The following is a 72,089-nucleotide window of genomic DNA, read 5'->3' on the forward strand; positions in this document are numbered from 1 at the left end:
TGGCCCGAGTGGCAACCATGATTATGAACCGATATGGACCAATTTTTGTGTGATTGGGGATCGGCTATATATAACTATAGACCGATACGGACCAATTTTGGCATGGTTATTAGCGGCCTTATACTAACACCACGTTGCAAATTTCAACCGGATCGGATGAATTTTGCTCCTCCAAGAGGATCCGGAGATCAAATCTGGGGAACGGTTTATATGGGGGCTATATATAATTATGGACCGATATGGACCAATTCTTGCGTGTTTGTTAGAGACCACATTATAACACCATGTTCCAAATTTCAACCGGATCGGATGAATTTTGCTCCTCCAAGAGGCTGGACCGATATGGACCAATTTTGGCATGGTTATTAGAGACAATATACTAACAACACGTACCAAATTTCAATCGGATCGGATGACTTTTGCTCCTCTAAGAGGCTCCGGAGGTCAAATCGGGGGATCGTTTTATATGGGGGCTATATAATTATGGGCCGATGTGGATCAATTTTTGCATGGTCATTAGAAAACATGTACCATTAGAAAACATGTACCATGTACCAAATTTCAGCCGAATCGGATGAAATTTTCTTCTCTTAGAGCAATCGCAAGCCAAATTTGGGGGTCCGTTTATATGGGGGCTATACGTAAAAGTGGACCGATATGGCCCATTTGCAATACCATTCGACCTACATCAATAACAACTATTTGTGCCAATTTTCAAGTCGATAGCTTGTTTCGTTCGGAAGTTAGCGTGATTTCAACAGACGGACGGACGGACATTCTCAGATCGACTCAGAATTTCAACACGACCCAGAATATATATACTTTATGGGGTCTTAGAGCAATATTTCGATGTGTTACAAACGGAATGACAAAGTTAATATACCCCCATCCTATGGTGGAGGGTATAAAAAGATTCGGCTGGAATTTGGTCCAGCGGCAAGTATTATTACAACCCAAGTAATTCAATTGTGGATGGCAGAAGTATCGATTGTGGATGATAGAAGTTTCTACGCAATCCATGGTGGAGGGTACATAAGATTCAGCGTTGACGAACATTTTCACCTCAGTGGATTCGTCAATAAACAGAATTGCCGCATTTGGCAATGAGAATCCAAGAGTAATTGTCGAAAAACCAATGCACCCACAAAGAGTGACTGTTTGGTGCGGTTTATGAACGCAGAGAAGAAACATGATTGTCTCAATCATATTCGATGAGCAAAATAATATGATAGGAGATATTTTTGCGGCTACCATGTAACATTTTCACCTGCAACCATGTTGGCTCAGTGAACATGGTTCTAAGAAAAATAAAATTGTCCTCATCTAAAATGTTATTATATTGATAAAAAGAATTTTGTTTTCTTTAAAAGACAATGATGACGATCAAAAATGTTATGGTATTCGTCAAAAATGTTTTTCTTCCAGTTAAAAGGACGCCACTTGAGAAAAGAAAACACAAAATTAACTTTATTTATTTGTTTTTATTTATTTATAAATTAATTCATTGTTTATTTGTATTTATAATGTCTAGCAAGTAAACTTCACATATTTTACACGCTCCATTTTGGTTCAATTTCAACAATAAGTAATCATTCCATATTTACTTCGTGCCCATCAAATGTACCAACGCAGACGTCATGTAACAGCAAATAGAAATAAATGATACCATATATCAAAATGAAGAACATAAATCAGGTACATTTTTTTTTCAATTATACTTTCCTTTTTAATGTTCACATAAAACCACGTGCCACTTCTGAATAAATAAATTAACACAATAATTCCGTATTCTCCGTCCATTCCACGAAACAATCAACACACGACTGACGCTCAAACTGAAAATCGTGTGTACCTGCTCAATGTTTTTATAAAATTATTTTCGCTGCAAACAAGTTAAAAAATTAAATGGTCACGAAAACAATGTACTTGGTCTTTATGGTCGTGTAATGGTTCTAGACATGTCTATATGTAACCTATAAAAATACTTTTTTCTCTGCAAAAAAATAAAAAAATTGAATGGTCAGGTACATGATTTTCCCGACCATATAATGGTCTCAAATTCTACCGTTTAAATAATAGAACATGTTTGCGGCATTTGAGAACCATTTAAATGCTTATTGCCTATATATATTTTTCTCCGCTAGAAAATTATTTTTACAAAGACCAAATACATGGTTTTCGCGACAATTACATACTATAGATAAGCATTAAATGGATGCGGCAACCATGTCCAAACATGTATTTTCTGTGCGTGTGGGCTGGCGGCATCATCGGGCCGTATTTTTTTCCAAAATGAGGCCGGTCAGGCAGTTACTGTGAATGGTGTTCGCTATCGTGAGATCAGTGTTGCCAGTATTGGGGATTTTTCCCCAAATTGGGGATATTTTTCGTGAATGGGGACGAAGTTTCTGAGTTGGGGGCTTGGGGATTTGTTGGGGAATTTCCCTAAATTTGTGGATTTTTGTGGGGAATCCTTTTTACAAAATTTTATTTCTATAGAAAATTTTGTCAAAATTTTATTTCTATAGAAAATTTTGTCAAAATTTTATTTCTATAGAAAATTTTGTCAAAATTTTATTTCTATAGAAAACTTTGTCAAACATTTATTTCTACACAAAATTTTGTCAAAAATTTATTTCTATAGAAAATTGTCAAGATGTTATTTCTATAGAACATTTTTTCAAAATTTTATTTTTATAGAAAATGTTGTCAAAATTTTATTTCTATAAAAAATTTTGTCAAAAATTTGTTTCTATAGAAAATTTTGCCAAAATTTTATTTCTATGGAAAGTTTTGTCAAAATTTTATTTCTATAGAAAATTGTCAAGATGTTATTTCTATAGAACATTTTTTCAAAATTTTATTTTTATAGAAAATTTTGTCAAAATTTTATTTCTATAAAAAATTTTGTCAAAAATTTGTTTCTATAGAAAATTTTGCCAAAATTTTATTTCTATGGAAAGTTTTGTCAAAATTTTATTTCTATGGAAAATTTTGTCTAAATTTTATTTCTATAGAAAATTTTGTCAAAATTTTATTTCTATAGAAAATTTTGTCAAAATTTATTTCTATAGAAAATTTTTTCAAAATCACTATTGTTGTTTTTGATTTCAGCTTAAAACCATGCATTAATTAAATTACAAGTGTAGCTTAACCAACAGAGGAAAAGTATGCTTGTCCAAATAAATTCGTGCTGATGAGGAATGTGGAATTACCACATTCCTCATCAGCACCCCCTATGTGCAGCAAAACTATCAACCAACTATCAGAATAAATTCGGGTAATTCACTCACTTGAACCTCCCGAAAAAAGGTTTGATAATCGGCTACTGCCTAAACAAATTTGCAGGCATATCTCCTTTCCTTTGCCAAACTCAAATCATCGATTTGAATGTAGTTGTCTGGGTTTGTTTTTGAGCATGCTTCCTCTATCTTCATTCGTTTTGTTTGTTATTATTTGTTTACTCTTCACTCGTTATTGTTGTTTTTGATTGCAGCTTAAAACCATGCATTGACAAAATTTTATTTCTGTAAAAAAAAAAATTGTCAACAGTTTATTTTTATAGAAAATTTTGTCAAAATTTTATTTCTATGTAGAACAATTTCTCAAAATTTTATTTCTATGTAGAATAACTTTTCAAAATTTTATTTCTATATAGAAAATTTTGTCCGAAGTTTATTGCTATAGAACATTTATGAAGTACCTCTTTGCTAAATCTACCAAAACATCAAAAATTCTACCAATCTACCAAACAATAAAAAATCTACCATTTTTGTTCGAAATCTTGATCTTATTGCTGGATTTGACAAAATTTTGCAGCAAAGCCTTTTGCTTTCTTTGTTTTTTTTTTTTCAAAAAAACTTGTCAAAAATACTGGCAACACTGCGTGAGATGATAATGAACTTTTTATGGCCCGAATTGGAAGATATGGATGTGGACGATATGTGGTTTCAGCAGGACTGTGCCACTTGCCACACAGCTAACGAAACAATGGCTCTTTTGCGCAACAAATTCAATGGCCGTGTTATCTCACGTAATGGGGATGTCAATTGGCCGCCAAGATCATGTGATTTGACACCGTTGGACTTTTTTCTTTGGGGTTATTTGAAAGAAAAGGTGTACGTCGATAAGCTAGCAACAATTCAAGAGCTAAAGGATGAGATAATTCGGCACATTAACGGCATAGAACCTCCATTATGCCTCATCGTCATCGAAAATTTGGACCATCGGATGAAGATGTGCCACCGAGGTCGCGGCGCCCATTTGGCCGATATTTTGTTCCATACATAATTGAGTAATACAAATATATCATAATAAAATAAAATTACAATAATTGCTAAATAGTATGTGTTCTATTCAAATATATTTTATATATTTTATTCAAAATCAACATCGGCCCTTGAAATTTTAACCACCCTTTATAACGTACACAATTTTAACCGAATCAGACGAAATTTGCTCCTCCATGAGGCTCAAATATTGGGATCGGCTTATATGGGGGCTATATATAATTATGGCCCGATAAGGACTAATTTTTGCACGATTGTTAGAGACCATATATTAACACTACGGATCGGATGAAATTTGCTACTCCAAAAGGATCCGCAAGGAAAATCTGGGGATCGGTTTATATGGGCGCTATATATAACTATGGACCGATATGGACCAATTTTTGCATGCGTATTAGAGGTAATATACTAACACCACGTATCAAATTTCAACCGGATCGGATGAAATTTGCTCCTCGAGAGGATCCGCATCTGGGGGTCGGTTTATATGGGGGCTATACGTAAGCGTGGTCCGATATGGACCATTTGCACTACCGTCCGACCTACATCAATAACAATTACTTATGTCAAGTTTCAAGTCGATAGCTTGTTTCGTTCAGAAGTTAGCGTGATTTCCACAGACGGACATGCTTAGATCGACTATACTGTATTGGGTCTTAGAGCAATACCTCCATCCTATATTGGAGGGTATAAACGTGGAATTAAAAGAACTTCTGATTAGTTAAGTTAATGAACATCTTTGGGAGGGCATTTTTGGAACGTCTTCTTTAGAAGAACTTCCAATTTTTTTTTCTGGGATAGGAAACAAATTTTGGAAATTTGCTTCCTACCGTTAAAACCGAATGTGTTTGAACTAAGGTAAATTTTCCTTAAAGTAAAGAAACACATTTGCGCTTTAAAGAAATTGTACTGCAAAAAGAGAATGAAAATTCCACAAATGATATATGTATCCCAATTTTAATTTAATTTATCCTAGATTTAAAGCCAAAAATGTCTTTATTTTAAAGAAGACTCATCTTTGGCTCGGAATCTATACCAAAATCCTTAAGGAAAATTTTAAGGGTTAAAATCTTTGGATCCAAGTAAACTGATTTTGAGTGCAGTTTCGACGAAACACCAAAATTTTTTTTCAGCTGTAGATTTTCCCCTCTCGTTAATGCTTGTGGCATTTCTCAGTGTTTCAAAGCTTCTCTTAGTGGTTTTATCGCAACGTTTCACCCTTGTCATTGAGCTAAAAATAGAATCGGGTAGTAGTATTCATGAAAATCTGGTGTATCGTAACCGAAACCGTCCTGGATGGGCCATAAATGCTCTTGGTAAGCAGTCCATCAACTACTTTCCCAGTTCTTGTTGTGTAAGATTCTGTTGTTCAAATTTTCAATTTATTATGCACTGGCCGAAAACTGCTCGCTTCGCTACGCCTGGCTGTGTTTTTAAAAAGGAGAACCTATTCTGTTAAAAAAATATCGCATTTACTTTGAAGTAAATTTCAAAAATCACAGAATATTTCGATGGATAAGTTAATCCTTCCGAAAAAAAAAACAATTTAAAAGATTTGACGTTATTTTCGAGATTCACCTGAATACGGATTTCAATGTATTGGTGGGATTGATCACGGACCTCAAAAAGTTAAGGAAGAAAATGAAGCCCTCATAACATACAATAGTTTCGGGCTTTGTGTATAATTCTTCCCCCCCCCCCCCCACTTTTTATACCCACCACCATAGGATTGGGGTATATTAACTTTGTCATTCCGTTTGTAACACATCGAAATATTGCTCTAAGACCCCATAAAGTATATATATTCTGGGTCGAGGTGAAATTCTGAGTCGATCTGAGCATGTCCGTCCGTCCGTCCGTCTGTTGAAATCACGCTAACTTTCGAACGAAACAAGCTATCGACTTGAAACTTGGCACAAGTAGTTGTTATTGATGAAGATCGGATGGTATTGAAAATGGGCCATATCGGTCCACTTTTACGTATAGCCCCCATATAAACGGACCCCCAGATTGCTCTAAGAGAAGCAAATTTCATCCGATCCGGCTGAAATTTGGTACATGGTCTTAATATATGGTCTCTAATAACCATGCAAAAATTGGTCCATATCGGTCCACTTTTACGTATAGCCCCCATATAAACGGACCCCCAAATTTGGCTTGCGATTGCTCTAAGAGAAGCAAATTTCATCCGATCCGGCTGAAATTTGGTACATGGTCTTAGTATATGGTCCCTAATAACCATGCAAAAATTGGTCTATATCGGTCCACTTTTACGTATAGCCACCATATAAACGGACCCCCAAATTTGGCTTGCGATTGCTCTAAGAGAAGCAAATTTCATCCGATCCGGCTGAAATTTGGTACATGTTTAGTATTAGTATATAGTCTCTAAGAACCATTCAAAAATTGGTCCATATCAGTCTATAATTATATATAGCCCCTATATAAACCGATCCGCAGATTTGAACTCCGGAGCCACTTGGACGAGCAAAATTCATCCGATCCGGTTGAAATTTGCAACGTGGTGTTAATATATGGCCGCTAATAACCATGCCAAAATTGGTCCATATCGGTCTATAGTTATATATAGCCGATCCCCAATCACACAAAAATTGGTCCATATCGGTTCATAATCATGCTTGCCACTCGAGCAAAAATAATCTAGCAAAATTTTATTTTTATAGAAAATTTTCTCAAAATTTTATTTCTATAGAAAATTTTGTCGAAATTTTATTCCAATAGAAAATTTTGTCAAATTTTATTTCTATAGAAAATTTTGGCAACATTTTACTTCTATAGAAAATGTTGTCAAAATTTTATTTCTATAGAAAATTTTGTCAAACATAATTATATACGTATTTAATCGGCCATTTTAAGTTTAATATATACCACGTATGGACTACGTGGCATATATTACGGTATTATTAAGTTTTAAGATACCTTGCCATCGGCAAAAGTTATCGCAACCCAATTAATTCGATTGTGGATGACAGTCTTCAGTAGAAGTTTACACGCAATCCATGGTGGAGGGTACATAAGCTTCGGCCTGGCCGAACTTACGGCCGTATATACTTGTTTTTTTTTGGTTCATTTAAATAACGTACGCGAAAAATAATTAGATTAAAGGGAACTTTCTCCAAACATAACATAATAATTCCATGAACTAAAATAAAGTTAAATTGAACTAAAATAAAGTTTAGTGAGTGTATATTCATATTAAATATCGCTACGTTCCCTACAAATTATATCGAGGAAGTTTATTTTTGGCTCTATTCTGTTAAAAAATAAGGCCCAATTGCCGGAATGGGAACATTTGGGAAACTTTTCTTCTCGGGCAACGGGGAGGTGCTCTCCTCTGCCCAAATTGCGGAAAAACGTGTGGGATTTTTTTCTATAGACCACCTTCAAACTTCAGTGATAATTTTTAGAAAATCTACAAAAAAAACTTTCTTCAGGTTTCAAAGTGTCGGGCTAGAGAAGGTCCCCGTCCAAATATCAGAAAATCAGGTACCTCATTTTAATTCCATTATCTTTGTAAATTTCAGATAAATCGGAGAAGTTTAGTCTTTATACCATTCTATGGTGCTGAGGTTATAATAATTTTAGCATTTCATTTCGGACTATACCCCCAGGAAAAACCAACGAAATTATTTATATCCGATTTAATGTTACTTTAGCTCATGAAAGTTTGTTTATTTTAGTTAAATTTTGCAAAATGTGAGAAAAATTTTCTTATATTAATTGTTTCTTACATACTTTAATGAAGTAAACTAAAACTATGAGGAAAAGTTTTATACAAATGAAGTTCGAGATGGTGAAGTTTACTCATATTGAGTTCATAGGTTTCACAAAAGAGTACATGTTTCTTAAATTGTATTCTTGAGCACTAAAGAAATTTTAACAATTTTTAACTCCAACTTTTTCCTTTAAAATTTGAAATTTTCTTAAACAACAGAAAAAATTTTATTGTTAATAAATCTGCAATTTGGGAAAAATCCTTAACTTATTTTTATGATGATGCAATTACTAAAATATTTTACTTAACATTTTCTAATACACACCTACGTTCTCTTTCATGGTGGTTTCATTTTATTCTCAGTGTACAAGGTATATATATTCTTAATCAAAAAGAAATTCGGGCTACGTAGATCCTGGTTTTGATATAGACCGATAAATTTATCTCTGCACTCACAAAAAAGGTTACTTGTATCGAAAGATTTTGACTTTCCTTTAAGGATTTTGATATTGATTCCGAGCCAAAGATGCGGTCTCTTTAAAATAAGGAAATTTTTTGCGACCTATCTGGCTTTAAATCTAGGACAAGTAAAATTAAAATTAGGATACAGATCTAATTTATCAAATTTTCATTCTCTTTCCGTGGTTTATTAATAAAAGTACTCACGTACAAATAAATGCCAGTTTAAAAATCCAAATTATGACGGATACTTCGAAGTAAAAAATAGTTACTTTATTCAAAAAAAAACTTTAAACCAAAGATGCTAAATCCTTAAAATAAGTCTTAGCCTATATTTGAAGCGTTTTATCTTAAATCTAAAGATTCAGTATTTCAGTTAATTTAAGGACGATTTCTTTAACTCAAATATGTGTTTCCTTACTTTAAGGAAAATTTGCCGTAGTTTAGAGACATGCAACTTTACCAAAGGGACACAAATATTCAAAATGTGTGTCCTAAATTTGATGAAAAAATTTTTGAAGCAACGGTTATGAACTTTCTTTTAATTAAAATTTCATTATTTTAAAGAAATTTGTCCTTAATAGTGTCTAAATTGCGCATCCTAAAATTGATGTTGCGTAATCTTTAATATCACGTAAATATTTTTTTCAGTATAGAGTTATTTTACGTCCACAAATATCAGTGTCGAAGATAGTTTTTATCGGTAAATTTCCATGAAAACTTCATGGCATAATTTGCCCTTGAAATCCGGTAATTATACCCTGCTCCACACTGTGGAACAGGGTATTATAAGTTAGTGCATATGTTTGCAACACCCAGAAGGAGACGAGATAGACACATGGTGTCTTTGGCAAAAATGCTAAGGGTGGGCTCCTGAGTCGATATAGCGATGTCCGTCTGTCCGTGAACACATTTTTGTAATCAAAGTCTAGGTCGCAGTTTTAGTCCAATCGACTTCAAATTTGGCACAAGTATGTGTTTGGCTCAGAATAGATCCCTATTGATTTTGGAAGAAATCGGTTCAGATTTAGATATAGCTCCCATATATATATATATATATTTCGCCCGATATGGACTTATATGGCCCCAGAAGACAGAGTTTTACCCCAAATTGGTTGAAATTTTGCACATGGAGTAGAATTAGTATTGTAGCTATGCGTGCCAAATTTTGTTGGAATCGGTTCCGATTTAGATATAGCTCCCATATATAGCTTTCGTCCGATTTACACTCATATGACCACAGAGGCTAATTTTTTGCTCCGATTTAGTTGAAATTTTGCACAGGGAGTAGAATTAGCATTGTAGCTATGCGTGCAAAATTTGGTTGAAATCGGTTCAGATTTAGATATAGCTCCAATATATAGCTTTCGGCCGATTTACACTCATATGACCACAGAGGCCAATTTTGTGGTCCGATTTAGTTGAAATTTTGCACAGGGAGTAGAATTAGCATTGTAGCTATGCGTGCCAAATTTGGTTGAAATCGGTCCAGATTTAGATATATCTCCCATATATAGCTTTCGCCCGATTTACACTCATATGACCACAGAGACCAATTTTTAAATCCGATTTAGTTGAAATTTTGCACAAGGAGTAGAATTAGCATTCTAGCTATGCGTGCCAAATTTGGTTGAAATCGGTTCAGATTTAGATATAGCTCCCATATATAGCTTTCGCCCGATTTACACTCATATGACCACAGAGGCCAATTTTTAACTCCGATTTAGTTGAAATTTTGCACAGGGAGTAGAATTAGCATTCTAGCTATGCGTGCCAAATTTGGTTGAAATCGGTTCAGATTTAGATATAGCTCCCATATATATGTTTTTCTGATTTCGACAAAAATGGTCAAAATACCAACATTTTCCTTATGAAATCGCCACTGCTTAGTCGAAAAGTTGTAAAAATGACTCTAATTTTCCTAAACTTCTAATACATATATACCGAGCGATAAATCATAAATAAAGTTTTTCGAAGTTTCCTTAAAATTGCATTGTGTTCCACCCTAGTGCATTAGCCGACTTCAATTTTGAGTCTATAGATTTTGTAGAAGTCTATCAAATTCTTCCAGATCGAGTGATATTTAAATGTATGTGTTTGGGACAAACCTTTATATATAGCCCCCAACACATTTGACGGATGTGATATGGTATCGAAAATTTAGATCTACAAAGTGGTGCAGGGTATAATATAGTCGGCACCGCCCGACTTTAGACTTTCCTTACTTGTTAGGAAATTTAAGTTGTTTTTAACAAGTTTTACAGATCAAATGAGGAAAACCCCAAAAAATGCATAAATTCCAATTCATTTCCCAGTCAATCAAGTACGTAAAACTCAAATTTAAAAGCATTTTGAGTCTTTACTTCAATTCTACGCTTCTTTGGCTCTGAAATAAAACCAAAATCATTAATGCAAAGATTAAATCTTTGGAACCGGGCAAGCTTTTTAGTGGTTTGGTTTAGAATATCCTATACATATGTAACCTACTTCGCCCTCAGTTTTACTCATTTTCATAATAATTCATTAACGACATTTTATCGTACCGCAGAAAAATTACAGCGGATATAGAGAATTTTTTCTCAGAAAATGTCATATTTCCCTGAAACAATAACAATGCCGCGGCGTTCCAAGTGTGAGGAGAAGCAAAACCAAAAAATCCATAGAGAAAAAAAACATACATGGCGTAAAGGTATGAGCCATTAGTTGTTAAATAATCGGTTTAGTTTAGCTACCAGTGTCCCGCATTTGGCATAGCCGTTTAAAGTCCAACAAGGCCCCATTCCATGGGTTCTAAATGCCGTCGAATGGCAGAAGGGTAGGTAAAAATAAACGCAATCCAATGGGTGCTCAAGCGAACATATCCATTTACATGCAAGTTATCTGTCTTCATGCAAGTTTGTTGTCATACCTGCTGATAGACAGACGGATTGGCAGACATGCATCCATTGTAGTTTTTAACATCAAATGAGGAATATACGTAATTTGTATACCCGTATCCATGGCCTATAGTCATTTGCACTGTGGGAACGAAATTTATCATGTAATCTAGATAGTCAAACGTTAGAAAAATAATTGGATGTTTTTCACCAAGTTGAATATCTACAAAATCGCTCCAAATTTAAAAACAAACCCAATTAATTTTAATATTTAAAGTTGATGTATATGATGCAACGAAATAAAACGAATTTAATTCTGAGATTTGATAAAAAAACAAAACAAAATGGAATTTTTTAAGCAAATGATCAGATCGGATGAAAAGCAACAACAGCAAGCATATAATGTTCATAAACTAGTATAAAATGTTTGAGATATATATAGGCTTGCCAGATGGGCGGGATTCGGCTGGATTGTCCCGGAATTTCGCCTCCAGGAAGTGTCCCGAATCTTTCACTAAATTTGCCAAAAATTCCGGAATTTCAATTACTCAAGGCATATGTTTAATTTTTTTCCATTTCTTAGAAAAGAAAACGACTTGAAACTAAATCGCTTTCAAAAATATTTTTGGTTTTGGATTTTAATACTTTTTATACCCACCCCATAGAATAATAAGTTTGTCATTTCGTTTTAGTTTGCAGGCAGGAGAAGTTCGAAGATGGGCTATATCGGTTCATGTTTTGTTATATTAGCCCCCATATATGTTAAACCGACCCCCGGATTTGGGGTCTTAGGTTTCTAGAAACCTTTTTTCTATCCGATTTGCCTGAAATTGGACCACAAATAGGTGTGTCGAATATGGTGTGTATCGGTCTATGATTTGCTGTAGCCCCCATATAGCCCGATCACCCGATTTTGCTTCTTGAGATTCTAGAAACCGTAGTTTTTATCCCATTTGCTCGAAATGTGAAATCTATAGTTTTTTCTAGGTTTCTAGAAACGTAAATAGTTGTTCCGAATAAATTGTGTAACGGTATAGATACGATATTGATATATCCCCCTTATAAACCCGCCCTCCGATTTGAGGTCTAGATTCCGTAGGTATTTCAGAACCACAATCAGGTATGCTGAATTTTGTGTATCCGTGCATATTTTTGGCATAGCACCCATATAGACTGATTTCCCGATGTAACTCCTTGGGCTTATATAAACCGTAGTTTTTATCGGATTTGCCTGAAATTATAATGGATTTAGTTTTTATTGTTCCATTTGGTAAGGCCTCCATATAGACCGCTTTCGCTTCTTGAGGGTATAGCAGGCGCACTGATCATGGAAAATTGCTTGAAACTGAAAGTAAAATTTCCAGTTTTTACTCCTTCTAATCATTTGAATAATGGGGATAAACATCTATCGATTTTAGATTTTAAATCAAGACGTTATTTAATCATTTCTATATATTATCAAATAACCCGCTACGACGAAAAGTTTTCAATGGTAACTTTTATATTTGATTCATGGTGGTGGGTATATAAGATTAGGCACGGCCGAACTTGCTGCTGTATATACTTGTTAAATGTACATTTGTCTGTGAGAATTTGTACCATTTCATTCAATCTCATCATTATGAGAAACAAATCAAATCACTACCACTTGAGTAATATAACATAAAAAATAGGCAAATGTCTAATTTTATTTCAAATTCACGTTTTTCTGCGAAATGCATTTTAACAAATTATAAATCTATACTCCCATCCAACATTTTAAAGTTCGACTTTATCCGATTCACTACCATACTCTTCAGTGACACTATAATAATCCTCAACTCTGATGCGAAATATAACCAAACCATGTCCCTGGCGATATCCAAATTCCCAGTATCTAAAGGCACTACAAAAAAAAACAACGATTGTTATCGCAGAGCTTAAGTTTGTTTGTCAAAACCGAAAGTAATATGCCAGTAAATATGAGTTTCAGAGGTTTCAACATATTTAGGAATTTCAAAGACTGCAGACAATGACAACGCAATGGCGTATATGCAAATTTACCAAGTGATAAAATATGGGCAACTATTTTCGAAAAATGTAACTGCTTTTGCTTGTCCCGATAAATCCCGGAATGTATGGCGCAATTTCCCGGATTTCCGCAACCATCATCTGGTAACCCTAGATATATACCTTGGAACATATTCCCTCATATCGGAACATGGGAAAATCGATATACTCTCTGACTCCGACTTCAGTTCCTGCTCAATTTGAACATATTGCCTAATTTTGAGTTTATATATTTTATGATTGAGAAAATATACGCAAACGAAAAGTTTGCTATTTTCGATTCAAATATTGGGGGTCTTTGTTTGGGACGTATATACATTTTGTACAAACATATATATGTTTAGAAACGTCAGAAAGAGAATAGAAACAAAAATATAGTTATGTTGTTGTTGTAACAGTTTTTAATGTAGTTTCATCCATGTCATTCTATGCTTAGGTAGTTCTAGTAGCCAGATCAATGAACTCCGCGACAAGGATGGGGTCTATTGAGAGTGATCTGGTGGTTATACAGGTCATGTGGCCCTTGATTACAGATGGGACACACGTCAGCTACGCTGCTATCAATTACTGATAACTAGAAATTGAGGCGGCTGCACTTGCCTGATCTTAGTTGGACCAAAACTACACTTTTAGTCTGCCTTGGGAGGTCTCTCTAATCCGGTGCTCCGGATTAACCTTTTAGCTTCTCACCGCTTCAGCTACAGTATCCTCATGAATCCTGTTCAGACCCGTCTGGTATGCTGCCTAATCTAGAGTCTCTCTTTTATCTCGCGCTCTAGAAGGCGGAGATCAGCCCCTACATTCCTGGGTGGAGGTTGTCTATCCACAAGATAGTGATTTGGATGACTGCTTCGATAGCAACCCAAGAGGTATTGCTTTGACAACATGTAATTGTGTCGACGCACTGGGATGATTTTGGTCTCCACATAAAAGTGATCCAGGGGTGTACTGCGGAGACATCCTGTTGCGGCGTTTTGACAGGTATGTATGTTATTCCATTGCGTGTCTCTCATTTGAGGTGTCCACACTGGCGCTGCATAGTTTACCACTGACCGACCAATTGCCTTATATGTAGTCAACAAGGTTTCTTTGTCCGCACCCCAAGTGCTGCCGGCAAGCGATTTGAGGACCTTGTTTCTACCGCGGAGGTTATCACAAATTGCCGCGGCATGGGCAGACGACTTAAAGAGGCTATCGAATGTGACCCCGAGGAACTTGGGGTAATTTGTGGTCGGAATTATTTCGCCGTCGACTCTGTCATTCAACTGCCTGCGTATTTCCGCCGTCCATGTAGTGAATAGTGTGGGTGAGGATTTGGTGGGAGATATCCTCAAATTCCTTGCAGTGAAATAACTGGTAAGATCGGTGACGTAGGCTTTCAATCGATCGCATATGTCATCAACAATGGGCCCGGATGCCATGATTGTACAATCGTCCGCATATGATACAATCTCGACGCCATCAGGAGGGGTGAAATCGAAGACAGGTAGAGATTAAACAGTGCCGTAGATATCACCCCACACTGGGGAACTCCTTGTTTAACTCTACGTGGTTTTGACTTCTTGTCCCTGAATTCCACATACGACTAGCGTCCGCACAGATAATTCAGAACCCAACGCTTGGTTTCTGCCGGTAGGGACGAATTCTCGATATCCTCAAATAGTGTGGCATGGTTGACCATATCGAATGCCTTCGATAGGTTAAGCGCCACGAGGACCGTCCTGTGACAAGGCTTGGGTCTTGATTGAGTCCAATATTAATGTGTGTTGAAATGGCATGCAATGCTGTCGTCGTGCTATGTATCTTACGTAATCCATGTTGATGGTGGGCAGCTGGAAAATTCTCCACTAGGCTGGGGAGGAGTAGTGCCTCAAGTGTCTTGGCTACTGGCGAGAGAAGGGATATCGGTCTGTACGATTCACCTTTACTCGAATCTTTGCCTGGCTTTGGTAGTGTAATCACCCTACCTATCTTCCAGACATCGGCATTAGCATTGAAATTCCGTCGAAGCTCAGCGCATTCAATGGTTTCACGCTGTTTATGACATTGGTAACTTCGGCTGTGGAAAATTGTGATGTGGCATCGGCTCGGAGACCACGTATGCGACGAGTGGCTCTCCTTTTCGCTCTCGGGATGCTCGACAAACTGTCGGCTGAAAAATCTGGTGCATCTTTTCGGAACAGTCACCGTCACGTCGCCAAAGATGACTGCGATCCCATCGAGAAGGCTCTCACTGTTGGCCACAATTTACCAGTTCCTGTACCTAAGTTACATTGCTTCAGGTGCTCTAACCAAGTGTTCCGCTTGTGCTCGTCGACTATCTTACTAATCTCCACATTCAGTTTCCTGATTCTAGAATCAGCAGGGTTAGCACGACGGCGTTCATCACGCTCGTGTGCAAGACTCGCCGCTTCGGCTGGGCCTCACTTGGGCAATTCGACCAACGGATATGAAGCGAGCAGCTACTGCGTTGATGATGTCCCGGAACTCTGGGAAATATGGACATGAGAGGGGGACGGGAGATCACTGAAGCGGTGATCTGTGTATTCTCGGAAGCCTTCCCAGTTGGCTTTCTTTTGATTGATAAACGTCCGGCGTTCAGAGGTTATGAAATCGGAGGGTCGAATGAAATGATCCGAATGAAATGACGGGCTGCCAGGAAACGCCATTTATTAGGCGACTCTAAAGATACATCTGGCGAACTGCTGCAATCACCCATAATTCTCGTGGGGGCCTCTTCGTTCACCGTGCAAGATGTGGAGTCATCTATTTGCTCTGCCAAAGCTATGCCTCTCTGGTCATTACCTAGAAGAGAATGCCAAAGTTCATGGTGGGCATTAAAGTCTCCCAGCACCAATCGTTTATGCCCGCACAACAGCTACTCAAAGTTTGAGCTATAACCTGGAGCATAGCTACCATCCGACGGTATATACACATTGTATACCTCTATCTCGGCTGCCCCAGACTTGACTGCTACCCCCATACATTCCATATACGGGTCACTAGTGTCTGGCACAATCGGGATAGGTCTATACTGCACGGAACGGTGTAAAATGAAAGCCAGGCCACCACCTCCACTTCTTGTGCGATCCTTTCGTAGCACATTGTATCCATCATAATGGCGTAGGCTGCAGGTGGAATTCAGCTTAGTTTCCTGGATCGCCGCGACCCTTATCCTTTTCCGATTCATAAAGTCCACTATCTCGCTAATCTTGCCTCGGTGCCCGTTGCAATTAAATTGCGAAAACGATGCACTATCCGGAACTGGTACAACACTATTGGGTGTAAGATGTTGTGGCGGAGAATATTGTTGTACGGGAGATGTTGGGGGGTCGCATAGTCTGACGACCCACTATATACTATACTCCCGCAGCGATGTTAGGCCGGAGCAGTTTCGGAAGTGCACCCAATCCAAGCACCGGTTACACCGAAACCGAACGGTGGTGGATCAGGTTTCGGCAGACTGAACAGTGCCGTGGCCCGGGGTTTTCTCCTATCCCGGCTCGGACCAACACCAAACGGAGAAGGCTCCCGGGGATGCACCTTCTCCAACACAAAAATACCGAAGAAACAACACGTACACTGATGTGGCAGCCGCTGGCCAATGGGTGGCATCCATCGGGTCAATCCGGTACGAAGAACCCACCGCCGTGGGATTGAAAATATAGTTATGTTAGGCCTCGATGTCTGGGTCTGGGTCCTCCACATATACGCCTAGTACCATCCTCTCTAGCATATTCGACACACCGTGTAGCAGCTATTTCCCTCTGGTATCTATTCTGTGGTTTCATTCTCCCAGGATCATATTATTGGCGTCAGAATGTCGCATTCGGCATCCGCCATTTCACCAGGACCTCGCTTTCACCCAACGTCTCCCATATTATCCTATGATGGTTCGTCATATTTCGTGATTACGTCCATTCTTCCAACGTATTCAATTTCATCGCAGCCATAGGCTTTGCGTTTGATAGAAATCTCTATAGGTCATAAGTCCAGTACAGAGAATGAGGACGCCGACCATTTTTCGCCAGTGGACGCCGCCGCCGAATAAGTCGACTCACATCGACTCAAAATTTAGCCGCCAGTAATCAAAAATGTCGGTTTAAATCGGAAAAATTTATTAATAATTTTTGTATTCTTTGCCATAATTTTGAACCTTTCATCCATAATCAATGAATTTCAATCTGCTACAATAATTTTACAAAAATTTAGTTCAGAAATTTTGAATGAAATGTAAATTTATTGTAAGATTGGTTGTACAAGTAATCTCGTTACCATTCGAATAACTTCAAATTGATTTTATAATTGATAATTGATCGCAACCGAAGAGACATATTTATATCGGCTTAGCCGTCAAGCCGCCGCCGGAGGCAAAAATTTAGTGTCAGGCGCCGCCGACAAAAATCGGTCGGCTTCATTCTCTGGCCCAGTATCGTCTCCAAGGCTCTGGTTGACGTGGTCTTCATTGGCGCACTTACGGCAAGATAACATGTTCAAAAATATTTTTATTATACCCTCCACCATAGGATGGGGGTATATTAACTTTGTCATTCCGTTTGTAATACATCGAAATATTGCTCTAAGACCCCATAAAGTATATATTCTGGGTCGTGGTGAAATTCTGAGTCTATCTGAGCATGTCCGTCCGTCCGCCCGTCCGTCTGTTGAAATCAAGCTAACTTCCGAACGAAACAAGCTATCGACTTGAAACTTGGCACAAGTATTTGTTGTTGATGTAGGTCGGATGGTATTGCAAATGGGCCATATCGGTCCATTTGCAATAAGCACTCTTGTGCGCTGGTGCGTTGTCTTGATGAAAAATTATTTTTTTGTAGATTTAATTGATCAAAAAGGTTGCAATAGTACTCTGAATGTATTGTTTTACCCTATTGCAGATAGTCAATCAATAAAATACCTTTGAAGTCCCAAGAAACCGTTGCCATAACCTTACCAGCTGATTGAATTGTTTTTGCCTTCTTTGGGGCACTTCCTCCAGCTTCAGTCCATTGTTTGGGTTGTTCTTTTGTCTCTGGAGTATAGTGGTGGATCCATGTCACATCAACAGTTATGGAACGACGCTTAAAATCCATATAATTTCGCTTAAAACGATCCAAACAAGCTTGAGAAATGTTCATTCTTATGCGTTTTTGATCGACTGTTAACATCTGTAGTTCTTCATGCAAAATTAAATGGACTCGATCATTTGAGATACCCATGATATTAGCAATTTCACGCACTTTTATTCGTCGATCATTTAATACCATATCATGCACTTTGGCTACAATTTCTGTTGTTGTTGCTGTTTTTGGACGTCCACTACGCGGTTCATCTTCAATGCTTGTACGACCACGTTTAATTTCAGCAACCCAATTTTTTACTGTTGCATATGAAGGAGCACTTTCACTTAACACATTCACCATATCATTATGAATTTCTTCTCCCGATAAACTTTTTTATGTAAATATTTAATAACAGCACGAATTTCTAATTTTTCCATTGTAAAAAAATTGCGGATGCGCCTTTTTGAACACTTGTTTCTATATGAAGGAGTTGACAGATCGAAACAAAATTTAACATATGTTCATAACAGAGATGGAAGTTTCCAGAACACTTAACTTTTTTCTGTTTATACCGCGATTTTTGTGCTAGGCTAAGAAGTTTCCAAACTGCCCTCGTAGTTAAGTGATTCTTAAATTGGGTACCCTTTAAAGAACATTTCATGTTACTAAGTTCAACTTGGTTTTAAAACTTCTAAAAAATCTTCAAAATTAATGAAATCATCTATATATTTATTGATTTTTTGCTAAAAAGCATTTAAAAATAGAAAATGTTTTTTAACACTCTATTTTAAAGTCGTTGTTTACTTGAAGCATAGCATAATTATACCCTTCGCCACACTGTGGAACAGGGTATGATAAGTTAGTGCATATGTTTGTAACACCCAGAAGGAGACGAGATAGACACATGGTGTCTTTGGCAATAATGCACAGTGTGGGTCCCTGAGTCGATCCAGCCATGTCCGTCTGTCCGTCAGTCCGTCTGCCTGTGAACACATTTTTGTGATCAAAGTCTAGGTCGCAGTTTAAGTCAAATCGCCTTCAAATTTGACACAAGTTCCTGTTTTGGGTCAGAATAGAACCCTATTGATTTTGGAAGAAATCGGTTCAGATTTAGATATATATCCAATAAATATCATATATATATATATATATATATATATATATATATATATATATATATATATATATATATATATATATATATATATATATATATATATATATATATATATATATATATATATATATATATATATATATATATATAGATATATATATATATATATATATATATATATAGATATATATATATATATATATATATATATATATATATATATATATATATATATATATATATATATATATATATATATATATAACTTGTAAAAGTGACACAAATTTCCCTTTACTTCTAATACATATCTATCGACCGATAAATCATAAATACACTTTTGCGAAGTTGCCTCAAAATGTTTCCCATATTTATACCACACTGTGGAACAGGGTATTATAAGTTAGTGCATATGTTTGTAACACGAGAAGGAGACGAGATAGACACATGGTGTCTTTTGCAAGAATGCTCATGGTGGGTCCCTGAGTCGATATAACCATGTCCGTCTGTCTGTCCGTCCGTCTGTCTGTCTGTTGGCACATGTTCCTAATTTGGGTCAGAATAGAACCCTATTGATTTTGCAAGAAATCGGTTCAGATTTAGATATAGCTCCCATATATATCTTTCGCCCGATATGCACTAATATGGACCCAGCAGCCAGAGTTTTGTACCGATTTGCTTGAAATTTTATACAAACATAACACTTCGTCGTATAGTCAAGTGTGCAAAATTTGATTGAAACCGGTTCAGATTTCGATATAGCTCCCATATATATCTTTCGCCCGATATGGACTTATATGGCCCAGAAGCCAGATTTTTGGCCGAATTTGGTTGAAATTATGCACTAGGAGTACAATTAGTAGTATAGTCAAGTGTGCAAAATTTGATTGAAATCGGTTCAGATTTAGATATAGCTCCCATATATATCTTTCGCCCGATATGGACTAATATGGACCTAAAAGCCAGAGTTTTGGCCCAATTTGGTTGAAATTTTGCACAGGGAGTAGATTTAGCATTGTAGCTATGGGTGCCAAATTATGGGTGCCAAATTTTTGAAATCGATTCAGATTTAGATATAGCTCCCATATATATCTTTCGCCCGATATGCACTTATATGGACCCAGAAGCCAGAGTTTTATCCCGATTAGATTGAAATTTTGCACAAGGAGTGCAATTGGTAGTATAGTCATGTGTGCCAAATTTGATTGAAATCGGTTCAGATTTAGATATAGCTTCCATATATATTTTTCGCCCGATATGGACTTATATGGCCCCAGAAGCCAGAGTTTTGGTCCAATTTGGTTGAAATTTTGCACTAGGAGTACAATTAGTAATATAGTCATGTGTGCCAAATATGATTGAAATCGGATTAGATTTAGATATAGCTCCCATATATATGTTTTTCTGATTTCGACAAAAATGGTCAAAATACCAACGTTTTGCTTGTAAAATCGCCTCTGCTTAGTCGAAAAGTTGTAAAACTGGGTGTAATTTTCCTAAACTTTAGATCTAAAAATTGGTGCAGGGTATAATATAGTCGGCCCCGCCCGACGTTAGACTTTCCTTACTTGTTTTTTACTAACATAGTGTACAAGCCGACTTAAATTTTAAGTCTATAGATAATAAATTTTGTTCAGATGGAGTCAGATTATATATAGCACCAACACATTTGACGGATTTGATATAGTATCGAAAATGCGGATTTACAAAGTGGTGCAGGGTATAATATAGTCGGCCCGCCCGACTTTAGAATTTCCTTACTTGTTTTTACTTGTAGTCGAGTCTGAATATTAAAATTTAAGTTATCGTTAATATATTTTTAATGGACTTTGAAATTAAAAGCTAAAAAAACTAATAAATTAAAATTTGTTTCCTAGAATCAAGTATGCAAAACTCAAATTTAAAAGAATTGTGTCCTTACTGCAATTCTCCGCTTCTTTGGATTGGAATCAATAGCAAACTCATTAGTGTAAAGACAAAATCTTTGGAACTGTTTCAGTGTGGGGGCTATATACAATTATGGATCGATAAGGACCAACTGTTGCATGGTTGTTGGGAGGCATATGCCATATTTCAAGTAGTTCGGATCCACGAGGATTCGGTCGTCAAATCTTGGGGTCGGTTTGTATGGGGCAATATATATAATTATGGATCGATTATGATCGATACCAAATTTAATTTGGTACGTGATGACATTTATTTGTACTTAATTCACTTATGTTTATCCTTATTTTAATTATGTGCAGTTTACAGCTAGACATTTTCCCAAAAATCAAAATCCCTCAGCGAAGGAGTGTACATATAAATTGTGAACTCTTCTAACTAGCAGATGTCAACAGTTCAAATTTGAAGAAATTTATCGCGAAAAGTAAATTACGACAGCGTTTGTTTGTTTTGTCCGAAATTTCGTTTGCCAAAAAATAAAAATTTTTTGCGTGTACATGCCTGTGCTCGATATACAAAACTACTATCCTATATAATGTATTTTATTCATATGTACATCGTTGTGTCATGTTGAGAGAAAAGAACAAAAAGCTGCCCAACAAGTAAAGATAAATACAACCATATGTACGTGTGTTTGAATGCATATGTGTATAGTAAGTACATCATCGCAGAAAAAATGCGAACACATATGAACAACATATTATTTTCATGTTCAGTGTTGCAAACCGTGCTTTGACAGACATGCTGGCACCGTCTGTTGTACATAAAAAATATGTATGTACATATGAATGCATGCATGTACGTATGTATGTAGGGCATTCAGTTTGTTTGTAGTCTTTTTTTTTAATTTCAGGGCATGTAAGCAGTTATTCGACAGTTTAGCGTATATTAATTTTAGCACATAATTTTATAAAGTGAATACATCATAAAACTAAGGAATACTATAAAATTGCTATATTACATACACTGAATCAAAAAAAAAAACAAGTAAGTAAAGTCTAAAGTCGGGCGGGGCCGACTATATGATACCCTTCACCCCTATGTAAGCCAAAATTTGTGTTACATCTCAACTACTTCACATTTGCTGGAAGCTATATAAAGGAGACAATTTTTTTTACTTCTACAAAATCTTTATAATTAGAATTTAAATCGGCCAACGCTATCCAGTTAATTGGAGGAAACTTCCCTTGAAAATGGGTCTAAAATGTGTAACAGTCTACCATATTTCCCCAACTCTGGTGTACGTATATATGGGAGCTATATATAATATGAACCGATTTTGACTAAATTTGACATGTATAGTTAGAATAATAATTCTGCTATATATGCGAAATTTCACGTAAACGGGAGTATAACTTTGGCCCCCCTGGTCATATGAGTGCAAATAGGACGGAAGATATATATGGGAGTCATATCTAAATCTGAGCCGATTTCAACCAAATTTAGCACATTTACCGATATTACTAAACGCATTCCTTGCGCGAAATTTGAAGCAAATCACGGCAAAACCCTGGATTTTGAGGCCATATATGGGAGCTATATCTAAATTTGAACCGATTTCAATCAAATTTACCAAGCATTGGTAGAATGTCAATTCTACCCTCTGTGCAAAATTTCACGAAGATCGGTAATAAACTTTGGCCTCTGTGGTCATATGGGTCTAAATCGGACGAAAGATATATATGAGAGCTATATCTAAATCTGAACCGATTTGGCTGATATTTTGCAAGATTTTCGAGATTCATAAAATATTTGGATGTATGGTACTTCAAGAAAATCGGTTGATAAATACGCTAACTATCAAATCAGGGATAAATATATATGGCAGCTATATCTAAATCTGAACCGATTTGTTCCAAAACCAATAGCGATTGTCTCTGTCCCAAGAAACGGCCCTATGCCAAATTTGAGGACGATCGGACTTAAATTGCTAGCTGTACTTTGTGCACAAAATTACATATACAGACAGACGGACGGACAGACAGACAGACGGACATCGCTAAATCGACTCAGAAGTTAATTCTAAGCCGATCGGTATACTAAAAGATGGCTATGACCACTATTTCTTGGCGTTACATACAAATGCACAAACTTATTATACCCTGTACCATAGTAGTGGTGAAGGGTATAAATATGGGACACATTTAAATCTGAAGCAATTTTAAGGAAACTTCGCAAAAGTTTATTTATGATTTATCGCTCGATATATATGTATGTATTAGAAGTTTAGGAAAATTAGAGTCATTTTTACAACTTTTCGACTAAGCAGTGGCGATTTAACAAGGAAAATGTTGGTATTTTGACCATTTTTGTCGAAATCAGAAAAACATATATATGGGAGCTATATCTAAATCTGAACCGATGTCAACCAAATTTGACACGCATAGCTACAATGCTAATTCTACTCCCTGTGCAAAATTTCAACTAAATCGGCGTTAAAAATTGGCCTCTGTGGTCATATGAGTGTAAATCAGGCGAAAGCTATATATGGGAGATATATCCAAATCTGAACCGATTTCAACCAAATTTGGCACGCATAGTTACAATGCTAATTCTACTCCCTTTGCAAAATTTCAACTAAATCGGAGCAAAAACTTGGCCTCTGTGGGCAATTGAGTGTAAATCGGGCGAAAGCTATATATGGGAGCTATATCTAAATCTGAACCGATTTGGCTGATATTTTGCAAGTTTTGCGAGACTCATAAAATATTCGGATATACGGAATTTGAGGAAGATCGGTTGATATACACGCCAATTATGACCAGATCGGTGAAAAATATATATGGCAGCTATATCTAAATCTGAACCGATTTTTTCCAAAATCAATAGGGATCGTCTTTGAGCCGAAACAGGACCCTATACCAAATTTTAGGACAATCGGACTAAAACTGCGAGCTGTACTTTGCACACAAAAATACATCAACAGACAGACAGACAGACAGACAGACGGACATCGCTAAATCGGCTCAGAATTTAATTCTAAGCCGATCCGTATACTAAAAGGTTGGTCTATGATTACTCCTTCTTGGCGTTACATACAAATGCACAAACTTATTATACCCTGTACCACAGTAGTGGTGAAGGGTATAAAAAACAAGTATATACAGCAGTAAGTTCGGCCAGGCCGAAGCTTATGTACCCTCCACCATGGATTGCGTAGAAACTTCTACTGAAGACTGTCATCCACAATCGAATTAATTGGGTTGCGGTAACTTTTGCCGATGACAAGGTATCTTAAAACTTACTAATACCGTAATATATGCCACGTAGTCCATACGTGGTACATATTAAACTTAAAATGGCCGATTAAATACGTATATAATTATGTTTGACAAAATTTTCTATAGAAATAAAATTTTGACAAAATAAAATTTTGACAACATTTTCTATAGAAGTAAAATGTTGCCAAAATTTTCTATAGAAATAAAATTTGACAAAATTTTCTATTGGAATAAAATTTCGACAAAATTTTCTATAGAAATAAAATTTTGACAAAATTTTCTATAGAAATAAAATTTTGCTAGATTATTTTTGCTCGAGTGGCAAGCATGATTATGAACCGATATGGACCAATTTTTGTGTGATTGGGGATCGGATATACATAACTATAGACCGATATGGACCAATTTTGGCATGGTTATTAGCGGCCATATATTAACACAACGTTGCAAATTTCAACCGGATCGGATGAATTTTGCTCGTCCAAGTGGCTCCGGAGTTCAAATCTGCGGATCGGTTTATATAGGGGCTATATATAATTATGGACTGATATGTACCAATTTTTGAATGGTTCTTAGAGACTATATACTAATACCATGTACCAAATTTCAGCCGGATCGGATGAAATTGGCTTCCCTTAGACGATCCGCCAACCAAATCTGGGAATCGGTTTATATGGGGGCTATATATAATTATAAACCGATAGGGACCAATTTTTGCATGGTTGTTAGAGACCATATACTAACACCACGTACCAAATTTCAACATGATCGGATGAATTTTGCTTCTCTAAGAAGCTCCGGAGTTCAAATCTGGGGATCGGTTTATATGGGGGCTATATATAATTATGAACCGATATGGACCAATTTTTGCGTGGTTGTTAGAGACCATATACTAATACCATGTACTAAATTTCAGCCGTATCGGATGAAATTTGCTTCTCTTTGAGGCTCCGCAAGCCAAATCTGGGGATCGGTTTATATGGGGGCTATATATAAGTATGGACCGATGTGGACCAATTTTTGCATGGTTGTTAGAGACCATATACTAACACCATGTACCAAATTTCATCCGGATCGGATGAAATTTGCTTCTCTTAGAGCAATCGCAAGCCAAATTTGGGGGTCCGTTTATATGGGGGCTATATGTAAAAGTGGACCGATATGGACCAATTTTTGGATGGTTATTTGAGACCATATATTAAGATCATGTACCAAATGTCAGCCGGATCGGATGAAATTTGCTTCTCTTAGAGCAATCGCAAGCCAAATTTGGGGGTCCGTTTATATGGGGGCTACACGTAAAAGTTTTCCCATTTTCAATACCATCCGACCTACATCAATAACAACTACTTGTGCCAAGTTTCAAGTCGATAGCTTGTTTCGTTCGAAAGTTAGCGTGATTTCAACAGACGGACGGACGGACGGACATGCTCAGATCGACTCAGAATTTCACCTCGACCCAGAATATATATACTTTATGGGGTCTTAGAGCAATATTTCGATGTGTTACAAACGGAATGACAAAGTTAATATACCCCCAGCCTATGGTGGAGGGTATAAAAACAAGTAAAGGGTGATTTGTTAAGAGCTTGATAACTTTTTTTAAAAAAAAAACGCATAAAATTTGCAAAATCTCATCGGTTCTTTATTTGAAACGTTAGATTGGTCCATGACATTTACTTTTTGAAGATAATTTCATTTAAATGTTGACCGCGGCTGTGTCTTAGGTGGTCCATTCGGAAAGTCCAATTTTGGGCAACTTTTTCGAGCATTTCGGCCGGAATAGCCCGAATTTCTTCGGAAATGTTGTCTTCCAAAGCTGGAATAGTTGCTGGCTTATTTCTGTAGACTTTAGACTTGACGTAGCCCCACAAAAAATAGTCTAAAGGCGTCAAATCGCATGATCTTGGTGGCCAACTTACCGGTCCATTTCTTGAGATGAATTGTTCTCCGAAGTTTTCCCTCAAAATGGCCATAGAATCGCGAGCTGTGTGGCATGTAGCGCCATCTTGTTGAAACCACATGTCAACCAAGTTCAGTTCTTCCATTTTTGGCAACAAAAAGTTTGTTAGCATCGAACGATAGCGATCGCCATTCACCGTAACGTTGCGTCCAACAGCATCTTTGAAAAAATACGGTCCAATGATTCCACCAGCGTACAAACCACACCAAACAGTGCATTTTTCGGGATGCATGGGCAGTTCTTGAACGGCTTCTGGTTGCTCTTCACTCCAAATGCGGCAATTTTGCTTATTTACGTAGCCATTCAACCAGAAATGAGCCTCATCGCTGAACAAAACTTGTCGATAAAAAAGCGGATTTTCTGCCAACTTTTCTAGGGCCCATTCACTGAAAATTCGACGTTGTGGCAGATCGTAAGTCTATTCATGATGAAATGTCAAAGCATACTGAGCATCTTTCTCTTTGACACCATGTCTGAAATCCCACGTGATCTGTCAAATACTAATGCATGAAAATCCTAACCTCAAAAGAATCACCCTTTATATATGGCCGTAAGATCGGCCAGGCCGAAGCTTATGTACCCTCCACCATGGATTGCGTAGAAACTTCTACTGAAGACTGTCATCCACAATCGAATTACTTGGGTTGCGGTAACACTTGCCGATGGCAAGGTATCTTAAAACTTCCTAACACGTCTTCTAAATTGTAAGTTAGTCCATATGTGGTATACATTAAACCGTTGTGCGACTTTAGTCCCATTTTGCAACCTTTGTTACGTCATGCGACTTTCTATACCCTGCGCCACACTGTGGAAAAGGGTATTATAAGTTAGTGCATATGTTTGCAACACCTAAAAGGAGACGAGATAGACACATAGTGTCTTTGGCAAAAATGCTCAGGGTGGGCTCCTGAGTCGATATAGCCATGTCCGTCTGTCGGTCTGTCCGTGAACACATTTCTGTAATCAAAATCTAGGTTGCAGTTTTAGTCCAATCGACTTCAAATTTGGCACAAGTATATGTTTTGGCTCAGGATAGAACTCTATAGGTTCAGATTTAGATATAGCTCCCATATATATCGTTCGCCCGATTTACACTCATATGACCACAGTGGCCAATCTTTTACTCCGATTTAGTTGAAATTTGCACAGGGAGTAGAATTAGCATTGTAGCTATGCGTGCCAAATTTGGTTGAAATCGGTTCAGATTTAGATATATCTCCCATATATAGCTTTCGCCCGATTTACACTCATATGACCACAGAGACCAATTTTTAACTCCGATTTTGTTGAAATTTTGCACAGGCAGTAGAATTGGCATTGTAGCTATGTGTGCCAAATTTGGTTGAAATCGGTTCAGATTTAGATATGCTCCCATATATGTTTTTCTGATTTCGACAAAAAGGTCAAAATACCAACATTTTCCTTGTAAAATCGGCACTGCTTAGTCGAAAAGTTGTAAAAATGACTCTAATTTTCCTAAACTTCTAATACGTATATATCGAGCGATAAATCATAAATAAACTTTTGCGAAGTTCCCTTAAAATTGCTTCAGATTTAAGTGTTTCCCATATTTATACCCTTCACCACTACTGTGGTACAGGGTATAATAAGTTTGTGCATTTGTATGTAACGCCAAGAAGGAAAAGTCTGAGACCCATCGTTTAGTACACGCAAAAAAATAATTCTTTCCTACCAAACGAAATTTTAGACAAACAAAGTTCGTTTCTCATTTGCTTTTCGTTGAAAGGAAGTGTATTTGGAAGAAACATATATACTTTTTGTGATAAACGTTTATTCTTTTCCAGGATGTAAAAACAATTTAATAAAGACTACCTCAAAAAAATTGTTTTTCTAGCTAATTGCATTTTCCCTCACATCTTTCTCACTTCCACGAAGTTTTTTAGTTATTAGCACCTTTTACTGTAATACAAACAATGTAGAAGAAATTATATGATTTTATAAATTTTAATTTTTTTACCTTTCGCCTGGACGGAGAATCGAACCGCGGACCATGCAATTTGTAAGCCAACACACTATCCACTGAGCTATGTAGCCGTTATTGTCATCAATAGACAATTACCCATATACATAAGTTATATTTATATAGCATAGCTTGCGGCACCCACGAGCCGATTAAACAAAGTTTATTTAATAGAAAAATACATTTAGTTGGGCACCGTGGAGCAGTGGTTGCTACGTCCGACTTGCATGCCAAGAGTCGTGGGTTCGATCCCTGCTTCGCCCAAAGTTTTTTTTTTACATATATTCCAGATATGGTCGGAAGATTCCGAAAAAATATTCAACATTACATTCTAATATATTATATTTTTACTATGAACTGTAAAATGTACCTTATTAAAGACCTAAAGTCAGAAAAGAACAGTGTTTGCTATAAACGAAATGGACTGTGTTGTTGGTTAAAAAATAATTTTTTTTTATTGAAAAAATAAAAATTTTGTAACAAACGAATTTTTTTTCTTTGCGTGTATACCGATCGTCTTAGAATTCTAATTCTGAGTCGATTTAGGGATGTCCGTCTGTCTGTGTGTCTGTCTGTCCGTCCGTCCGTCTGTCTGTCTGTTCATGTATTTTTGTGCGCAAAGTACAGGAAGCAGTTTGAGTCCCATCGTCCTCAAATTTGGCATAGGGCCGTTTCTTGGGACAGAGACAATCGCTATTGATTTTGGAAAAAATCGGCTCAGATTTAGATAAAGCTGTATCCCCGATCTGGTCATAATTGGCGTGTTTATCCACCGATGCTCTTCAAATTCCTTACATCCGAATATTTAATGAGTCTCGGAAAACTTGCAAAATATTAACCAAATCGATTCAGATTAAGATATAGCTCCCATATATATCATTCCTCCGATTTAGACTTATATGGGAATAGAGGCCAAAGTTTACTACCGATTTGCGTGAAATTTTGCACAGAGAGTAGAACTGACATTCTACCAATGCTTGCTAAATTTGATTGAAATCAATACAGATTTAGATATAGTTCACCTATATAGCATTCGTCCGATTTGGACTTATAGGGCCTCAAAAGCCAGAGTTTTGGCCTCAATTGCTTCCAATTTTGCACAAGGAGTACGTTTAATAATATCGGTAGATGTGCCAAATTTGGTTGAAATCGGTTCAGATTTAGATATAGCTCCCATATATATCTTTCGTCCGATTTGAACTTATATGACCACAAAAGTCTGAGTTTTGCCGTGATTTGCTTCAAATTTTGTACAAGGGGTACGTTTAATAGTATCGTTAAGTGTGTCACATTTTGTTAAAATCGGTTCAGATTTAGATATAGCTCACATATATATCTTACCCGATTTGGACTTATATGGTCTCAAAAGCCAGAGTTTTGCCCTGGCTTACTTCAAATTTTGCACAAGCGGTACTTTTAACGATACTATTGTATGTGCCAAATATGGGCAAAATCGATTCAGATTTAGATATAGCTCCCATACACGCAAAGAAAAAAAAACGTTTGGAAAACGTGTACCGAAAACGTTTTTCTTTTGTTAGAGTTTTTTGAATTGCTTCGAAAATTTTAAATTTTTGTCACCAAAAAAATTCGTTTTTTAGAAAATTTTTATTTTTTCAATAAAAAAAAGTTATTTTTGAAACAACAACAGAGTCCATTTCGTTTATATCAAACACTGTTCTTTTCTGACTTTTGGTCTTTAATAAAACACATTTTACAATTCAAAATTTAATATAGTACAATGTCATGTTGAACATTTTTTCGGAATCTTCCGAACATATGTAGAATGTATGTAAAAAAAAAACAAAAAAAAAAAACTTTGGTCGAAGCAGGGATCGAACCCACGACCCTTGGCATGAGAGTCGGACGTAGCAACCACTGCTACACGGTGCCAAACTAAATGTTTGTTTCTGTTAAATAAACTTTGTTTATTCGGTTCGTGGGCGCCGCAAGCTATGCTATATAAATATAACTTATATGGATAATTATCTATTGATGACCACAACAGGTACATAGCTCAGTGGTTAGTGTGTTGGCTTACAAAGTGCATGGTCCGCGGTTCGATTCTCTGTCCAGGCGAAAGGTAAAAAAATTTTCAAAATTTATAAATTCGTATAATTTCTTCTACATTGTTGGTATTACAGGAAAAGGTGTTAAGAACTAAAAAAAACTCGTGGATGTGAGAAAGATGTGAGGGAAAATGCAATTAGCAAAAAAATTTTTTTTTTAGTTAGTCTTATGAAATTGTTTTTACATCCTGGAAAAGAATAAATGTTTATCACAAAAAGTATATACTTTTCTTCCAAATACACTTCCTTACAGCGAAAAGCAAATAATAAACGAACTTTGTTTGTCTAAAATTTCGTTTAGGAGGGAAGAATTATTTTTTTGCGTGTATATATCTTCCAGGGGGGCCAAAGTTATATTCCCATTTACGTGAAATTTCGCATAGATAGCAGAATTATTATTCTAACTATACATGCCAAATTGAGTCAAAATCGGTTCAGATTATATATAGCTCCCATATATGGCCTCAAAATCCAGGGTTTTGCCGTGATTTGCTTCAAATTTCGCGCAAGGAATGCGTTTAGTAATATCGGTAAATGTGCTAAATTTGGTTGAAATCGGCTCAGATTTAGATATGACTCCCATATATATCTTCCGTCCTATTTGCACTCATATGACCAGGGGGGCCAAAGTTATACTCCCGTTTACGTGAAATTTCGCATATATAGCAGAATTATTATTCTAACTATACATGTCAAATTTAGTCAAAATCGGTTCAGATTATATATAGCTCCCATATATACGTACACCAGAGTTGGGGAAATATGATAGACTGTTACACATTTTAGACCCATTTTCAATGGAAGTTTCCTCCAATTAACTGGATAGCGTTAGCCGATTTAAATTTTAATTCTAGAGGTTTTGTAGAAGTAAAAAAATTGTTTCCTTTATATAGCTTCCAGCAAATGTGAAGTAGTTGAGATGGTAACACAAATTTTGGCCTACATTGGGGTGAATGTTATAATATAGTCGGCCCCGCCCGACTTTAGACTTTACTTACTTGTTTTTGCTGGGAAATTGTATGTCCCAAAATTTAGCTTGCATATTACCTCAATATTTTTTAAAGCAGTAATAATCTTCATATTCGAAGGTTTACTAGGCATTGCGAAGCTACTCTTGTATGTTCGAAGGCAACTTTAACATAGGCAATTTTATCTTTCTTTGAAGACCATAAATATTGGCATTTACTTTGTATTTTTTTTATAATTCTTGCGCTACAGGAGTCAATAACCTGGCGAACATCATAAGTATTTGCATTGCGTTGTTTTGTTTTGGCGTGAAAAACAATATCATTGTCGTCATTTGTTTATCAAGGTTTCTTATTCTTCTAATCTGTAGCGAGGCGTGCAATTCTATCACAAGCAATGACACATGTCCATGCCTCCATTGCAAATGCATTCACTCGTTAATAATTTGGCAAGAGGCATGTACATGTGTGTCTACTTGATTTATTTCAATATTTTTGAATTTGAATGAATATTGTTTTGAATTCGCTTTCATTTGATTTCTGCCGATATGAAGGGAACATGCCGTTGCTGTTGTCTTATTTTGCCCAGCAAAAAAAAAGTGGGCCATATCAGGCGAGAGTCAATCATGGCTTTTAAAAATACAATTTAAAATTTAATGGGTTTGTTGAATTAATGACAAATTTTTTGAAGGAAATGTTACAGACGTTGTACGCGACGACATACAGCATGAATCAAATGTCACTCACCTAAATAAAGGATATCAGTCAATACTTTGCCAAGACATTAATAGGTTTTTGGTTTAATTTTACTGTGATCTTAAATGTTTTCTATGAATCAGATAATGATGATAATCGTAGAAGCAAATTTCAGAGATGCAGCCACGCCCTATATTTTTTGAGGCGAAGTTTACAAGATAAATGTATGTAGAGGTTAAATTAAAACCGAAGGTTCAGGCCAGGCCAGGCCGAATCAGTTACCCACAATCGAATTACTTGGGTTGTGGTAAAAGCTGCCAATGGCAAAGTATTTTACAATTTCTAAACGTTGTCTTCTAAATTGTGTGTTAGCCCATACGAAGTCTATGTTACATACACTGAAAAAAATATTATCGTCATGCCATATTTCATGTACTTAAAATCTTTTGTTTTAGGTTCCAAATAGTTAATTCTAGTTTCATATATTTGTAATTTGTATTCGATTATTACAACACCCCCAAAAAATCGCTACTTTAACATATGTTCCAAACATATTTTGCAGGAAACACATATATTATTGGATACTGCCGAAACATTAATATGTTTGTTTTATGTGAACATATCATATGTTTGGAAACATTTTGAGCCCAAAAATATTATATGCTTGGAAGAATTTTTCCCAAAGACGATTGTGCTCATTGCCTAACATACTCGTAATTTTCACTTCCTCGAAATATTTTAGTTCTTGGCACCTTTTTCTGTAATACAAATAATGTTGAAGAAATTATTCACTTTTATAATTTTTTTAAATTTTACCTTTCGCCTGCACGGAGAAACGAACCGAGGACTATACAGCTTGTAAGCCAACAAACTACCCACTGGACTACGTAGCTGTTATAGTCACCAGTAGATAATTATCGTTATAAGTTACACTTATATAGCATAGTTTGCAGCGCCCACGAGCCCATGCAAACATAACATTATTTAACAGAAACATAAATTTGTTTGCCACGTGGACTCTCCCGTCAACTCTCCCGGTTTCCATCTCTATTTCTTTCTCTATACTCTCTCTGTCGCTTTGAATAAAATATCACAACATATGTATGTTTAGTCGAAATTTGTAAATTTATATATGTTTGCATTCACACATATGATTTTTATGAAACATTCATGCCCCAAACATAGTATATTCTAACATATTAACATAGATGTCCCAAACATTTAGTGTTAGTTTAGGAACATTCCTTGTTTGCACTTAAATATATTGTGTTTTAAAATTGTGCCCGAAACACATTTTTTTTGTATCGGAACATATGAAAAACATATTTTTCTAATAATATAATAATTCTAATATATATTTTTCTAATATAAAAAATATGTTAGTCGATAGGCCATCATGAACGTTTACTCAGCAACCTGCACTTTTATTTCTTGTAATTAAAGCTACAATTTTACATATATTTACATGTATTTCGTTCAGTTTTGTAAGTTGATTTGTAAACCTTACCACCAAAGTTTAAGAGTTAGAGTTTTTTCAAAACCCGAAAAAATTTTAAGATATGTAAATATGTAGATAAAAATACCTTCCCAAATTTTGTGAAAAAAAATCATGTAGTGATACACTTACACACAATATGTATAACAATTTATAATTTTTTTTTAAATTAAAATAATTAAAAATATATTGTGAAAATTCGGTTTATAATGTGGAAAAGTAAACAAAATAAAATTCAGTAAATATATGCATTAGTTGCCAAAAATAGTTCAAAATTACTAAATCTTCTGCATTGGAAGAGTCCAAAATTTTTAAAGTAAATAATTTAATCATTGCACTTGTAGGAGTAAAATTATGATAAGTGTGAATATGTAACTCTAAAAAGGCTTTCAGCTATTGAAGTTAGCATACGATTTCTTAATTTGTTTGTAACTATGTCGAACATTGAAAATGCTCAACAGAAGCAGTAATGGTAATGCATACTTACTTTTAGTTAGGAATTTGTTGTGACCTCCCGAGTCTTTTCTTCTTCAAATTCATGCCCGAATTGTTCCGAAGTTGTTTGAGTTTTGTTTTAATATAAAATCCCCCCAAACGTAGAAAACACCTAAATTTGTGGGGAGAACTCCCAACTTGGCAACACTGATTTCGTTATCTATATCCCTCGTCGTTATATGTTTGCTCTATTTTCTCTCGCTCTCTCTAACGGAGACACTATGAGACTCAAGAATTTAAATCTGGGGACCGGTTGGTATGGGAAGACATGAGATTTGCTCTTTCAGGAGGTTCCGGCAAAATGATATATATGTGCAAATTTATTAAGGCAAAGTCGACTATCAACAATTTTGTTTTTTGCGGGAAGTTAGAGTGTAATCCACATTGGGTTTAGCGAATTTATTCTTATAATTGGATGATAGTTTCTCTTTTTGTGATATATTGATAAAATTATAAAATAAACTGAAAAACAGTATGCCTGGTTCCAAACATTTTGTATTTACTCTAAGGATTTTTGGTATTGCTTCTGAGCCAAAAAGGAGAACATTTGAAGTAAGAATACTTTTAAACACACAATTCTCTTGTGTTTTGGGTACTTGATTCTAGGAAACAAATTTTAATTTATTGGTTTTTCACTTTTTTCTCCATTTTTAAGAAATTTTCAGAATTATTAAAGTACTGTAACGACGGGTTTTCCGTCCTTCGGCTGAGGTAAGCTCACGGGGCCAGGTGATGTCACAGAACGATTCGGTTTTGTGGACAATGAAGAGCGAGAAGGCAGATCTTATGATTTTGTAGAGGAAATAGCGTTTATTGGCTTATGAACATGTACAAGGGGTTAAAAAAAAAAAAAAACTAAAAGTATTTGATGTCAGCGGATTGGCGGGTTCGACCGTTTCCTTTCATGTACAGATACCCAGTATTGTTTCAAGTTTTGATATATGCTAGCCCCATATAAATGGATCGCCCGATTTTGGGTCTTGAGCATCTACACATCGCAAAAAAAGTAGAGGACCATTTTGTCCATAAATAGGTGTGCTGAGTATGGTGTGAATCGGTCCATGTTTTTTTATGGTTGCCACAGTTGGTAGAATTCTACCAAAACTAGTAGATTTTTATACCCTTCACCATAGGATATATAGTATATTAACTTTGTCATTCCGTTTGTAACACATCGAAATATTGCTCTAAGACCCCTAACACACAAAAAATTATCACCAACATTTTTTCAATTAAACACTTAACTGAATTTGGAAACGGATTCAATTAATATGTTAATAGATTCAATTAATTATTTAATCAAATCCCAATAAAAACCAATTAAAACAAGTATATACGGCCGTAAGTTCGGCCAGGCCGAAGCTTATGTACCCTCCATCATGGATTGCGTAGAAACTTCTTCTAAACACTGCCATCCACAATCGAATTACATAAATTGCGGTAACGCTTGCCGATGGCAAGGTATCTTAAAACCTTCTAACACCATCTTCTAAATTGTATGTAAGTCCATACGTGGTATATATTAAATCAAACAAGTATATACGGCCGTAAGTTCGGCCAGGCCGAAGCTTATGTACCCTCCATCATGGATTGCGTAGAATCTTCTTCTAAACACTGCCATCCACAATCGAATTACTTAAGTTGTGGTAACGCTTGCCGATGGCAAGGTATCTTAAAACCTCCTAACACCATCTTCTAAATTGTATGTAAGTCCATACGTGGTATATATTAAATCAAAAAAGATCGATCCAATACGTATATAATTCAGTTTGACAAAGTAGACATACAATTTTGACAAAATTTTCTACAGAAATAAAATTTTAACAAAATTTTCTATAGAAATAAAATTTTCACAAAATTTTCTATAGAAATAAAATTTTAAGAAAATTTTCTATAGAAATAAAATTTTCACAAAATTTTCTATAGAAATAAAAATTTTGACAAAATATTCTATAGAAAGAAAATTTTGACAAAAATTTCTACAGAAATAAAATTTTAACAAAATTTTCTATAGAAATAAAATCTTGGTAGATTATTTGTGGCTCGAGTGGCAACCATGATTATGAACCGAATAAAACTTGAACAAAATTTTCTATAGAAATAAAATTTTGACAAAATTTTCTATAGAAATAAAATTTTGAAAATGATGAAAATTTTGTTATGAACCGAATAAAATTTTAACAAAATTTTCTCTAGAAATAAAATTTTTACAGAATTTTCTATAGAAATAAAATTTTGACAAAATTTTCTATAGAAATAAAATTTTGGTAGATTATTTTTGGCTCTAGTGGCAACCATGATTATGAACCGATATGGACCAATTTTTATGTGATTGGACCAATTTTGGTATGGTTGTTAGCGACCATATACTAACACCATGTTCCTAATTTGAACCGGATTGGATGAATTTTGCTCCTCCAAGAGGCTCCGGAGGTCAAATCTGGAGAACGTTTTATATGGGGGCTATATATAATTATGGACCGATATGGACCAATGCTGGCACGGTTGTTAAAGATCATATACTAACACCATGTTCCAAATTACAACCTGCTTGGATGAAATTTGCTTCTCTTGGAGACTTCGCAAGCCAAATCTGGGGATCGGTTTATATGGGGGCTATATATAATTATGAACCGACGTAGACCAATTTTTGCATGGTTGTTAGAGACCATATACCAACACCATGTACCAAATTTCAGCCGGATCGGATGAAATATGCTTCTGTTAGAGGCTCCACAAGCCAAATCTGGGGATCGGTTTATATGGGGGTTATATATAATTATGGACCGCTGTGGACCAATTTTTGCATGATTGTTAGAGACCATATACCAACACCATGTACCAAATTTCAGCCGGATCGGATGAAATATGCTTCTCTTAGAGGCTCCACAAGCCAAATCTGGGGATCGGTTTATATGGGGGCTATATATAATTAAGGACCGATATGGACCAATTTTTGCATGGTTGTTAGAGACCATATACCAACACCATGTACCAAATTTCAGCAGGATCGGATGTAATTTGCTTCTCTTTTAGGCTCCGCAAGCCAAATCTGGGGATCGGTTTATATGGGGGCTATATATAATTATGGACCGATGTGAACCAATTTTTGCATGGTTGTTAGAGACCATATACCAACACCATGTACCAAATTTCAGCAGGATCGGATGAAATTTGCTTCTCTTTTAGGCTCCGCCAGCCAAATCTGGGGATCGGTTTATATGGGGGCTATATATAATTATAGACCGATGTGGACCAATTTTTGCATGGTTGTTAGAGACCATATACCAACACCATGAACCAAATTTCAGCCAGATCGGATGAAATATGCTTCTGTTAGAGGCTCCACAAGCCAAATCTGAGGGTCCCTTTATATGGGGGCTATACGTAAAAGTGGACCGATATGGCCCATTTTCAATACCATCCGACCAACATCGATAACAACTACTTGTGCCAAGTTTCAAGTCGATAGCTTGTTTTGTTCGGAAGTTAGCGTGATTTCAACAGACGGACGGACGGACGGACATGCTTAGATCGACTCAGAATTTCACCACGACCCAGAATATATATACTTTATGGGGTCTTAGAGCAATATTTCGATGTGTTACAAACGGAATGACAAAGTTAATATACCCCCATCCTATGATGGAGGGTATAAAAAATTCGATCCAATACGTATATAATTCAGTTTGACAAAGTAGACATACAATTTTGACAAAATTTTCTACAGAAATAAAATTTTAACAAAATTTTCTATAGAAATAAAATTTTCACAAAATTTTCTATAGAAATAAAATTTTAACAAAATTTTCTATAGAAATAAAATTTTCACAAAATTTTCTATAGAAATAAAAATTTTGACAAAATATTCTATAGAAAGAAAATTTTGACAAAAATTTCTACAGAAATAAAATTTTAACAAAATTTTCTATAGAAATAAAATCTTGGTAGATTGTTTGTGGCTCGAGTGGCAACCATGATTATGAACCGAATAAAACTTGAACAAAATTTTCTATAAAAATAAAATTTTGACAAAATTTTCTATACAAATAAAATTTTGAAAATGATGAAAATTTTATTATGAACCGAATAAAATTTTAACAAAATTTTCTCTAGAAATAAAATTTTTACAGAATTTTCTATAGAAATAAAATTTTGACAAAATTTTCTATAGAAATAAAATTTTGGTAGATTATTTTTGGCTCTAGTGGCAACCATGATTATGAACCGATATGGACCAATTTTTATGTGATTGGACCAATTTTGGTATGGTTGTTAGCGACCATATACTAACACCATGTTCCTAATTCGAACCGGATTGGATGAATTTTGCTCCTCCAAGAGGCTCCGGAGGTCAAATCTGGAGAACGTTTTATATGGGGGCTATATATAATTATGGACCGATATGGACCAATGCTGGCACGGTTGTTAAAGATCATATACTAACACCATGTTCCAAATTACAACCTGCTTGGATGAAATTTGCTTCTCTTGGAGACTTCGCAAGCCAAATCTGGGGATCGGTTTATATGGGGGCTATATATAATTATGAACCGACGTAGACCAATTTTTGCATGGTTGTTAGAAACCATATACCAACACCATGTACCAAATTTCAGCCGGATCGGATGAAATATGCTTCTGTTAGAGGCTCCACAAGCCAAATCTGGGGATCGGTTTATATGGGGGTTATATATAATTATGGACCGATGTGGACCAATTTTTGCATGATTGTTAGAGACCATATACCAACACCATGTACCAAATTTCAGCCGGATCGGATGAAACATGCTTCTCTTAGAGGCTCCACAAGCCAAATCTGGGGATCGGTTTATATGGGGTCTATATATAATTAAGGACCGATATGGACCAATTTTTGCATGGTTGTTAGAGACCATATACCAACACCATGTACCAAATTTCAGCAGGATCGGATGAAATTTGCTTCTCTTTTAGGCTCCGCAAGCCAAATCTGGGGATCGGTTTATATGGGGGCTATATAAAGGGTGATTCTTTTGAGGTTAGGATTTTCATGCATTAGTATTTGACAGATCACGTGGGATTTCAGACATGGTGTCAAAGAGAAAGATGCTCAGTATGCTTTGACATTTCATCATGAATAGACTTACTAACGAGCAACGCTTGCAAATCATTGAATTTTATTACCAAAATCAGTGGTCGGTTCGAAATGTGTTTATCGACAAATTTTGTTCAGCGATGAGGCTCATTTCTGGTTGAATGGCTACGTAAATAAGCAAAATTGCCGCATTTGGAGTGAAGAGCAACCAGAAGCCGTTCAAGAACTGCCCATGCATCCCGAAAAATGCACTGTTTGGTGTGGTTTGTACGCTGGTGGAATCATTGGACCGTATTTTTTCAAAGATGCTGTTGGACGCAACGTTACGGTGAATGGCGATCGCTATCGTTCGATGCTAACAAACTTTTTGTTGCCAAAAATGGAAGAACTGAATTTGGTTGACATGTGGTTTCAACAAGATGGCGCTACATGCCACACAGCTCGCGATTCTATGGCCATTTTGAGGGAAAACTTCGGAGAACAATTCATCTCAAGAAATGGACCGGTAAGTTGGCCACCAAGATCATGCGATTTGACGCCTTTAGACTATTTTTTGTGGGGCTACGTCAAGTCTAAAGTCTACAGAAATAAGCCAGGACCGATGTGAACCAATTTTTGCATGGTTGTTAGAGACCATATACCAACACCATGTACCAAATTTCAGCAGGATCGGATGAAATTTGCTTCTCTTTTAGGCTCCGCAAGCCAAATCTGGGGATCGGTTTATATGGGGGCTATATATAATTATGGACCGATGTGGACCAATTTTTGCATGGTTGTTAGAGACCATATATCAACACCATGTACCAAATTTCAGCCGGATCGGATGAAATATGCTTCTGTTAGAGGCTCCACAAGCCAAATCTGAGGGTCCCTTTATATGGGGGCTATACGTAAAAGTGGACCGATATGGCCCATTTTCAATACCATCAGACCTACATCGATAACAACTACTTGTGCCAAGTTTCAAGTCGATAGCTTGTTTCGTTCGGAAGTTAGCGTGATTTCAACAGACGGACGGACGGACGGACATGCTTAGATCGACTCAGAATTTCACCACGACCCAGAATATATATACTTTATGGGGTCTTAGAGCAATATTTCGATGTGTTACAAACGGAATGACAAAGTTAATATACCCCCATCCTATGATGGAGGGTATAAAAATGATTGATATTTGTTACGTTTCCAATTAAAATATTAATTGATTCAATCAATTTGTTAATCAATTCGGAAATAATTTTGAATTACAAACGTGATTGAAAATTTTCCCGTTTCCAATTACACATGTGATTGATCCAATCACCTTTGTGATTGAAATTGAATAATTTTGAGCAATGGAAAGAGCGAAAAGAGAACAAGAGAATGGGTATTTATTCAACAAAGCATGATGGAGAGATCAGTCTGTGTAACTCGGCATTAAATTGCATTTTTGTTTTACCTGCCTTTTTCAGTTTGAACCCAAATAGAGAGCAGTATATCTGATATGTAAACTAATGAGCTGAATTATGTAATGGTAAAAAAGTTATTTCTTTTGGATTTAAAAAAATGATAAATATCCGAAAATAATAAAAATATGTATGTTACCGCCAAATCTCAATCACAACTATAAAACATCGCTAGTGGTAACACACCCTAAAACTATTGAATTTTTATCAAATAATTATCGAATATATTATCGATTTTATTTATCGATTCTCTTTTGTACATCATTCTTATGTTACAGAAAATTATTCTTTTTCTCTAAAAAGTTGGTTGCGCGTAGAATACGCTAAGTATTAATATATAAAATTTTAATTTGTCTATGGTTTTGATACCAAATAAGTAAGTTTATTAAAATTCGTGAACCATTACAAAATATAAATTAATGAATTTAATTTGTTATTAAAGGAATTTAAACATTTGGTTGTGTCAATAAAGATAGTCACGAAATAAATATTTCACTGAATTGAACCAATGTTTTTAAATCTAATCAGGCCATAGCGAACCTACTTTTTTTGGGAACAATTTTAAATTCTTATTTGCTGAAAGTGAAGGATTAAAGAGCAAACTGTTGCAGCTGGAAACCAAATCTGTAATTAATCCTCTCCATATATATCCCGAGCAACTGACCATCAACGTGGATTACATAACCTCTACAGCATCGACCCCACATCAACTTTGATCGCAGTCTCTGCCACACGTAAGTACGCCTTAACCATGTCTCCTACGATAAACCAAAATCTGCCACAAGACCAAGTCGACTCGCCACCTCCTGTTTGCCAATTTTGCCACGAACATATTAACGAAAAAACCATATTCTGCGGCAAATGTCGCCAACCATACCATGAGCATTGCGCTAATTCAATAACCCCTCAAGAAAGTCCTTGGGTATGTCCTCTGTGTTCCAGTAAGAAACAACGTTCTCGAAATTCAAGCATCTCATCCATTTCTTCTTCCACGTCACTTACATCTAAACAGAAGCTTGAGCTAAAAAAGCTAGAAGAAGAAAGACAACTGAAAGAGAAGCGTGACAGAGAATACTTGGAAAGGAAATATAGCATTCTCCAACAAATAGACGAAGAAACCACAAACAATTTCCAAGAAATTTTGCAAGAAAATATCCCAGACCAAAATAACACCCCCATAGCCGAAAATACAACAATGCAAGAACCAATTAACGATCTTCCGAACATAATCTCAAACACTTCTATCATTCCTCACACTTCAAATTTTAACCCAGTAACTTCAGCTGCCGTTCACCAATCTCTACTAAACCAAGATAATACACATAATAGCTCTCATCCGTTTCAATTTATACCAAATACAACATCAATGCAATCTACAGCGAACATAAATTTAAACACCAACCCACAGCCCCTCGATGGCACCAATAATCAGTCATTCATAAATCCCGAACAGGCCCGTGGTTTCCAAGAATATATTCAACAACAACAGCCTCGACGACGGAATTTAACGCAAGAGCAACTTTATGCACGCCAAACTGTTCCAAAAGAACTACCGATATTTTCAGGAAACCCGGAGGAATGGCCTCTATTCAGCTCTACATTCGATTGGTCAACAGCTGTGTGTGGCCTCACCGATGCAGAAAATTTAATCAGACTACAGCGTTCATTACGTGGCAGTGCTCTGGAGTCTGTGGAAAAAATTCTAATTCACCCAACATGTGTACCGCACGCCATATCTACTCTAAAAGTATTGTTCGGGCAACCAGAGAAAATTGTATTCTCTCTTAAAAATAAAATTAAATCGTTGCCACAAGTTAATCCCAATAAAATGGAAACCATCACCAATTTCGCCGTGCATGTAAAAGGTTTACTATCTACCATCGAAGCCTGCGGGCTTACGGATGAAATAAATAACACCACTCTAATGCACGAACTTGTGTCAAAGCTACCACCTTATTACCAACTACATTGGGGAACTCAGAAATTATATCTCCAACAAAACAATGTAAAAGCAAATTTGGTCGAGTTCTCAAATTGGATTTTTGATCTTGGTTTGTCGGCCAGTACAGTAAATAATGAAAGCAATGTAAGTTCTGACATTTCTTCTAATCGAAAACAACGGAATGTGCATATTCACTCCCACACCAAAACAAACAAAAAGAAATGCATAATTTGCAGCGAAGAATGTCAGAATGTTCCAAACTGTAAAAAGTTTTTGTCAGCTGATCGCAAAGAGCGATGGAATATGGTGAATGTTTTTGCACTATGTAGGCATTGTTTACGAAAACACTCTGGTAGTTGTTATAACAAAGAAAAGGTATGCAATGTAGACAGTTGTCAATTCAAACATCATTATTTGCTACATGGATCCAAAACAAATACAGGTAACACCGTTCAATTGGCTCAGAATAGAGAGAATAAAAACAATAGCAGTGAAAGAGAGCAAGAGAACGCAATCGAAGAGAATTTGCAAACACACAACAACCACCGACAAAATATTCTCTTCAAAGTTGTACCCATAACTATCTATGGAGACAACAACAACAATATTTCAACGTTTGCATTCTTGGATGATGGCTCGTCCATTTCACTCATCGACGAGGGGATTTTGAATCAACTGGGTTTGAAGGGGGAACCAGAGCAGTTATGTTTGAAATGGACATCAAATGTAAAACGAATGGAGAACAATTCCCAACGTTTAAATATACGTGTGAGAGGTGGGAACTCCAAAGAGTTTGTGTTAGAAGTTCGTTCTGTAGAAGAATTATTACTGCCGAAACAATCTCTTGATTATAAGACAATCTCTAGCAGATTTTCTCATCTTAAAGGGATCCCAGTTGAAAGTTATAACAATGCAGTTCCAAAGGTTTTAATTGGGCTGGACAATATAAATGTTTTGACGTCAAGCAAATCAAAAGGAGGGAAAAGCAATGAACCCATTGGTATAAAGACAAAGTTGGGATGGACTATTTATGGGCCTTGTGAAAATGTAAGAGCGCAGCACTACAACTTTCACATGTGTGACTGTAGCGAGAGAGATAATAAATTACACGAAATGGTTAAAGATTTTTATAGGATCGAAAATATTGGTGTATCTTGCTCAAAGATCCCATCGAACAAAAACGATGAGCGAGCTCTGCAGCTTTTAGAAAAATACACGACACAAAGAGAAGACGGCCATTATGAAACATGTCTGTTATGGCAATATGACAATATAAAATTGCCTAGCAATTACGATATGGCCTTGAAACGTCTAGTTTGCCTTGAGAGGAAGCTTTTGGCTGATAAAGTTCTTCATTCTACTTTTCAAGATATTATTTCTGACTACATAAACAAAGGATTTATTAGCAAAATTGAAAATTCAGAATCTTGTGGAAACGTATGGTATCTTCCGATTTTCCCAGTGTTTAACAAAAACAAACCTGGGAAATGTAGAATCGTTTGGGATGCGGCTGCAAAATATAATGGAATTTCTTTAAATACAATGCTGTACAAAGGACCAGATTTTTTATCATCTTTACCAGCCATCTTATTTAAATTTCGTGAAAAATCTGTTGCATTATGTGGCGATGTAGAGCAGATGTTTCACCAAGTTTATATTAGGAATGAAGATAGACAGGTCCAACGTTTTTTGTGGCGAAATTGTAACGTAGAAAAGGAACCTGATATTTATGTAATGAACGTAATGATATTCGGTGCGTCATGTGCACCCTGCATATCACAGTACGTGAAAAATAAAAACGCTTCCAAATTTATTAACAAGCTTCCTGAGGCCTCCTCTGCCGTAATAGAAAATCATTATGTGGACGATTTCCTTTATTCTACTGATACCGTCGATCAAGCCGTTCAGATCGCAAAGCAGGTACAATATATTCAAAGACAAGCAGGCTTCAATCTTCGAAACTGGACTTCAAACAAATCAGATGTAATTTCATGCCTAGGAAATTCTTCAGAAAGTGACAAACCACTAGACATAGGTCCAGATGAACAAACAGAGAAAGTCTTAGGAATATTTTGGAATCCAAAGAATGACTTTTTCATATTTAAGATATCACCTCACATACGAAATAACGAAGTCATCCAGGGGAATAAACCGGCCACAAAACGTCAAATTTTAAAAATTCTAATGACGATTTTTGACCCTCTAGGCCTTATAGGAAATTTCCTTATGTACTTAAAAATATTACTCCAAGAGATTTGGAGAAGCGGTGTGAGTTGGGATGAACCCATAAAAGATGACCAATTGGTAAAATGGAGAAAATGGCTCCAATATCTTCCAGACTTAGAAACCATTAAAATTCCAAGATGTTACCTAAAATCACTTGGTAACTATAATAACACTAACCTGCAACTTCATACATTCGTCGACGCGAGTGAGAATGGATACGCAGCAGTTGCCTATTTGCGCATTGAGTTCAATAACCAAATAATTTGCTCCATAGTGGGTTCGAAAACCCGAGTAGCTCCTTTGCGAATGAACTCAATACCACGACTCGAGTTAATGGCGGCACTAATAGGTTGCAGATTAGCAAAATTTGTTATTGAAAATCACTCAATTCCAATAATGAAAAAATATTTTTGGTCGGACTCAAAGACGGTTATCAGCTGGTTAAACTACAATAACAAAAAGTACCACCAATTTGTAGCTTTACGTGTAGGTGAAATACTTGAATCATCTGATCTACATGAATGGTTTTGGATTCCGGGTAAACTCAATGTAGCGGATGAAGCCACTAAATGGGCCAAACGACCTGACCTTACTGAGCAAAGTCGTTGGTTTAATGGACCACCATTTTTATTAAAATCTGAATGTGAATGGCCAAAGAGCGAATTTATTCCAGAACCTACGGCTATGGAAACGAATCAAGTTGTTCTCAAACATGAAGAAAATACATCATTTATCGATATAAAACGCTTCTCAAAGTGGACCAGAGCTGTAAGGTGCGTAGCCTACGTCATAAGATTTATACTCATTCTTAAAACAAAGAGAAAAGATTATGGTGAATTCACATCTGCTGAATTGGAACGAGCTGAAATGGTTTTATATCGTCAAGCACAAAATGAATTTTACTCTGAGGAAATATATGCTTTAAAGTCCAACATGACATTGCCAAAATCAAGCCCTCTTTATAAAGCAACACCAAAACTCGAGGATAACATACTTAGAGTGGACGGACGAATAGAAAATGCACTCGTGTCGGCAAATACAAAAAATCCAATTATATTGCCCAAAAATAGCTATGTCACTTATTTACTTATTCTCCACTACCACAGTAAATATCACCATGGCAACAATGAAACCGTTGTCAATGAAATCAGACAGCAGTGGTATATTCCGAAATTAAGAACTGTGGTGAAAAAATTATCGAAACTATGCCAACACTGCAAAATTAAAACAACAAAACCATCGTATCCACAAATGGCTAAGCTCCCAACAGCACGACTAGCTTCTTTCTCTCGCCCATTCACATACACCGGAGTAGATTACTTCGGCCCCTTAATGATATCCGTTGGTCGGCATCAAGAGAAACGCTACGGAGCTCTCTTCACGTGCTTAACTCTTAGAGCTGTCCATATCGAAGTAGTAAATACACTTAATACGTCTTCGTGTCTGCTAGCCATTCGGAATTTTATATGCAGACGTGGTACACCTAAGGAGTTCTACAGCGACAATGGTACGAATTTCGTGAGTGCAGAGAAAGAGCTTCGAGAGGCAATAAAAGAGGTGAATAAAGACGAGCTTGTACGTAATTTCACCACCTCCGTAACCAAGTGGAATTTCATCCCCCCTTCATCACCACATATGGGTGGCGCATGGGAGAGAATGGTGAGATCGGTAAAGAACATTTTGTACAAGATTGCCCCTACAAAAACACCATCAGAAGAAACACTACGAGGAATGTTAGCAGAGGTAGAGAATATTGTAAATTCCCGTCCCCTCACATACGTTCCTCTAGACACAGAAAATGAAGAAGCTCTTACACCAAACCACTTGTTGCTTGGCTCGTCGAATGGGATGAAACCTTTAGCTATGTACGATGATAGTGGTCATACATTAAAACAGAATTGGTTGATGTCACAACAGTTTGCCGATAATTTCTGGAGAAAATGGGTAAAGGAGTATTTACCAAATTTAACACGACGATCGAAGTGGCACGAAAAGGCTAAACCTATAGAAGTCGGCGACTTGGTCGTTGTAGTCGATCCATCTAATCCACGAAACGTGTGGCCGAGGGGCAAGGTAATTGAGACTATGCTAGCGAAGGATGGTCAAGTGCGTAAAGCAAAAGTTTTAACATCTGGTGGACTATTAGTTCGACCTGCAGTGAAGTTGGCGATTTTAGATGTGGCTCACAATTAGGAGTATGAATGCGAAAACTTCTTTTCATACTGCGCGGGGGTGTTACCGCCAAATCTCAATCACAACTATAAAACATCGCTAGTGGTAACACACCCTAAAACTATTGAATTTTTATCAAATAATTATCGAATATATTATCGATTTTATTTATCGATTCTCTTTTGTACATCATTCTTATGTTACAGAAAATTATTCTTTTTCTCTAAAAAGTTGGTTGCGCGTAGAATACGCTAAGTATTAATATATAAAATTTTAATTTGTCTATGGTTTTGATACCAAATAAGTAAGTTTATTAAAATTCGTGAACCATTACAAAATATAAATTAATGAATTTAATTTGTTATTAAAGGAATTTAAACATTTGGTTGTGTCAATAAAGATAGTCACGAAATAAATATTTCACTGAATTGAACCAATGTTTTTAAATCTAATCAGGCCATAGCGAACCTACTTTTTTTGGGAACAATGTATTTTCCATATATATTTTTCCTATTTCCAGAATTTGCAAAGTATCATCAATATAATACCAAATATTACATTGCTTTCCCATTATTTTTGTCTTTGAGTGGTTCAAATTTTAATAGACGATTTCAATGTGTGGAAATTTTGGAAAGGAATTGTTACTAAAATTAAATTACCGAGCTCCTTAATACACCTTTTTATGCTAAAAGACTACCACTGCAAAAGAAGATTATAAATCTGCAACCTGGAACTAAGAATTGAACTTGATATTCTATGCAGGTTATGTTTAACAAAATTAACTTTTAATTGAACAAAATTAAATTCGAATTATTTTGTTTACTTTCAGAAAAACTAAGGCTGCTGATTTATTGGAAATCTAGGCGCATCTACATATTAGAAGGAATATGCTAACATGGTTATTATTATAAGGAAGATAGTGATTTATATAATTTATTTTTTCACCCTATAGTTGTTATTGATAGTAATTGTATTTGTAAGTTATGTTAGAACAAAACACAAATGACAAGAACCAAATTTATTTGTCTATTGCATAATTCAAAAAATAATAAAATATTAAATATGTTTTATGAGAAACACACATTTTCTTTTATTTCAAATAAAACTAAATACGATTTTGGGGTCGCAATATATAAATTTGTTGATCGAAATTTATAGCCAATTTCAATTAATTATTTAATTGAATGAATCAAATAGTTGATTGATTTTTGTCGCGAAATTAATTAAAATTTTAATTGATTCAATTAAAACTGTGATTGAATTTTCTGTTAAAAATCAATCACGTTTTTAATTGATTCAATCACACAATTAATTGATTCCGTGACAAAAGTCAATTAAATTTTTAATTAAAAATAGTGTTGGTTTTCAATCAAAATGGGTGATTGATACTATCATTTTCGTGATTGAAGACATTTCAATTAAAAAAATGATTGAATCCGCGATTTTCGTGATTGAAATCAAAAAATTTTTTTTTTGTGTGTAGAGTATGTATATTCTGGGTCGTGGTGAAATTCTGAGTCCGTCCGTCGGTCTGTTGAAATCACGCTAACTTCCAAACGAAACAAGCTATCAACTTGAAACTTCAAAATGAGCCATATCCGACCACTTTTACGTATAGCCCCCATATAAACTGATCCCTAGATTTGGCTTGCGGACATATCGCCCCAAATGATTTTTGGGCGTTATGACCTCCATTGGGGCGGTCACATCGCCCAATTTTAGTTTGGGCTTTATGTCCTCCCTCATCGCGGTCATATGTCCCAAAAATAGGCGGTCACAACGCCCAATATTTGATGGGGAAAATGAATGTCGGAATACAAATCCAAAACTGCCCTAAATGAAGTAGTTTTGATCCCCTATTTTGGTTAACTAAATACGTACGGTATTTAATTCAAAATGCCGTAACTGGAAAGACAGTGCAGATCTCTTGGTCTATAAAAAAATGCTAAGACAATTAAAGAGAAAATGGTGCCAAACGCTCCACAAAACCCCAAATCGGAACTCAGCAAAAAAATTTTCTTTTTGGTGCAAAATTGACGCAGAAGCGATGAATTTAACATGGGCTTGTCATAGGACGGAAGTCCTCTGAATTTCCATCACTTCTTTAGGTGTGATTCGAATTCAATGTTTTGGATGTAAATTAAAAAATTCTGTTATATTTTGTCAAATAAATATTTTTTATAATTTTTAATAGATTCTAACCCTTGTCGGAAACGTTTGACCTCAAACATTTTCAAAAATTCACAGTTTTCTCAGATTGCATTTAACATTTTTTTCGACAAAATTTAAATGATTTGCATCATTTTATGAATTCTTACTCTGTTTTTAACCTATTTGAAGCAAAAAAAGTTAAAATTACCCATTAAAAGTATGAAAAAACCATGTTATAAAAAATTGAATTAAAAGAACTTCCTTGGTAGTTAAAATAAAGAACATCATTGGGAGTGCATCTTCTGGAAGTGCTTTTAAAGTTGTGCATTTCGTGCGCGCGAATCCTTTTTTAAATTCATCGCATTCAGTTCGTCCTCAAATCGTATCAATTCTCATTTTATTGTCTTGTTCTAAACATTAAAATTGGAAAGAGATAAGATGATCGACGTGCCGCTGAAGGGCGCGCGCGCGAATCCTTGTTTAAATTCATCACATTCAGTTCATCCTCACATTCTTGCAACTTTCGTTTTATTAAAGGATGATACGGTCAAAATTTGGTCAATATAAACTTGACGTATTTCTTTCAATTTTGCATTTAAAAAACCTGAACACCCCTCATTTTCAAAGTATGTGTGTGTAGAATGTTGCTCCTATTTTGATTTTGGAATTCACTCTTCAGTTGTCAAAATGCCGTCCAAGCAAGAAGAGCAGCGTATCAAAATTTTGCTCGCGCATCGCGAAAATCCGAGCTACTCGCACGCAAAGCTGCCAAAATCGCTAAAAGTTGCCAAATCAACCGTTACAAATGTAATTAAAGTGTTTGGGGAACGTTTGTCGACAACCAGGAAGTCTGGATCGGGGGGACATCGAAAACCACAAGCCGCTGAGACGACAAAGAGAGTTGCCGGTAGTTTCAAGCGAAACCCTAACTTCTCTCTCCCATATGCCGCAAATAAGCTGGGTGTATCCTCTACTACCGTGCATCGAGCCAAAAAACGGGCCGGACTATCGACTTACAAGAAGGTAGTGACTCCAAATCGCGATGATAAACAAAATACGACGGCCAAAGCGCGATCCCGGAGGCTGTACACGACGATGCTGACGAAGTTTGACTGCGTGGTAATGGACGACGAAACCTACGTCGAAGCCGACTACAAGCAGCTTCCGGGACAGGAGTTTTATACGGCAAAAGGAAGGGGAAAGGTAGCAGATATTTTCAAGCACATAAAACTGTCAAAGTTCGCAAAGAAATATCTGGTTTGGCAAGCCATCTGTACCTGTGGCTTGAAAAGCAGCATTTTCATAGCTTCCGGGACTGTCAACCAAGAAATTTACGTGAAAGAGTTTTTGAATAAACGTCTGCTGCCTTTCGTGAAGAAATACGGTTGTTCCGTACTGTTTTGGCCGGATTTGGCATCTTGCCATTACGGTAAAAAGGCCATGGAGTGGTACGCCGCCAACAACGTGCAGGTGGTTCCCAAGGACAAGAACCCTCCCAATACGCCAGAGCTCCGCCCAATTGAGAAATACTGGGCTATTGTCAAGCGGAACCTAAAGAAGACCAAAAAAACTGCTAAGGACGAGCAGCAGTTCAAGGCAAACTGGCTTTCTGCGGCGAAGAAGGTGGACAAGGTGGCTGTACCAAATCTGATGGCAGGTGTCAAGCGTGAGGCCCGGCAATTCGGATTTGGAAAAGCGAAAGCCTAACTGAATATTTTTCCTGAATTTTATACTAATTGAACTTTAAAAACAAATTTAATTTGATTTTTTAAATAAACGATTTCACCGATTTACACGCGTTTCCCTTGACCAAATTTTGACACTTTAATTACATTTGTAACGGTTGATTTGGCAACTTTTAGCGATTTTGCCAGCTTTGCGTGCGAGTAGCTCGGATTTTCGCGATGCGCGAACAAAATTTTGATACGCTGCTCTTCTTGCTTGGACGACATTTTGACAACTGAAGAGTGAATTCCAAAATCAAAATGGGAGCAACATTCTACACACATACACCTTCAAAATGAGTGGTGTTCAGGTTTTTTAAATGCAAAATTGAAAGAAATACGTCAAGTTTATATTGACCAAATTTTGACCGTATCACCGTTTAAAATCTTAACAAAAATTTCTATAAAAATAAAAATTTGTATTTGAATAACATATTGACAAAATTTCTCATAGAAATAAAATTTTGACAAAAATTTCTATAGAAATTTTTACAAAATTTTCTCTAGGAATAAATTTTTGCAAAATTTCCTCCGGGAATAAAATTTTGATAATATTTTCTATAGGAATATACTTTCAAAGACCATTGTGTTCTCCCCCTTTGTAGAAGTTGCAATTTCTCCTTAATGGTACAACCTAAAAATATTTGAAACATTGAAATATTTCAAGGGATATTTATACACCCAAATAAATAGTCGCTGTAAGGAGTAATTATAATTATATATAATTATAAAAAATAATAATTATCATATGTAAATTTCATAAGGAATTAACTTAAAAGAAATGTGTAGTGTCCAGCACTGAAACATATGTATCAGATTCTCATTTCAACCGTCGAACGGAACGGACGTGTTTTTTTAATAGCGGATAAAATCATCGTAATAAGTACCTACTACGAATTTCAAGTGTGGTGGGATATTAGGCCACCATGCAGAGAAATTCAAAGACATCCACTGGGTTGCTAACTTCAGGGCCCAGTGGACGAGTATCGACTGGAGTTATAGATTTGGGCAATGACCAAGAGTTAGGCCCAATTAGTCGACCTGTAGACGGGTCGACAGGTGGCGACAATTTGACAAGTCGGACCTTTTCCAAGGTAACGGCATCAAAAGGAGGTAATCCCTCACGAAAGAGATTCAAAGAACGCAGAAATGCTTTGTTTATCCTAAAGAAATTAGGATCAGTCGACCCAAGCACGTTGTCGGCTAAACAAAGCGATTCCTTAAAATGGGCTCAAGGAATTCTTGAGGCTGGAAAAAGGGAACGATCACCGGATGAGCTGCCATCCTCCAAAAGGGATCAACGATCGTTTGCCTCAGTTGCTAAAGACAGCCTTGTGATGGCTATCATTAATAAAGGAGCATTGGACGGTATGGTTCCAAAGCAAAAATGGGGGCAAATTGAGAATGCTCTGTCTGTCGTCTACTCACAGGTGCTGGAAAAGTTTCCCGGTCCAGATCCTCGACACCAAGAGGCTGGTTGGTATCAAGGACGATTTAAGCTAGTCGCATTTGAGGACCAGAGGTCTATAGAATGTTTTAAAGCTGCTCTGATACTAATTGGTGAAGTTTGGGAAGGAGCTGCTCTAGAGTTAGTCGAGAAGAAAGACATACCGGCTAGACCAAGAGCACATGCGTGGATACCTGCAAACCCTCCTGTCCCTGAGTCTATTTTAAATAGACTGAAACAATGCAATCCAGATCTTCCAACAGCTGATTGGAAGGTTGGCCGTTTGGATGAAGTGGATGGGCCAAGACGGCATGCAGTGTTTATATTGAACACTCAGTCTTTGCCACATCTAGCAAAGTCCCAGGGCCGTGTATGTTATGACTTTCATTATATCCAAATGAAGGTGTATAAAAACGATCAGCTAAAGGATTCAGAAATGGACAAGCCTCTGTCTGAATCAGAAGTAAGCGGATCCTCTTGCGAAGTCGAGGGGGATACCAAGACATTTGAAGACATGGATAGATACCGTATGCGTGAGGAGGCTTCTACTGCCTCAGAACTCACCAAAGTTGAACCTATGGTTATTGCGAGAGTCACCGATATCTCTGAAGAGGACATTCTTGATGACTCTGAAAGGGGACATAGATATAGTTCTTATTCAAGAACCATATGTTTATAAAAACAAAATATGTGAATTAAGTACTCCGGGGTTCAAACTATTGCAGTATAGTGGTAATGATGTAAATCGAGCCTGTATAATTGCTAAAAACGAGCTCAACTTGTTTCTGCTTCCTTCAATGTGCAATACAGACACTGTCGTTGCAAGTTTAGAAATAGCCAAATGCAAATATTGGGTATCTTCGGTCTACATGGGACATGACAGAGAGATGCCTCCATATGCCGTTAAGACCTTAGTGGAGGAGTCACGGAAAACAAAGACTAAACTCATTATGGGATGCGATGCGAATGCACATCATAGTATATGGGGAAGTAGTGATACTAATGCAAGGGGAGAGTCGCTAATAGAGTTTATTTTGCGTACTAATCTGGTAGTTTGCAACAAGGGAGATGTCCCAACCTTTGTCACTAAAAACAGGCAAGAGGTTTTGGACATCACCTTGGCCTCGCAAGAACTGAATGAAATGATATCTGAGTGTCATGTTTTAAGTGAACACAGCTTCTCAGATCATCGCTACATCAGTTTCAAATTTGATGTTCATACCACCAAGACCATATTTCCGCCAAATGCAAGGAAAGCTGACTGGAATAGGTATAGGGAATCGTTCAATATGATGATACCGGAAATACCAGAGACAAATATGAGAAATGTGCAAGATATCGAATACGCAGTGGAGCGGATTACTAAGGCCTTCAACATCTCACTGAAAGCTGCATGCCCTAGAGGAAAGCCAAGGGGGAAACATCGACCACCATGGTGGTCTACGGAATTAAGTAATATGAGGAAATCCTGCAGGAAGCTCTTTAACAAGGCAAAGTCCACCAGAGCTTCTGAGGACTGGGACGCTTACAAGAAGACTCTGAGAGGATACAAGCGAGAACTGAGAAAGGCTCAGCATAACTCTTGGAATGCTTACTGCAGCAGTATTGAGAATACGTCCGAGGCTTCCAGACTACGGAAGGTTCTAGCATCCACCAACTCCGCTCCAGGTTTCATTAAAACATCGGAGGGCAATTGGACAACGTCCAGTGAGGAGACGCTGGAGGTACTATTGGACACACATTTTCCTGGAAATCAGACGGTTGAACCATGTACTGGCGGTGCCACAGTTGCTCAGCGGTCGTTTCCTGTCGAGGAAATTGTATCGGAAACTAGAATAAGATGGGCGCTAAATAGCTTTGGACCATTCAAATCCCCTGGACCTGATGGAATTACTCCGGCGGAGTTACAAGCTGTAACTGACAAAATTATCCCCTGGTTGTCGGTGATATATAAAGGATGTATCAACTTATCATATATCCCAGGAAAGTGGAGGGAAACAAAAGTCGTCTTCATACCTAAAGCGGGAAAAGCCTCTCACTCGAGGGCGAAGGATTTCCGACCAATCAGCTTATCCTCATTCCTACTTAAGACTCTGGAGAGGATGATAGATATTTATCTTAGAACTAGCATCGATTCAAGTTTGTTCTCGAAACGACAGCATGCATACTCGAAGGGCAGGTCTACTGAGACCGCACTACATGAACTAGTCAGCTTTATTGAAAGCTCACTATCTGTCAAAGAATACACAATCGTGGCGTTTCTAGACATCGAAGGGGCGTTCAATAATGTCCATCCGAGCTCGATATTAAATGGACTGACAACTCTGAATGTTGATCCATGTATACTCAGGCTGTTAGACGAACTGCTAATGAAGATACGTATTTCAGCCACACTGGGACAAGCAAACATACAAAAGTATGTGAACAGAGGCACTCCCCAAGGAGGAGTTCTATCACCTCTTCTTTGGAATGTTGCTATAAATAGCCTTCTGGTTACTCTAGAAAAAGAAAGGATAAAAGTGGTGGCATACGCAGATGATGTAGCTCTGGCAGTCAGGGGAAAATTCCCATCCACAATCAGAGATATTATTCAGAGGGCCCTCCGGATGACTGAAAAATGGGCGAAAGACAATGGTCTTGGGGTAAATCCCGCAAAGACAGAATTAGTCATGTACTGCAAAGATCGCAAAACTCCCACGGTTAGGCCTATTTCCTTAGGGGGTATTGAAATTCCCTTTGGTGATTGTGCAAAATACCTTGGCGTTATTTTGGACAGGAAGCTGAACTTTAAGCTTAATATTGAAGAAAGGGCGAGGAAGGCAACTGTAGCTTTGTACTCGTGCAAAAAGGCAATAGGAAAAAAGTGGGGACTAAAACCAAAAATTGTGCATTGGCTATACACGGCAGTGGTTAGACCTATAATGCTATATGGTGTTGTAGTCTGGTGGCCGGCACTTCAGAAACCGACTGGTTTAGATAAAGTTCAGCGTATGGCGTGTTTGTGTATTTCAGGCGCATTCAGCAAGACAGGAACAAATTCCCTTAATGTCATGCTGCATCTATTGCCTTTAGACATTTTGGCCAAACAGTCAGCTGCAACAACGGCTGTGCGGTTGCGCGAACTATCGCTGTGGTCGGAAAAAGGTTACGGTCACAGTTCTGTCCTCAAAACAATGTCAGATGTGCCTAACGTAGTGGATTACACTTTGGCGAGTCCACTTTTCGACAAAAAGTTCGAGACTCTAATCCCCAACAGTGAGGCGTGGTGCACACAGACCCCGGGGAATAAAGAATATATAGATTTCTACACTGATGGCTCCAAATTGGATGGACAAGTGGGTTTCGGAGTATATTCTAATGATTTGGAACTTCAAATAGCGAAAAGATTACCTAATCACTGTAGTGTTTTTCAGGCTGAAATATTAGCAATAAGAGAGGTGGCGAATTGGCTGAGAAGTAATGTTCCAAAAAATGTGGGCATTAATATATACTCAGACAGTCAACCTGCAATAAAATCCTTGGACTCTGTGTTCCTCAACTCGAAAACGGCCATCGATTGCCGCAAATCTCTCAATGAGATGGCTGAGCAGTACAATATTCACCTAATATGGGTGCCTGGCCATAGGAACATACCGGGGAACTGCGAAGCCGATGAGTTGGCAAGGCTAGGGACTACCTTACATATTCCAGGGGAACTAGAATTTGTTGGTATGCCCCTAGCTACCTGCAAGCTCATGCTGCGTGAGAAGGCTGTTATGATGGCAAATGTTCGATGGGAGAATTGCAAGGGTTGTAACGACACCAAGCAAATATGGCCCCATTTCAACTTAAACCGCACACTAGATATGCTAATGTTCTCGAGACGTCAGATATCACTCCCGATATCTGCTATAACGGGTCGCTGCCTGATAGGCGATTTTGCAAAAACTATTGGCGCGAAGTATAATGACTATTGTATGAGCTGTCATGATGCGGAGGAAAAAGAATCAATTAAACACCTCTTGTGTGAGTGTCCTGCATTTTGTGTAAAGCGCAAGCAACTTTTAGGAGCATATAGCTTCAGATTACTGGCGGATCTGGAAAACGTTAACTTAAGCAGTCTGCTAATGTTTTTGGAACAATCTGGTTGGTTCAACAAAGAAAAATAATCAAGAAGGTTCAGCGGTTAAAACTAGAAGTGCCCATATGTAATAGGTACTTTTAGTTAATGTGGTATCACAATGGACTGAATAGTCTAAGTGAGCCTGAATCTTAATCGGGCTGCCACTTTAACCTAACCTAACCTAACCTAACATATGTATAATCAGTGCGGGATTGGTATCTGGCATTTTCTTTTCTGTAACTTAATAGGATCTATTCTCTTAATTTTCCTGTCCAATAAGCTCGAATAAATATTGTAACAATATGTAGTTTAAATGACTTGGACATTAAACCAGTCTGCATTGATATCAGGCTAACATAAAAATAATCATTTCATTTCTTTGGAAGAAACATTTTATTCATAATAACCAAAAAAGTAAAACTGCAAAATAAAGTTTTTTTATTTGGTAGTTGTTGGGTAAAATTTTCTTAAAATTTTTATGGATTATTTTTGGCTCGAGTGGCAATCGTGATTACAATGCATCTTTTTTTCTATAGTAAGCTTAAATCACCAAATGGAATTTCAATACCACCTAACGAAAAAGGCATAAGCGTGGGAACTCTTTTTTGGATTTACCACATGATTATCCCTTTCCCATTTCCAAGTCATCTGGAGGACTAGATATTGTCGTTTCGAGAGCAATCTTGACTCAATGATGGTTCTAAAATATATATATCTATTAGCCTCTCTAGATTCATAAGAAAGAATGAGGATAAAATGATTTTGTCGGATTTTCTAACCTTAGAGGTAAAATGATATTCCTAAATAGAATAAATATATGATAAATTCATAAACTTATAGAAATATATGCGTTATCGTTAAAATTGAGCGAACTAAATAAATTCATAAATATAACAAACTTGTTCATTATTTAAACAAAACATTTTTTTTACCATTAATAATAATTAGCTTTGTCTTCGCTGGCTCCGTTTTAATGAAATTTTGTTTTTTTGTATAGCCTTTGCATATTTCCCACAGCCAAGGCATACCATAACATTTATACCAGAGTGATTCCGCCAGTTTGGGAAGATTCAAATGGTCCAAAACTATTTAAAGCCCACTTTATTCTAGATTCCAATTTAATTTCCCTGTCAATAACTAGCCGTTGAGACTCTGAGGCGTTTGCAGTATATCTGCCAAACAACTATGATTTATTGATATTTCTTTATTTAAAACAACAACAAAAATCTGACAGATACATGCAACAACAAAGAATTGCTAAAGAAACAAGTCGACATCGAAAATTAATTTTTCAAACTAAAGAAAAAAATCGCAATAAATTAAGATCCGCCACAACATCGTTTGCTAGGAATTGACTTATATCAGACCAAAAACATTTGCATGCATTTATCGCTGTCGCACGTTTCTTTTCTTTTGCTTTTGGCATTGGTTATTGTTTGTGTTCATATTTATTAAGTTATTTAAAAAATTTCTCTATTAGCCGCCTTTACGTAAATAAATAATATAAACATTCCTAATTCTTAATAAAAATTATGGTTCCTATATTATAGTACACACACACACACACATACACGACTATACCGGTCACTATATTATAACAGTGATCGTAGGGAAAAATATCCCACCTGGAATATCGGCTTTGCTCTGGTAGAAGTTTTACGCAGAACAACTTTAAAATTCTTTCAAAATAGTTCGCCCAACGATTATTCCAACTTCCGTAACTGTTCAATGTGTATATCTTTTTTATTTTTGTATACCCATCATCATAGAAAGGTGATGGTGGTATAATAAGTTTATCATTCTTTTTATAACACCCCAGCAAAAAATGTTGGAAGTTGTTCTGAAGCGGAGCTTCCTAACCCAATTTGCAGTAGACAGAAATCATTTATTGTCTCATAAAATACCGAACCATCAATTTGGATTCCGGAACACACCACACCACTATCGAACAAGTTCATAGAGTCACCGACAATATTGAAAAGGCCTTCGAGAAAAATACAAGTCTGCTCCGCTGTATACACCCAGAGAAGGAATATGATCACCTCAAACATGTTTTAAGAGCAAAATGATATTTTTGGGTGGTGACCATGTAACATGGTTTTCGCAAACATGTTATTTTCTCGGAAATCATGTATCTGATCTCGGCAAGCAGGTTATATTTGACGAGAAAATAACATTTTAGTGACAAACATGTTACATGGTCACCATACAAAAATAACATTTTGCTCTTGAAACATGTTTGAGGTGATCATATTCCTTCTCTGCGTGTACTTGGACATTTCCACAGCCTTCGATGGAGTATGGCATGATGGTCTCCTCCTAAAGCCCAACAGCTTACCTCGAAAGAATTATTGTGAGATTCTTAGCTCATACATCAGTAATCGATTTTATAGAGAAATTCACCAATCTATATCCAATATCTGTAGGAGTTCCGCGGGGCAGTATCTTGGACCTATGCTGTATCTACTATACACTTACGATTTGCCTGTTAACGAAGATTGTTTCATTAGAACATTTGCTGATGCCACAATTTTAAAATCGTTAGTTATGACAAATTTTGAACTTCAAATTAGTTAATCGCACTTCTACCTAGTTAGTTCAAATTTCTTTTACAGTTTCCGCGACTCTTTAAAATTAGTTAAACATTTTATTTAAAGTGGTGTACTCTGATATAGTTTGAAATTACAAAGATGTGTTCGGTTTTTTTGTGCCAGTAACAACATTTTTTATTGACACGTTTTACAAATTTTTTTCATACCAGCTAGTTCAATTTAACAAAACTTCAAAAATGGTAGAAAAAAAATACCATGATTTGGCACTTAAAACAGTTTTACCATCAGTAACATAATTTTTATACCCTCCACCATCGAAATATTGTTCTAAGACCCATAAAGTATATATATTCTGGGTCGTGTTGAAATTGACCTAAGCATGTCCGTCCGATCGTATGTTGAAATCACGCTAACTTCCGAACGAAATAAGCTATCGACTTTAAACTTGGCACAATTAGTTGTTATTGATGTAGGTCGAATGGTAGTGCAAATGGGCAATATTGGACCACATTTACGTATAGCCCCCATGTAAACCGACCCCCAGATTTGGCTTGCGGAGCCTCTTAGAGAAGCACATTTCATCCGATCTGGTTGATATTTACTACGTCGTGTAAGTATATGGTCTTTAATAACCATGCAAAAATTGGTCCATATCGGTCCATAATTATACATAACCCCCATATAAACCCATCCCCAGATTTAAATTCCGGAGCATCTTGGAGAACAAAATTCTTCCGATACGGTTGAAATTTGGTACGTTGTGTAAGCATATGGCCTTTAATAACCATGCAAAACTTGGTCCATATCGCTCTATAATCATATATAGCCTCCATATTTGACCTCTGGAGCCTCGTAGCTGACCAACTCAACCGATTCAGTTTCAATTTGCTACTTTGTTCTTGTAACAGATTGGCTGATAAGTCCCGGGTCTAACAAAGAAAAACACATTTTTCTGTCAAAATTCGTTTTTATACCCCCCACCATAGGATGGGGGTATATTAACTTTGTCATTCCGTTTGTAACACATCGAAATATTGCTCTAAGACCCCATAAAGTATATATATTCTGGGTCGTGGTGAAATTCTGAGTCGATCTAAGCATGTCCGTCCGTCCGTCTGTTGAAATCACGCTAACTTCCGAACGAAACAAGCTATCGACTTGAAACTTGGCACAAGTAGTTGCTATTGATGTAGGTCGGATGGTATTGCAAATGGGCCATATCGGTCCACTTTTACGTATAGCCCCCATATAAAGGGACCCTCAGATTTGGCTTGTGGAGCTTCTAACAGAAGCATAGTTCATCCGATCCGGCTGAAATTTGGTACATGTTGTTGGAATATGGTCTCTGACAATCATGCAAAAATTGGTCCACATCGGTCCATAATTATATATAGCCCCCATATAAACCGATCCTCAGATTTGGCTTGTGGAGCCTCTAACAGAAGCATATTCCATCCGATCCGGCTGAAATTTGGTACATGGTGTTGGTATATGGTCTTTAACAATCATGCAAAAATTGGTCCACATCGGTCCATAATTACATATAGCCCCCATATAAACCGATCCCCGATCCCAAACAACCATGCAAACAACAACCATGCAAAAATTGGTCGAAATCGGTACATAATTATATATAGCCCCCATATAAACCGATCCCCAGATTTGGCTTGCAAAGCCTCAAAAAGAAGAAAATTCCATCCGATCTTGCTGAAATTGGGTACATGGTGTTGGTATATGGTCTCTAACAACCATGCAAAAATCGGTCCACATCGGTCCATAATTATATATAGCCCCCATATAAACCGATCCCCAGATTTGGCTTGCGGAGCCTCAAAGTGAAGCAAGTTTCATCCGATCCGGCTGAAATTTTGTACATGGTGTTGGTATATGGTCTCTAACAACCATGCCAAAATTGGTCCATATCGGTCCATAATTATATATAGCCCCCATATAAACCGATCCCCAGATTTGGCTTGCGGAGCCTCAAAGAGAAGCAAATTTCATCCGATCTTGCTGAAATTTGGTACATGGTGTTGGTATATGGTCTCTAACAAGCATGCAAAAATTGGTCCACATCGGACCATAATTATGTATAGCCCCCATAGAAACCGTTCTCCAGATTTGGCCTCCGGAGCGTCTTGTAGGAGCAAAATTCATCCGATCCGGTTCAAATGTGGAACGTGGTGTTAGTATGTGGCCGCTGACAACCATACCAAAATTGGTTCTTATCGATCTATAGTTATATATAGCCGATCTCCAATCACACAAAAATTGGTCCATATCGGTTCATAATCATGGTTGCCACTTGAACCAAAAATAATCTACCAAAATTTTATTTCTATAGAAAATTTTGTCAAAATTTTATTTCTATAGAAAATTTTGTTAAAATTTTATTTCTATAGAAAATTTTTGTTAAAATTGTATTTCTATTGAAAATTTTGTCAAAATTTTATTTCTATAGAAAATTTTGTCAAAATTTTATTTCTATAGAAAATTTTGTTAAAATTTTATTTCTGTAGACAATTTTGTCAAAATTTTATTTCTAAAGAAAATTTTGTCAAAATTTTATTTCTATAATTTTTTTTTATTTAATATATACCACGTATGGATTTACATACAATTTAGAAGACGGTGTTACGAGGTTTTAAGATACCTTGCTAGACAGCGTTACCGCAACTTAAGTAATTGGATTGTGGATGGCAGTGTTTAGAAGATGTTTCTACGAATCCATGGTGGAGGGTACATAAGCTTCGGCCTGGCTGAACTTACGGCCATATATACTTGTTATTATTCAACATAGTTCCCTTCAAGAGCCATACAACGATTATAACGACCTTCCAATTTTTTGATACCAGTTTGGTAGTACTCCTTCGGTTTTGCCTCAAAATAGGCCTCAGTTTCGGCGATCAATTCTTCATTGCAGCCAGATTTTTCCCTGCGAGCATCCTTTTGAGGTCTGAGAACAAGAAAAAGTCGATGGGGGCCAGATGGAAAATACGGTGAGTAGGGAAGCAATTCGAAGCTCAATTCATGAATTTTTGCCATCGTTCTCAATGACTTGTGGCACGGTGCGTTGCCTTGGTGGAACAACACTTTTTTCTTCTTCATATGGGGCCGTTTTGCCGCGATTTCGACCTGCAAATGCTTCAATAACGCCATATAATAGTCACTGATAAGTCCCCGGTCTGACACATAGATGGCGTCGCTAGTATTAAATGCATATTATTTTTATATAGTACCAACCTTCAAATGATTCGTGTCAAAATTTGACGTCTGTAAGTCAATTACTTGGTGTTCGTCCGTCCGTCTGTCCACGTATTTGTTGTTCACAGGATTCCGGTCGCAATTATTAACCGATTTTGATGAAATTTTGTACAGGGAGTTTTTTTGGGCAAAAGGACGAACGCTATTGAATTTGGAAGAAATCGGATAAAATTTAGATATAGCGTATATATGGGAATATGTATTGCCCGATGTCGACAAATGCGGTCACGTTGCGCTTTTGTTCAAACGGATCGTCACCAAATTTGGCAAAAGGTAATCTTTTTTATCGTCCTTCAAGACGGCAAAATTTCGTCCAAATCGGTTCAGATTTAGATATAGCTCCCATATATATGTATCGCCCAATTTCCCAAATTGGGCCACAAAACCTTTATTTATCAACCGATCTTATTCAAAGTTATCTTAATGTAATCTTCTATAGCACTAACTATATGAGCAAAAAATCATCGAAATCGGTTCAGATTTAGATATAGCTGCCATGTATATGTATACCTCAATTTCCCCAAATTTGGCCATAGAACCCTTATTTATTAACCGATCTTACTCAAAGTTGGCTAGATCCAGTCCTCTATAGTACTAAATATATGTGCAAAATTTCATTGAAATCGGTTCAGATTTAGATATAGCTCCCATATATGTATCGCCCGATTTTGAAAAATTCGCCCCTAATAACTTTATGTTTGACCATACAGGCCTCATTTCTTAACTGATCTTACTCAAATCTTGCACAAGGTAACCTTTTGTGGTATTAATCAAACCCGCAAAATATTATGCAAATTGGTTCAGATTTAGATATAGCTTCCATATATATGCATCGCTCGATTTTCCCAAATTTGGCCATACTACTCTTATTTATTAACCAATGTTACTCAAATTTCAAATTTTGATGTACTAACCGATCGTATTTATACGTTCTTGTAGCTCTTACATAAGAATATTGCTCGATTTTTACAAATCTGGATTTATTACCCACACTAATTAAACGATTTTCTATTTTTATACCCTAAACCACATAGTGGTCAGGATTTAATAAGTTTGATCTTCCAAAAAATGTGCCTACCATAAAATATATACCGATCGACTCAGAATCACCTCCTGAGTCGATCTACAGCTTGGTGTCCGTCCGTCTGTCCATGTATTTGTTGTTCACAGGATTCCGCTCGCCATTATTAACCGATTTTGATGAAATTCGGTACAGGGAGTTTTTTGGGCACAAGGACGAACGCTATTGAATTTGGAAGTAATGGGATCAAATTTAGATATAGCTCCCATATATATGTATCGCCCGATTTCGACAAATGGGGTCACGTTGCGCTTTTTTTCAAACGGATCGTCACCAAATTTGGTAAAAGGTAATCGTTTTCATTGCCATTCAAGTCTGCAAAAAATCATCGAAATCGGTTCAGATTTAGCTATAGCTCCCATATATATGTACCGCCCGATTTTTCTAAATTTGCCCATAAAACCCTTATTTAGCAACCGATCTTACTCAAATTTGGCTAAATGTAGTCTTCTATAACACTTACTATATGTACAAAAAATCATCGAAATCGGTTCAGATGTAGATATAGCTCCCATATATGTTTCGCCCGATTTGGAAAATTTTGCCCCTAATAACCTTATGTTTGACCATAGAGGCCTCATTTCTTAACGTACTTGTAGCTCTTACATAAGAATATTGCTCGCTTTTTACACATTTGGATTTATTACCCACACTAATTAAGAGATTTTCTCTTTTTTTAATAATGGGCTCAATATTAGTGGCATACTAACCCCGTAGGTGCAATATCAACTACAGCCAGTGTTGCTAGAAGTAGGGGAAATTCCCTATATGTAGGGTTTTTCTAATATTTAGCGTCGACGTAGGGCCACAATGTAGGGACATTTTCACTCAACACAATTTGTAATAATTTTTAAATGTTGGTGGCTCTAGCGGAGGAAATTAGAAGCCGGCAAGGCTTGATCTTTAACAATGTGTGGTAACAACAGTTACCACTCGTGCCAAAAAAAAATCTAGCAAAATTTGAAGATTGCCACAAATTACCACAAATCTACCAAACAAATATTTCTATAGAAATTTTTGTCAAAATTTTATTCCTGTAGAAAATTTTGTCAACATTTTTTTTTTTTTTTTAAATTACTGATAATTTTTCATTATTATCGGCCCCATTCGACTTTCTACTTTACTTACTTGTTTCTTAATTATTATTATCAAAACCAATTTGACCTTAGGCAAACAAAAGATATCAAATTTTTAACCGAATTACATAACTAGAAGGCCAAAACGAATTCATTGAAAAATCTAGCGACTTTTGGATAACGAAAAAACTTTATAACAGAGATATGCGTTTTCTATTATATTGCAAGTGTATTTGAAGGACATAAAATCTTTGGCCTCACGACAATATTTTTTAAGTGTATTCAAGTACAAACAAATGCCAGCTTCAAAATCCAAATTAAAACAGTTTGTTTCAAAGTAAAATATCGTTTCTTGATTCCAAAGAACTTGAAATCAAAGATGCAAAATCCTTAAAATAAGTCTTAGTCTATAATTAAGGCTCAATATCTTAGTAATTGGAGATTATTTGGAGATTATTTCTTAAAATCGAAATGTTTTATTTACTCAAAAGAACATTTTTATTAGTAATTTTAATGAAAAAAATTTTGCAAACAAAGGTTATAAACATTCTTTTAATTAAAACTTCATTGCTTAAAAAAATTGTCCTTAATATTATGTTAATTGCGTGTTCTAAAATTAGATTAGCTTAAGACTCTAGTTTAAAATTATATTTATAATTTTATTATAAATGTAATAAATAGATAAATTATAGTCGGTCCCGCCCGACTGCACCACTTTGTAAATCCACATTTTCGATACTATATCAAATCCGTCAAATGTGTTGGGTGCTATATATAAAGGTTTTTGTCCCAAATACATACATTTAAATCTGACACCATCTGAACAAAATTTTTAATTTATAAACTTAAAATTTACGTCGGCTAACGCCCTGGGATGGTACACTATGTTAGTTCCACAGTGTGGCGCAGGGTATACATATGGGAAACATTTTAATCTGAACCAATTTTGAGGCAATTTCGCAAAAGTGTATTTATGGTTTATCGGTCGATAGTATGTATTAGAAATAAAGGAAAATTTGAGTAATTTTTAAAAGTTTTCGACTAAGCAGTGCGATTTTATAATGAAAATGTGGGTATTTTTTCCATTTTTGCCCAAATCGGAAAAACATATATATGGAAGCTATATAGAAATCTGAACCGATTTCAACCAAATTTGACATGCATATATAGTATTTTAATTCTACTCCCTGTGCAAAATTTCACATAAATCGGACTACAACTTTGACCTCTGTGGTCATTTGACGGAAAAACGGGCGAAAGATATATATGGGAGCTATATCTAAATCTGAACTGATTTCAATAAAATTTAGCACTACACTACTTATTGTACTCCTAGTGAAAAATTTCAACCAAATTGGGCAAAAACTCTGGCTTCTGGGGCCATATACGTCCATATCGGACGAAAGACATATATGGGAGCTATATCTAAATATGAACCGATTTCTTCCAAAATCAATAGGGTTCTATTCTGACAGGAACTTGTGCCAAATTTGAAGGCGATTGGACTTAAACTGCGACCTAGACTTTGATCACAAAAATGTGTTCACAGACAGACGGACATGGCTGTCGCAGGGTATAAAAATTTTGAATGCATATTCTTTCATATTAAGTCCCTATTTTTTTGTGTATTTTCGGTTCAAATAAAGATTTCATGAATTTATCTGAATTCTATGTTTTTTTATTTTAATGTCCTATAGCTCTTAAAACTTCAACATTTTGTATGAAGTGTTAATAACAATTTTCGTTAATATTAATAAATTTTATTTTCATCCGGAATATTACACGATTTTTAGGTATTGAAATCGCCTGGGGATATGGCAACCCGAATCGTATAAAATAAACTCAAGCCAACAAACTAAACTTAATAGGCCGGCATTTCTGGCAAATTGCCTGACTTTTTGATGCATCCCATACTGCGGAAAATATAAAGAAAAATAATAAGCGAAAAAATCTAATCTAAGAAAAATTAATTATCCCACAATTAGTTCTGTAAATCCATATAAATCTTGAGAAAAAAAACCAAATAAAAAATAAGAGAAACATTGAGTCCGCATTGACTATGTTGAAGTAGAAAAAACCACAACAGCAATAACAATCTCGTCCACGTCTAGTCAAGCATAGCGTCGAGTTTAGCTATCGGTCTGACGGACGGTCTCACTGTCGAACATTTCTATTTGAGTTTTCAAAATCGTACAGCTGCTCAACAACAACAAATGGCAGCGAATGCGAGCAGGAATCGTCAACGAACGAGTCAGCAATTGCAGATACAATATCGTCTATTAAATAAAATTGACGTATTTTTGTTGTAGTTTGCGATGTCGTTGCTATGGCCATTGTTGGTATAATTATTTTGTTTCTGTTGTTATTGTCGACAACAACAGAGCAATTGCAACAGCGGCGGGCACAAACAATCACACAATTATACCTAAAATTTAAGGAATACGTGCGATTTGTTGATATAAATCGACACTCTCTGCTCGTCAAGCACTGACTATATCGACTTTGATGATGCCTGTGGTGGACCTGCACAAATATGATCGTGGTGTTGCACAGTGTTTCGTAGATGAAATATTGTGGAAGAGATTTTTATACCCTGCATCACTATCAAAAAAGTAGTTTGGATTCCCAATTTGTGATCCGGAAGTAGTGCAAACTTGGATCATCTCCAATAAATTTTGCAAGGTCTTGTCATAGGACGGAAGTACACCATGTTTAGATTCTTTGCATTGCTTTAGAAGTTGTGCCTTGGAATTTCAGTTGGATGAAGAAATTAAAAATATATAAAAAACAAAATTTTTTTCTCCAATTTCACATTTTATTTTTATCAGTATTTTTTGTTACACTTTTAGTCTCTTATTATCTAATTTTTACAAATTGAAAAACTTTTTCGCTTCCGTTGGGGGTTGAACCTGGGTCTGTTGGTACTATAACAGAACGCCTTAGCACACTCAACCACAAACGCCATTGAACACGATGCAACAAAACGTCTATTCAATGTTATGAACCTAATATGACACCACGGCATGACATTCTAACTACTTCCTGAGATGTTCTTTATTATTATGAATGAAAAACTAAAGAACGCTGGTTCACATCTCACCAATGGCAATTTTTTAAACAAATATTTTTCATAAAAATTACTTTTTTTATGCTTCAAATTTTTTTTGTGAAATTAAATGTCCAAAACTAAAATTTTCACTTAAAATAGCCTAATTGAGTACTTTCTAATACTTGTTCAAAAGGAATATATACGGCCGTAATATCGGCCAGGCCGAATCTTATGTTCCATCCACCATGGATTGCGTAGAAACTTCTACTAAAGACTGTCATCCACAATCGACTTACTTGGATTGTGGTAATACTTACCGATGGCAAGGTATCTTAAAACTTCTTAACACCGTCTTCTAAATTGTAAGTTAGTTCATACGTGGTATATATTAGACAAAACAAGGTACAGTGACACACATAAGTATTGGTACAGCACATTATTTTATAATATTTTTAAAACTTAGTGGGAAAATTAATAATATTAAAAACTTTAATTATTTAATTTTATAGCCAATCTTGTTCACAAGCAAGATACTATAATATTCGTCGTCAGTAATTTCGCAGGCTCATGTTTTACTAAAAATAACGTGAGAAGGTCTCATTTTTTCCAAACAAAAGTATTGGCACACCTAAATTTTGGCATCATTTGATAAACAAAAATCTCAAATATGGTAACACTACGAATGGAATTTTATTGGAAATGTACCGTTAGATAAAATCATTCGCGTCAATTAAGTTTCGGGCTCGCTTAGACTATTCAGTCCATTGTGATCATTGACGTTGTTTTGCTCTTATTGTGTTTTAAAGTACATAGAGGCCTACATGGAATTTTTAAATCGATAATGGGCCGCAAACTGAAATCCGAACGCATTTATAATTTAAATTTAAAGAAATGTGCTTAAAAGTTAAACCTCCTAGTGTCATTTACCTTTCAACACGACAATGACCCCAAGCATACGTCCCATGTAGTAAAAATGTGGCTGGCTTATAATACGGTACACGTCTTGCCACACCCCCCGCAGTCGCCCGATCTCAATCCAATTGAGAATTTATGGGAGGAACTTGATAGAAGAGTGAAAAAGCGTGCTATTTCAAACAAATCCGAGTTAATTATACAAAAAAAAAATTATTAAAACTTTTTTTATCAAAAAAATGTGCCTTTTTTAATTTTTTATAATTTAAATATTTAAAGAACAAAATATTTTCGAAAATAAAAAATGATCTGGTTGCTTAACGCATTTACAATCTGACTAAAATTTTTTTTATTATTTAAAATAGCTTTACAGCACTTTTAACGTGACATTATCAGAACTGTTTGGTGTGCCAATACTTATGTGTGTCACTGTATATATAGGGACAAATAATTACGAACCGATGAACTTTTGCCCGGCAATTAGACTGCCAGAATTGAAATGTGGGGGTCGCTTATATGGGGGCTATATACAATTATGAACTTGATATGGACCAATTTTTGTGTGATTGGGGATCGATTTATCTGAGGGCTATAAATAACTATAGACCGATGTGGACCTAGTTAGGCATGGTTGTTAACGGCCATATACTAGCACAATGTACCAACTGACAACTGTATTTCAACTGACTCGGAGGAAATTTGCTCCTCCAAGCGGCTCCGGAGTTCAAATCCGGGGATCGGGTATATGGGGGCTATATATAATTATGGACCGATATTGACTAATTTTTGTTCGGTTGTTCGCGTCCACATACTTACACAAAATACAAAATTTCAACTGAATCGGATGAAGTTTGCTGCTCCAAACCACATCTGGGGATCGGTTTATTTGGATGCTATATATAATTATAGACCGATATGGTCCAATTTTTGCATGGTTGTTAGAGACCATATGCTAACACTACGTACCGAATTTCGACTCGATCGGATAAATTTTGTTAATCCAAGAGGCTCCGGATGTCAAATCTACGGATCGGTTTATATGGTGGCTATATATAATTATGGACCGATAAGGAACAATTTTAGCATGGTTGTTAGGTACCATATAATAATACCATGTACCAAATTTCAACAGGATCGGATGAAATTTGCTTCTCTAAGAGGCTCCGCAAGCCATGTGTACGGGTCGGATTATATGGGGGCTATACGTAAAAGTGGTCCGATATGACCCATTTGCAATACCATCCGACCTACGTCAATAACAACTACTTATCTCAAGTTTCAAGCCGATAGCTTGTTTCGTTCGGAAGTTCAACAGACGGACGGACATGCATAGATCGACTCAGAATTTCACCACGACCCAGAATATGCATATATACTTTATGGGGTCTAAGAGCAATATTTCGATGTGTTAAAAATCGGAAGGAAATGCCGGGATGCGCTTTTTTCTGAGAAGCTAGCGTATATGTTTGCTCCCAGAAGGAGACATGATAGACATCACCCCCTGAGTGGATATAGCGTATCCGTCTGTATGTGTGTGTCTGTGGTTTGGTTTGGTTTCAGGATCGGCCCGTTAGTCGATTTAACAATGTACGTCCGTCCGTTTGTCTGTGAGCATATTTTTGTGCAATTTTAGCCCAATCGACTTCAAATTTGCCACAAATATATGGTTTGGGTCAGAAAATAACCCTATTGAATTTAGTTGAAATCAGTTCAGATTTAGATATCGCTCCCAGAAGCCAGAGTTCTACCCTGATTTACTTTAAATATTGCACAAGGAGTACAATTAATAGTGTCGTAAACTGTGCTAAATTTGGTTGAAATCGGTTAAGATTTAGATATAGCTCCCATATGTGGTTAGGTTAGGTTAGGTGGCAGCCCGATAAGTCAGGCTAACTTAAACTATTCAGTCCATTGTGATACCACAGTGGTGAACTTCTCTTTTTTATAGCTCCCATATCTATATATTTTCACTCCGACTAAATTGAAGTTTTCACATAGTGTAGAGATAATATCGTAGCAGTGTGTATCAAATTTCTGTCGAAATCGGCTCAAATTTAGGCAAAGTCCCTATATATATGTTCCTCCAATTTGAGCACATATGGGCAAAATACCCACATTGTATAAATGAATAAAATTTTCCTATACCTCTAATATCTATGGACGGATAAATCGTAAAGATACTTTTACGAAATGGAATAAAAATGACTTTAGATTTCAATATTTCCCATATTTATACCCTTCACCACTACTGTGGTACAGGGTATAATAAGTTTGTGCATTTGTATGTAACGCCAAGAAGGAGTAATCATAGACCAACCTTTTAGTATACGGATCGGCTTAGAATTAAATTCTGAGTCGATTTAGAGATGTCCGTCTGTCTGTCTGTCTGTCTGTCTGTCCGTCTGTCTGTTGATTTATTTTTGTGTGCAAAGTACAGCTCGCAGTTTTAGTCCGATTGTCCTTAAATTTGGTCCTGTTTCGGCTGAAAGACGATCCCTATTGATTTTGGAAAAAATCGGTTCAGATTTAGATATAGCTGCAATATATATTTTTCACCGATCTGGTCATAATTGGCGTGTATATCAACCGATCTTCCTCAAATTCCGTACATCCGAATATTTTATGAGTCTCGAAAAACTTGCAAAATATCAGCCAAATCGGTTCAGATTTGGATATATCTCCCATATATAGCTTTCGCCCGATTTACACTCATATGACCACAGAGGCCAATTTTTAACTCCGATTTAGTTGAAATTTTGCACAGGGAGTAGAATTAGCATTGTTACTATGCGTGCCAAATTTGGTTGACATCGGTTCAGATTTAGATATTGCTCCCATATATATGTTTTTCTGATTTCGACAAAAATGGTCAAAATACCAACATTTTCCTTGTTAACTCGCCACTGCTTAGTCGAAAAGTTGTAAATATGACTCTAATTTTCCTAAACTTCTAATACATATATCGAGCGTTTTTTACTAACATTGTGTTCCACCCTAGTGCATCAGCCGACATAAATTTTGAGTCTATAGATTTTGTAGAATCTATCAAATTCTGTCCAGATCGAGTGATATTTAAATGTATGTATTTGGAACAAACCTTTATATATAGCCCCCAACACGTTTGACGAATGTGATATGATATCGAAAATTTAGATCTACTAAGTGGTGCAGGGTATAATATAGTCGGCCCCGACCGACTTTCCTTACTTGTTTTTTACTGACATTGTGCTTCACCCCAGGGCATTAGCCGATTTAAATTTGAATTCTGGAGATTTTCTAAGACTTCTTAAAAGAAGTCTAAAATATTTTTTTTTTTTATAAAAAATTACCACCCCTAAATATCATTGAGCATATCACTATATTGAGTTTGCAAAAACTGGAAACACTGTTCCCGCTTTTTGTCCGGCTCACCGACATGCATCTGAGTACGTGCAGTTTTGCACAGTTTCACTGT

The 72,089-nt window shown here is 36.3% G+C and overlaps 1 protein-coding gene across 1 annotated transcript; it reads left to right on the forward strand.

The window, feature by feature from the left end:
* The first annotated feature begins 17,229 nt into the window (after positions 1-17,229).
* Positions 17,230-47,298, forward strand: LOC142235399 (uncharacterized). The gene is made up of 3 exons (XM_075306653.1): positions 17,230-17,302; positions 41,594-45,454; positions 45,584-47,298. Exons 1-3 carry the CDS (start codon positions 17,230-17,232, stop codon positions 47,296-47,298), a joined length of 5,649 nt encoding a protein of 1,882 aa, XP_075162768.1.
* The last annotated feature ends 24,791 nt before the right edge of the window (positions 47,299-72,089 follow it).

This window comes from Haematobia irritans, chromosome 4 (genome assembly GCF_050003625.1).
Source record: "Haematobia irritans isolate KBUSLIRL chromosome 4, ASM5000362v1, whole genome shotgun sequence".
Lineage (NCBI taxonomy): Eukaryota > Metazoa > Arthropoda > Insecta > Diptera > Muscidae > Haematobia > Haematobia irritans.

Coding starts and splice junctions, on each gene's coding strand:
- LOC142235399 (XM_075306653.1), top strand. CDS start 17,230: ATGTCGCATTCGGCATCCGCCATTTCACCAGGACCTCGCTTTCACCCA. Junction 17,303..41,593: donor TCCCATATTATCCTATGATG/GTTCGTCATATT, acceptor ATATATCCCGAG/CAACTGACCATCAACGTGGA. Junction 45,455..45,583: donor GTTAATGGCGGCACTAATAG/GTTGCAGATTAG, acceptor ACCAATTTGTAG/CTTTACGTGTAGGTGAAATA.